At 46.0% G+C, this 71,315-nt stretch overlaps 3 protein-coding genes across 4 annotated transcripts in view; 1 reads left to right on the top strand and 2 right to left on the bottom strand.

The window, feature by feature from the left end:
* The window catches only part of NEFH (neurofilament heavy chain), a gene marked incomplete at its 5' end in the record, with an annotated part of 9,196 nt that extends 4,534 nt beyond the window's left edge, over nucleotides 1–4,662 (top strand). The window contains one exon of the mRNA XM_080929092.1: nucleotides 2,325–4,662. Coding sequence (XP_080785218.1) covers nucleotides 2,325–4,197 — 1,873 coding nt within the window. The 3' untranslated portion in view covers nucleotides 4,198–4,662. The remainder of the gene's footprint in view (nucleotides 1–2,324) is intronic.
* Nucleotides 4,663–16,195: 11,533 nt separating this feature from the next.
* On the bottom strand, nucleotides 16,196–46,682 carry THOC5 (THO complex subunit 5). 2 transcript variants are annotated; one of them, XM_080940990.1, is made up of 21 exons: nucleotides 46,609–46,682; nucleotides 43,226–43,341; nucleotides 40,985–41,128; nucleotides 40,147–40,260; nucleotides 39,932–40,029; nucleotides 38,603–38,749; nucleotides 36,581–36,695; nucleotides 33,430–33,562; nucleotides 32,742–32,777; nucleotides 31,333–31,410; nucleotides 30,037–30,077; nucleotides 29,761–29,860; nucleotides 29,222–29,330; nucleotides 26,778–26,879; nucleotides 25,479–25,575; nucleotides 24,800–24,914; nucleotides 23,092–23,195; nucleotides 22,899–22,986; nucleotides 20,378–20,493; nucleotides 19,066–19,256; nucleotides 16,196–16,357 (listed from the first exon to the last, which is right to left on the bottom strand). In XM_080940990.1, the coding sequence occupies exons 2-21, from the start codon at nucleotides 43,319–43,321 to the stop codon at nucleotides 16,294–16,296; spliced, it is 2,088 nt and encodes a 695-aa protein (XP_080797116.1). In that variant the 5' UTR covers nucleotides 43,322–43,341; nucleotides 46,609–46,682; the 3' UTR covers nucleotides 16,196–16,293. The 2 variants fall into 2 exon arrangements, with proteins under 2 accessions (XP_080797116.1, XP_080797117.1); XM_080940991.1 differs by lacking the exon at nucleotides 32,742–32,777.
* Nucleotides 46,683–47,650: 968 nt separating this feature from the next.
* On the bottom strand, nucleotides 47,651–69,578 carry NIPSNAP1 (nipsnap homolog 1; the record flags this gene model as incomplete). The annotated part of the gene is made up of 10 exons (XM_080918489.1): nucleotides 47,651–48,559; nucleotides 50,190–50,273; nucleotides 51,617–51,711; nucleotides 51,995–52,026; nucleotides 52,301–52,441; nucleotides 52,575–52,645; nucleotides 56,890–56,984; nucleotides 57,240–57,285; nucleotides 57,492–57,619; nucleotides 69,481–69,578. 10 exons carry the CDS (start codon nucleotides 69,576–69,578, stop codon nucleotides 48,495–48,497), a joined length of 855 nt encoding a protein of 284 aa, XP_080774615.1. The 3' UTR covers nucleotides 47,651–48,494.
* Nucleotides 69,579–71,315: the final 1,737 nt, after the last annotated feature.

Raw genomic sequence — 71,315 nt, 5'->3', positions numbered from 1 at the left:
TACCAGCCAAAGTATTTCAGTTTGTGAGCCTTAACCCTTAAAAGCTCAGCTGTCCCTCCAGTCCTAAGTACAATATATTTTTTGGTGATTATGATCAGCAAGATGGTTCCGTGGGTAAAGGCACTCCCTAGTCAAGCCTGAGGGCCCAAATTTGATCAGCAGATTCTACTGTAGACAGAGCTTTGATTCCTAAAGGTTGTCCATAACCTCTCTCACATGTGTCATGCATGCACCCACATAACCTCTCTCACCCACACCCATGCATGCTCACGATAAAATAAGAAAAAAAGTATTTTAACGTCTGTATCTTAAATTGGCCATTTAACGGTTTTAAAGGAACGAGTCAGTGGTTTAAACGCACTTGCATGTATTTGCATACACAACACTCATTTCTCTTCATCCCTATCTGTTTTCAGCATCCCAAATTCAAGCTGCAGACTCCTTACAGGGCCCTCACCATCCCCTGCCCCAGCCCCTGACAACTGTTCTACTTTGAGAGAGGCAGAAGTCTTGAAGTTGACTTACTTTCTCTTAACAACGTTTTATTTGTGTGTGTGTGTGTGTGTGTGTGTGTGTACCTTCATGCACACACATATGGAGGTCAGAGGACAGTCTGAAGGGGTTCACTTTCTGCTTCTACCATGTAGTTCCTGGGAATCAAACTTGCCTTGGGCTTGGTGGTCAGTGTGTTTACCCACTAAGCTACCTCACTGGCTCAGGAGTGACTTGCTATCTTTCTGATGGTGACTTAGAGTTTAACGATCCTTTTCTACCCCAAACTCAGCTAGTCAGAGATTTGCTTTGGAGGAAAAGAGGGGCTCAAATAGTCAGACACTATTACAGCCCCACACTTTGGAATTTCTTAGTCTGTTGTGCAAAAACAAACGAGACAACAGAAACAACATCCAAACCGTGGGTTGATGGAAGCTCGGCCAGTCCTGTTTACAAGGTGACACAGGTTCTGCTGGTGCTCACCAAATGGTAGCCATGAGAAGACCAGTTCCAAAAGATGAGCCATTATAGCTAGCAGGGCTGACCTGCCAAAGGCCTTTTCTGATTGGTGATCCTTGGCTGCCCGCCTCCTGGCTCTGCTCGAATCTTGCTACTCAGTGTAGTATAGTAGCCAAGAGTCAGAAAGACAGGCCCTGCCCCAGGCTGTAGATTAAGATCTGTAGTTTAACAAGATCCAGGGTAATTTGTAAGATGTTAAATTTGGAAAGCACTGTTCTAGGGAAAACCCCTATGCTTCCACTAAACAGCCAACAGCCAGCCCGACCCTCCACCTTAATATTCATTCTCTCTCAGAAACAGCCCTCTGAGGTAAGGACTCTGGTGATCAGACTTTACCAGTGAGGAAATGAAAGCCTTAAGAGTCTGGGTAGTTTGGATAAGGTCACCGACTAGTGAGTTGCTAAGTGAGAGGAGAAACCCCAAAGAATGGCTACAAAAAAGAGACAGGACACTCTAAATGGCAGTTAGGAAACCTCTCAGCCTAAATGTGTAAGTGTGGGCTTCCTGTTCCTTCAGTCATGGGAGGGGCTTATTTTTTAAGTTATTGTGTGCGTGCAGGGTTGTGTGTACAGTGTGCATGTAGAGGTCATGTACAAAGTTCAGGAGTTATTCTTCCACCTCCCCTTCTCTCTCTCTCCAAACCCAGGGACTCACACATGCTGGGCCAGCAATATGCCACTGAGTTAAAACCCCAGACCTCCAACTTTCCCTTGAATTAGGTTTTTCTTTTTGGGGGAGGAGGTGGGGTTGTTTGAGACAGAGTTTTTCTGTGTAGTCCTGGCTGTCCTGGAACTTGCTCTGTAGACCATGTTAACCTCTAATCTACAGACAATCACCTGTCTTTGCCTCCCAAGTGCTGAGATTAAAGGCGTGTGCCACCATGTCTGTCTTGAATTGGGTGTTAGTTGAGAGACAATAAGTGTAAGCTTTGTCAACTTAGGTGTTGTCTATTGGGGACCATTCTCTGGGGAGAAGTTTCTTCCCATAAGCAGCAGTGAAGCTCCCCATGAGGGTCAGGCTTTATAGGTGACCACTGGAGCACTTTGAGAAGTAATTTTCTCCATTCTCAAAGTGCTTCCTTCCGAGACTGTGACTCAGGGCAGAGTGTGTGCTAGCATGACTCCATCCCCAGCATAATGAAAAGTAACTTCAAAATGTCCACTAGTAATGAAAATGAAAAAAGGAGAGAAGAAAAGGGAGCAAGGAAAAGAAAGTGGAATTTCTGCCATCGAATCAGACCCTTCATTCACCAAACCCTGTTCTTGAATGCACGGGGGCTCTGAGTTAACTGTACCCCATTATCCATTCCACAGAAAGCTCCTGGAGGGCGAAGAGTGTCGGATTGGCTTTGGTCCAAGCCCCTTCTCTCTTACCGAGGGACTCCCCAAAATTCCCTCCACATCCACTCACATAAAAGTCAAAAGTGAAGAGATGATAAAAGTAGTAGAAAAATCGGAGAAGGAAACTGTCATTGTAGAGGAACAGACAGAAGAGATACAGGTGACGGAAGAAGTGACAGAAGAGGAGGACAAAGAGGCCCAAGGGGAAGAAGGAGAAGAGGAGGAGGAGGGAGGAGAAGAAGAAGCAGCTACATCTCCCCCTGCCGAAGAGGAAACCAAATCTCCTGTGAAAGAAGAGGTCAAGTCACCAACTGAGGTCAAATCTCCAGCTTCAGTGAAATCCCCAGGTGAGGCCAAGTCACCAGCTGAAGCCAAGTCACCAGCTGCAGTGAAGTCCCCAGGTGAAGCCAAGTCACCAGCTGAGGCCAAGTCACCAGCTGTAGTGAAGTCCCCAGGTGAGGCCAAGTCACCAGCTGAGGCCAAGTCACCAGCTGAGGTCAGATCTCCAGCTGCAGTGAAGTCCCCAGGTGAGGCCAAGTCACCAGCTGAGGTCAAATCTCCAGGTGCAGTGAAGTCCCCAGGTGAGGCCAAGTCACCAGCTGAAGCTAAATCTCCAGCTGAGGCCAAGTCACCAGCTGAGGCCAAATCTCCAGTTGCAGTGAAGTCCCCAGGTGAGGCCAAGTCACCAGCTGAAGCTAAATCTCCAGCTGAGGCCAAGTCACCAGCTGAGGCCAAATCTCCAGCTGTGGTAAAGTCCCCAGGTGAGGCCAAGTCTCCAGTTGAGGCCAAGTCACCAGCTGAAACTAAATCTCCAGCTGAGGCCAAGTCACCAGCTGAGGTAAAATCTCCAGAGAAGGACAAGACCCCCGTGAAGGAAGGAGTGAAGTCCCCAGCTGAGGCCAAATCTCCTGAGAAGGCCAAGTCCCCGGTGAAGGAAGAGATCAAGCCTCCAGCTGAGGTGAAATCCCCTGAGAAGGCCAAGAGCCCCATGAAGGAGGAAGCGAAGTCTCCTGAGAAGGCTAAGACTCTAGATGTGAAGTCTCCGGAAGCTAAGACTCCAGTAAAGGAGGAAGCTAAGCACCCTGCAGACATCAAATTCCCTGAACAGGTCAAAAGCCCTGCCAAAGAGGAGGCCAAGTCCCCTGAGAAGGTCAAGTCCCCTGAGAAGGTCAAGTCCCCTGAGAAGGAAGAGGCCAAGACTTCTGAAAAGGTGGCTCCCAAGAAGGAAGAGGTGAAGTCTCCTGTGAAGGAGGAGGTAAAAGCCAAAGAACCCCCAAAGAAGGTAGAGGAAGAGAAGACACCAGCTACACCAAAAACAGAGGTAAAGGAGAGTAAGAAAGATGAAGCTCCCAAAGAGTCCCCAAAGCCCAAGGTGGAGGAGAAGAAGGAAACTCCCACAGAAAAGCCCAAGGACTCTACAGCAGAAGCCAAGAAGGAAGAGACTGAAGAGAAGAAGAAAGCAGTGGCCCCAGAGGAGGAGACTCCTGCTAAGACAGGCATGAAGGAAGAAGCTAAACCCAAAGAGAAGACAAAGACAACCAAGACGGAAGCAGAAGACAGTAAGGCCAAAGAACCTAGTAAACCCGCAGAGATGGAAAAACCAAAGAAAGAGGACATGCCAGCAGCACCAGAGAAGAAAGACACCAAGGAGAAGACTACAGAGTCCAAGAAATCTGAGGAGAAACCCAAAACGGAGGCCAAGGCCAAGGAGGATGACAAGGGCCTCTCCAAAGAGCCTAGCAAACCCAAGACGGAGAAGGCTGAAAAGTCCTCTAGCACAGACCAAAAAGATAGCCAGCTCCCAGAGAAGGCCACAGAGGACAAGTCCGCCAAGGGAGAGAAGTAAGAGAGGACAAGAGGGACACCCAGAATAGCCAGAGAAACTCAGGACGGTTCCAGTACTCAAGGGTCAGCGTAATAAATTTTATTTCTTCCTTTCCCTCTGTAAGAAGAAACACTACTTAGATGGCCTCACCAAACAGAAATTTCTATTAGGATTAAGTTAGCAAGAGAAGATGACCCTGAGCCCTGCCCCCACACACACTGAAAACCCTCCCCAGGTGATGGACAATTATGATAGCTTATTGTAGCCGAACGTGATGTATGCTGAACGCTACACGTAAAACACGTGACTAAAAACTGCCCCCTCCTTTCCAAGTAAGTGCATTTATTTCCTGTATGTCCAACCGACAGATGACCGCAATAATGAATGAGCAGTTAGAAATGCATTATGCTTGACATGTTGTAACCTATTCCTGAATGCCTTCTTGTTTTCCAAAGGAGTGATCAGGCCCTTGCCCAGTACACACTCCTGGAAGAGCTGCAGCAGGTGAGGCAGGGCACTGGCCACTGAACCATGCCAGGGTGTACTGTCCACTGAAGTCCACTTTCAATTGCTTCCATGCAATAAAACCAAGTGCTTCTGAAATAAAACTGTGGCTGTTTTTATTTGTTCCCTTCCTCTGGGAAGGCTAGAGGCAGGGATAGGAGGTTTAGACATCACATCAAATCTGCGTTGGTGGCCTCAGTATGGTCTGTGGATCATCTTCATCAGCATCACCTGGGAGCCTTATAAGCCCACAGACTCCCGACCGCACATCGTTGATATCACGATCTGAGGGAGGAATGAGAAAGTACACACTTGGCCAGTTTGCCCTAATGGATGCTGATGCTGAGACACTGGGAACAGTGAATCCCAGGAGGGTGTCGAATGGTCCACGGACTCTGCATGTTAGATGAGACATACCTATGCATAAGGGGCCATACATGGATAATTCATGTGTTGTGAGACAGTGACAACTTTTTCAACAGTCACCTAATTTACACTCAATGTGCTTCTCTGGGCATAGATTCTTTTATTCAGAAAGTACCCCCACTATTGCCCCTTTTTGCATTTTTTGGTTTGTTTTTCGAGACAGTATCTTGCTTAAAACCAACCACAGGGTGGTTTTGAACTCATATTCCTGTCTCTGCCACTCAAGTATCTGGAGTTACAATGGAGTTACTATGCCTAGCTCTGGAAGTAATTGTGAAAGCTATATGGTCCTCTTACAGGTTTCCATGGCATCCTGACTGTCCAGTCCATGGTGGGACTGGCATAGCCTGTTATTCTATGTGCTCAACACCCCTTCCAGAAATTGCCTCTTTGCTCCTCCCTCCACTGATGGCTCTCAGCTATCCTGTCTAATCTTCCTACTTCTGGTCAGTCAGAGGATCGGAGGATGCTCTTTTCTGGGATTTTAAACTTGGGACCAGAGTGGCTGGTAGGGAGATTCAAGTTAGGAGCCATGGGCAACCATGTTTCCAGACCTAAGGTAAGACAGTCTGAGACAGGGCAAGATGAATAGAAACAAGATACGTAGAGAGCCATGGTGGACTTCCTGATGATCCAACCCACTGCTTTTGGTCGTTCCTCAAAGTGATAAATCACCTTCATTACCAAACTCTTCGGGTTGCAACACTTCTTTACAACCAGGAGCGTTCTGAATAATTCAGTGGCTAAAAGGGGAGTTTTGGCTGAGCAATGGTGGTACACACCTATAATCCCAGAACTCGGGAGGCAGAGGCAGGCAGGTCTCTGGATTTAAGGTCAGCCTGGTCGATAGAGAATTTCCAGGACAGCCAGGGCTACACAAAGTAACCCTGTCTCAGAAGAAGGAAAAGGGGGGGGGGGGAGAGGTAATTGGTACACTAGTGACAGAATGGTGACACCTCAGGGAGTGAACAAGTGCCCCCTCACCGTATTCCAAAATTCTGTTCATGGTTCACACTCCAGGTAGAATTCACAAATCATCCCTGGCACCGCATCTTCATCTGTCAAAAAGATGGAATTATTAAAGGAATGCCAAGACAGGTTAGGGTGGTCACCTTTTTTGGGGGAGGTTCACCTTGAAATAAAGACTGTGCGTGTGTGTGTGTGTGTGTGTGTGTGTGTGTGTGTGTAAGAGAGAGAGAGAGAGAGAGAGAGTCTCGTATCAAACACGATTACCTCTAACTTTCTAACTAGATTTGTTTCTAGATGACATTGAACTCCTGTTCTCCCTGCTCTTTCTGCTTCCACCTCTTGAGAGCTGGATTATAGGCTTGCACTTCAGTGACTGAATGAAAATAATCACTTAAATTCTCAACGTAGTCAATGACTGAAAACCTGAGCTGTCTTCCCCGGGGAGATCAGATGTCCATATGCCCTAGCACATAGCAACATCTGAACATAAAATGCTGTAAAAATCGAAAAGGTTCTGTTGCTACTGGTCCTGCAGGGTCTCACTCCGTGGGAGTTGCTCTGACATGGAGCCAGGTACCGGGGTCTCTTCCACATGGTCCTCAAGGTGGCTAGTTACCATGCCTGCACACACACATCTCATTCCTCGGGGCCTGCACCAGATCTGCACGGTCCAGCTGCCTCTCAGCTTAAACATGCTGTCCTCCACGGCCAGAAAAAAACATACTCAACAATCAATAACTTATCAAACAGATTTATATGTTAAATCCCCAGTCCACAATACAAGCACACAATGAGTTTACAACCATTTGACAAAGATATAAGCCACCCACCTAGATAAAACAAACTGACCCATAGAAACCCTCAGAAATAATCATATCTACCTAAGGCTCCTCAGAGCCTCGAGGACGGAGATGGTTCTCCTTCGTCTTCCATTTTGATTCTCCTCTCCCACCTTACCAAAACTTTGTTCCCACCCCACTTTCTACCATCCAATCACGTATCACCAACAACAAAGTGAGGATCTGGAAGGCAAGACAAAACAACAAAAACAAACAAAACAAACAAACAAAAAACAGTCCTTGGGGCTGGAGTGGTAGCTCAGTGGTTAAGAGCACTGACTGCTTTTCCAGAGGTCCTGAGTTCAATTCCCAACAACCACATGGTGGCTAACAACCATCCATGATGGAATCTAATGCTCTTTTCTAGTGTATCTGAAGCCAGCAACAGTGGATTCACGTAAAACAAATAAATAAATCTTTAATAATAGACAAATAAATAGAAATAAAGTGGTGATATAGCCCTTAAAAAAACAACAAAACAACCCAGTCCTATACAGGCATGAACCACCACCTCTGGCTCTCCTCATCTGGCTTGCCTAGAAATGTTACAGTCTTCCAAATACTCCAAATTTCTTATAAAGATGACACCACATGTGAAGAGATAACCATATTGGGGCTGGACAGACAGCACAGTGGTTAAGAGCACTGACTGCTCTTCCAGAGGTCCTGAGTTCAATTCCCAGCAACCACAGGATGGCTCACAACCATCTGTAATGAGATCTAATGCCCTCTTCTGGTGTGTCTGAAGACAGATACAGTGTACTTATATATAATTTAAAAATCTTTTTTAAAAAAGAGATAACCATATTATATAAATGTAATATGTAATCTGTAGTCTATGTGGGCATCTTCCTTTTGAGACAGGGCCTTGTGTAGACCATGATATCAGTGCAGAGAAAGCCACAGTGTTCAACCTTTTTTCCTTAACCTCCCAAGGGCTGTTGGTGTGTACTGCTAACTCTGGTTTATGTAGTCCCAAGGATCAGATCCAGGCCCTGTGCTCTCAACCAACCAAACTATATCCTTAGTTCTATTTTTCAAGGTAGGTAAAGGATGAGGAATCAGTGGAGTGGGAGCCCAAAGCTGTTTATAGATTAAATGAATTAATTAGTGATTAACTCTGCACCACTAATAATGCATCCATATTGTAGTAAAGAAGGAAATAAAAGCACTTCCTCTTAGAACCACTTAACCAAAAACAAGTCCAGGTTAACCAAGAACAGGCTTAAGTGACCGCAATGGTGTATTATTAGTTTGTGAGGTGCTGCAAAGTTCCAGTCTCTTGCATGTAAGAGATATTTTCAGGAGATTTTGGTACCACTGGAAGTGAAAGAGGTAGGATTTGACTCTAGAAGTAAAAACAAATTATTAGAGTCAGTAAAATTCATACTTGGCAAAGCTTCAGAGTACACAAATCTATCCAGAATAAACACATATGTAAACTGTGTGTGTGGGTTGATGTTAAGGTGATACATGATTGGACAGTGAAAAGGTAGGCAGGAAAAAGGGTAGGAAAATGGAGGAGGAGGAAAGGAGAGAGGGGTTCTGAGAGGGATGAAGATGGAGGTAGATGTTTATGTTTCTCTCGGCACATCTCTTCATAAATAAGGTTGTTAATGAATGTTTTATAAGAGATGGAATTGTATAAGATCTTTTGACTTATCTAGGTTGGCAAATTACATTATACCTATTGGATCAGAGTAGCTTGGTGTGTTCTTTGATGTGACTACTTAATTGAGTTCAAAAGGTGTAGTGGCAGAGCGCACAAAGCCCGCCATAGATTAAGGTGTGTGTGTCTAAGGCTTGGCAACAACACACTAAAGGGAAGTGAGTGAAAACAACACACCAGGGTTGTAGTATCTGCCTGGGACAGAAACAACAGAAGCAGTAGAGCGAACCGCTCTAGAGTTCACAGAGGCCGAATACGGCCACCAAGTTAGAGATTCCAGGAGTCCCCGATGGTCCCGAGTGGGAGCTGGCAAAGGGCAAGATAAAAGGTTAAACACTTGTGATCCCAACACTCAAGCGGTGGAGGTCAGAGCATTAGAAGTTCCAGGTCATCCTTAGCTTTGCAAACAAGGTGGAGAGATGACTCAGCAGTTAAGAGTACTTGTTGCTCTTGCAGGGAGTTTGATTCCTAGCACCCACATGGGGGCTTTTAACTATCTCAATTTAACTACAGTCCCAGGTACTCTGATGCCCTCTTCTGACCTCCATAGGTACTAGCCAGACATGTGCACAGACATACATGCAGACAGAACACTCACACGCATGATATAAAATAATGAAATAATTAAAAATAAAAGACAGAGAGAGCCATCCTGTAAAAAGTAAGATCCTGTCTCAAAAAAAAAAAAAGAAGAAAGAATAATTGAGTGTATTTTGTGTCTACCTACTACTATTACTGAACGTGGCACATTGAACACACAGGACACCAGCAATAAACAACCTAAACAGAGATATAGTTTTCTTTGTTGTTTTTTTAAGATAGGGTCTCACCAGTAACTCAAGTTGGCCTGGAACTTGCTATGAAAACCAGCTTGGCCTTGAACTCAAAGAGATCTACTGCCTCTGCCTCCTGAGTGCTAAGGTTAAAGGGGTGTGCCACCACATCTGGCTGGATAGAGAAGCTAAAAGAAATTATGATAGCATTAAAAGATCCACTTGCAGAGGCAAGCAGATCAAGGTGTGAGTTTCATTCTCAAAGAAGAAGATCCATATATATTGAAAGACACCTCCTATTTGGGCATTGCAATACTTTACATCGATAATTTTGGTTTTTTGAGACAGGGTCTCTCACATAGCACAGTTTGGCCTCAAACACACTAAATTCACAAAAATGAATCCTGCTTCTCCAACCTCCATTCCCCAAGTGCTGGGATTTCAGTGTGAACCACCACGCCCTGCTCTTACTCTGTTTAAATGGCAACATTACCAAGGGCTGTTTACAAAGTCACTATGATCCCCTTCAAAAGTCTCATGCCCAGGCCAGTGAGATGGCCTAGTGGGCGAAGGCACTCACAGCCAAGCTGACGACCCAAGTGACCCAGGAACCACAAGATGAAGGAAAAGAAACAACTCTCAAAAGTTGTTCTCCCCAAAGGGCTCCCAGCAATCCTCCTGTTTCAGCCTCATGAATCTAGAATTACAGGTATGCACCATCATATCAGGGAAATCGATTGATTTTTGACAAGATTACCAAGATGATCCCATAGGGAAAAGAATAGCATATTATAGTATATTTCTTCTGGCTTCTGGAACAACTGTATAATCATATGTAGAAAAAGAAGTTGGATCTCTACCTCACATCATATAAAAAGTCTTATTGGGTCAGCCACAAATATATGAATTAAACTCATAAAAACTCTTAGGAGTGGCCATCAATATTATGGTTCAACAGGTAAAGGGACCTGCTGCCGCGCTGGACAACCTGAGTTCAATACCTGGGACCCATGTGGCAGAAGCAGCGGGTCCTGTAGTTGTCCCCTGACTTATAGGTACAGTTCAGTGCATGTGGGAATCCCCTAAGCACAGTAACACCTTAGCATGCAAGCTGTCATGTCTTTCACATGAGTTGTTCTAGGGGCTTCTGGTGGGTTTTTTTCTTTGTAGCTTTCCAGTCCTTGAAGATAATTACATTTTTCTCATTTGGGAACAGCACCTCCTACTCTCAGACTATGTAATAAACTAAATAACAGTCCCCAAAGATATTAAGGACCTCGTCAGAATCTGTAGCTGTTGCCCTATGGTAAAAGGGACTTTTCAAGGACAGTGAGGTTGAGGGTCTCAAGATGTGAAGATTACCCTGGAGTGTCCGGGTGGACCAGTTCCAAACCATCAAGAATGACAGGGTGAGACCTTGTCTCAAACAAATAAACACGAAGTCAACTGTCTTAGGTTTTGATTGCTATGAAGAGACAACCATGACCAAGGCAATCCTCATAAAAGCAAACATTTAATTGGGGTTGGGTTACCACCTCAGAGGTTCAGTCCATTATCATCATGGTGGGAAGCATGGCAGCATCAGGCAGACTGGTGCTGCAGAAGGAGCTGCGAGTTCTATGTCTCTAACAAAGTCAGTCAGAAAGAGATTCACATTCCACACTGGGCAGAACTTAAGCATGGGAGACCTCAAAGCCCACCCCCACAGTGACACACTTCCTTCAACAAGGCTACACTTCCTAGTAGTGCCATTTCCTGTGGGCCAAGCATTCAAACTTGTGAGTCTATGGGGGCCATACCTATTCGAACTACTACAGTTACATATATTTATTATGGTATGTGTGTGTGTGTGTGTGTGTGTGTGTGTACATATGTGGGCCCATGTGTGTTACAGTGCTTGTGAGAAGGTCCAGGAACAACTTGTGATACAACAATTCTGTCCTTTCAGTACATGAGTCCTAGGGATCAACATTTCAGTCACTAGCTTTGTACATCAAATGTCTTTAGCCCGAGTCATCTAATCATTGTGTGTATGCTGGGTGAGTGGGTACACAGGCACGAGGATGTCACATGACACATGTTGTGGAGTTGGTTCTCTTCTTCCACCTTTACATGGATTCCTAGGATACCTTTACCCCATTGAGCTATTCTGGTGGTCCTTAAGAGTGGGTTTTTTTTCTTTGTTCTTGGTTTGTTTTTTTTTTTTTTTTTTTTTTTTTTTTTTTTAAGGATTTATGTATTTATTATATATAGAGTTCTGCCTGCATGTATACTTGCACACCAGAAGGGGGCAGCAGATCCTATTACAGATGGTTGTGAGCCACTGTGTGGTTGCTGGGATTTGAACTCAGGACCTTTGGAAGAACAGCCAGTGCTCTTAACCTCTGAGCCATCTCTCCAGCCCAAGAGTGGGTTCTTAATCCCCACAACCAGTGCACAGCTATCCCCATTTGGAAAAAGGATTCATCCCAGTACCAAGAATAAGTCAAACACGTCCAGGCTGCAGCAGCTGCTCCCAGGTGGAAGAGGGCTCAGTGGGGTATCCCGACACTAAAACGCAGTTCCTCATGCCCAGGCTCCTCTGAGTATACTGACAGGAACAGTATTGCTGAAATGGGTGGCAGCCCTGAAACAGTGCTAGCTTGGATAGGCTTTAGCTGACAGCAACTGTGTTAGCCTTAGATGCAGACAGACCTCTGTTTTAACCTGGGGCAGCTCCACTGACACAGGAACACAGTCATTGCGTCCTGAGTCAGTTCCCTCTACTGTAAAAACGAGGGGGGCATAGCTCGATGTAGTGTGCCACAGTCCCAGCAGACAAAGGCCGGATGATGTCTGGTTCAAAGCCATAGGACCTACATATTGAGGCTTCTCAACCCACCCCATCCATGCCAAGAAGGGAATCCATACATCCTGGCAGCTGCTGCAATTCAACAGGGCAGAAATGTGAGGCTATGATTATTAGTTCAAGGCCTTACCTAAAGAAGATGTCTGCTCTGGTCAGAGGCTGCTGAACACATAAGGTGCACGGACAGGGATAGAGAGCCTGTGGCGCACAGCAGCCTTCTCTGGAAAGGGTCTGTCCCATCAGCATGCTCAGCGAGAATGCCTTTAAGCAAAGTGTAGGCTGTGAGGAAGGTGAGGGAGAAGCTAGTTGTGGTAGTGAACATCTACATCCCAGAATTTAGGAGGTGGAGGTGGAAGGGTCAGGAGTTTGAGGTCATCCTCAACTATAGCAAGAAGAGAGACTAAAAATATGGAGGCTAGTTTTAAAAAGACAAACATGATGCCCTGGCTAGCTTTTTATGTCAACTTGACTTAGGGTAGAGGAGGAAACTTCAATTGAGCAAATGCCTCCAGAATATTGGGGCTATAAACAGAAAAGCCTGTAAGGCATTTTCTTAATTGATGGGCATGTGGGCATGGTCACTGCTGGGCTGGTGGTCCTGGGTTCTATAAGAAAGCAGGCTGAGCAGCCATTAGGAGGGAGCCAGTAAGCAGCTAACTCTCCCTCTCCCTCTCTCTCTCTCACACACACTATGGCCTCTGCATCAGTTCCTTCCTTTAGGTTCCTGCCGTTTGATTTGATTTCTGACTTCCTTTGATGATACGCAGTGATGTAGAAGTGTAAACCAAATAAGCCTCTCCTCCATAACTTGCTTTTTTGGCTGTAGTGTTTCATCACAGCAATAGAAATACTAAGACGGATGGGCTGAGGGCTGCCTCTCCGTGGTACATGTGTAGCAAGCATGCTGCCCTGTACTGGATCCCCAGCATTGCAATAAAGGCAAGGAACACGAATAAGGGTTTCTGGTTCAGGGCAAGTGCTGGCAGAGGCTGCATCTTGGGGTGTGCCCTGGCTCAGGCACTGTAGATTATGAACAGTTCCAGTAGAAGCTGCTGTGAGGTATTTTCCCTCTCTGCTCACTCTAGGCATGAATAAGCAACCGAAAGGGATGAATTTCTCATTTGTCTTACTACCTTTCTCCATAAGGCCAAAAACAAACTTCCTTTTGTTCTGCTTGATCTTTAAAAAAAAAAAAATTCCTCTTCTGTTGGGGACAAGCTGTACCTAGCAACAGAGGTGCACTTTTGAGCTGAGTCAGTTTGGCCCCCTTCCAGCCAAGACCAGAAGTTGCGGCTGCAATGCAGGGGCCATTAAAGGAACTATTTTTAGCATGTTTTAATCTCATTCAGCACAGGCAGTAAAATACAGACCTGAAAGTAGCCAGACCAAGAAGATGCCAGCAGGGACAAAGTCCCAGGCAACTAGGTCAGGAAAAAGACAAGATTTCACTGTGTGCAGTGGGGGTGGGGCAGGGGGAACACCCAGATCCTCAGGCTGCATAAGACAGCAAAGATGGCGCTCCCTAGAAAACCTGGCTCTCCTGTGCTCTATGTCACCAACAAAACTGAGGGATGAGAAGGGACAAAAAGTTCAATGCCTTCAAAGTACTAGGGCAAAATGCTTTTGGGGAGACTGTTAAAAATATACTTCCTTGGCCTATCTTAGGTCAGCTGAGTCAGAAGATTTGGAGTAGGGCTTGGGAAAGTTCTTTTGGGATCAGTTTATGGGAGGGTTAACTCCTACCCATAGTTTGAGGGCCTCTGGCTGAAGAGAACCTACCTCTGTGAGTCAGAGAAATGGTGCAATGTGTGGGGGGGTGAGATATAGACATTTAAGGTACCATTCTCCTCCTGATGGACTGTACTTTGGCAGGTATTGCTATCTCCCAGCTTCTCTTAACATTTTTTTTTTTAAGTTAAGCCTATTTAAGGGAGGTGGTAGTGTATAGGGATGAAACTGCCTTACAGTTTCAGAGGTTTAGCTTATTAGCATCATGCGGGAAGCACAGCATGCAGGCAGGCATGGTGCTGGAGGAGAGTTCCACATCTTGATTCTCAGACAGCAAGAGACTGTCACACTAGGCCTAGCTGGAGCATATGAGACCTCAAAGCTTGCCTCCCCAGTGACACACTTCCTCCAACAAGACCACACTTTCTAACTCCCTGCATCGGGCATTCAGGCATGAGTCTATGGGAAACACACTCCTATTCAAACCACCATTGATGTCTGTAAAGTGCTCTTGCACGGTTCTAAAGGGGAAAAAAGCTTGACTGTTATAATAAAAGGTACAATTACTTTAAGTTAGCAAACTAGACTATACTTCCAACAATAGAATTATTTATTGCTGAGATAATGTGTCAGGTTCCCTCAAACTTCCTATGCAGCAGAAAGTGACCTTGAATTTGTGATCCGCCTGACTCTTACCTCATGCTGGGATTATAGGCTTGCACCAGTAAGGTTGCTTTATGTGTTGCAGGGAATCAAATCCAGGGCTTCATGAATTCTAGGCAAACACTCTAGCAACAGAGATATATTCCTAGCCTTCAGACACAGGCCAATTCTTACTTTTCTAGTTTTTGAGATAGTGTCTCTCTACATAGCCCTGTCTGTCCTAGAACTATGTAGTCTATGCTGGCCTGGAACTCACAGAGATCCACTTGCCTTTGCATCCCGGGTGCTGGAATTCAAGGCATACTCCAAAGTGCCCTTGATAATTCTGAAATATTTTCCACTTTGTATCTTGGTTCTCTCATCACTTTTAGTGCTGAGGAAGGACACCACTTCCATGGGCTCCGCTGAGCAACATTCTCAGCCTTGTCTTTCACTTAAGCTGAATTGTGAATTTAATATTAGTTGAAGTCAGAGAGCAGAATACTTCCAGACAAGTGTCTAAGGATCCTTAGGACAGAAGGGGTCTTCTTTTTGTGTGCTGAGGACTGCACTCCCAGGCCTTCAGTATGCAAGGCAAGTGGTCTACAATGAGCTTTGTTCCTGGACCCAGAGGAGATAACATTTTCCCAATACTTATTTATTTAGAGACATTTTTCTCACTGTGAAGCTCTGGCTGGCCTGGAACTCACAAGAGATCTGCCTGTCCGCACCTCTGAAGTCCTGGAAGTAAAGGCACTTCTCAAGCCACTGTCCCAAAGACCCTCAAGTGTTACATGGTCTCACTATCTTATCCAAAAGTGCTATTTAAGGTGCTTAGCTTCTGTGATGCTTTGCATATGCTTGGCTCAGGGAGTGACACTATTAGAAGGTGTCGCCATGTTGGAGTAGGTGTGTCATTGTGGGTATGGGTTTTAAGACTCTTGTCCTAGCTGCCTAGAAGCCAGTATTTTCCTAGCAGCCTTCAGATGCAGATGTAGGACTCTCAGCTTCTCCTGTACTATGTCTGCCTGGACATTGCCATGCTCCCACCTGATGATAATGGACTGACCTCTGAACCTGTAAGTCAGCCCCAGTTAAATGTTGTCCTTAGAAGAGTTGCCTTGGTCATGGTATCTGTACACAGCAGTAAAACCCTAAGGCAGCTTCTGAGCAGATATGCTTGTCCATGTCCCCGGCCTCAGTCTTATGCTATGGCAAGGCCATCATTGACTCTGCATGACTCCCCAGCATTCGCCTCACTGACCACAAAAACTTCAAGTATTTAGAATTATTTTCTGTGGTGTCTGTTTTCTATTTAATGTTGTTGCAATGTCAGGCATTTAACACATCCAGCTGCCAAGACTTAAGCTATGAGGGACAAAGACAGGTCTAGCAGAAAGAATGAAGGCTAAGAAAGGAATATTTGGATCTACTGATGTAGAGATCTAGATGCTTTGTCAAGGCAGGTGTGGATAAGCAGGGTACATCCTATTTTTCTCTGCCACTCTTAAAAACCGTATCCAGAAGTCTTCATGCTGCCATGGTCCCACCTGCTCTTCCAGACTGCCCAAGGAGCTACAAACAGAGGCCATTTGGTCAGATGACATTTTAATTAGCCGATGTCTTTGGAAAATATCAAGAACCACATGTGGTCAAAGCAAAAAGCAGATACCCAGGAGCCAGGGCAGGGCTTTGGGGGATGACAAGTAGAGAGAGAAATCAGCGGTGGCTGAAGAATCCCTGAGGATGGTTATATTTAAACGGCTTCATCCTATTCGGACCCCTAGAGAAACAAAGGAGAGAGCAGTTAAGAGCATGCCTTCTGGACTGATAAAATAAATTACAGTTCACTCACAAAAGAATGCCACATAGCTGTCACTAGGGGAAAGTCAGAGCTGCATAGTTCAAGCACAGGGCATGGTGAGAAGCCAGACCACACTGGTGAAGAAGTAACACCATCTTTGTAAAAGTGTCTCTATGTGCTTACAAACGTGTGAACCTGGAGGATCCTTTAATCAGACATTTTGGGGACAGTGTGCAGTGCCCAAACATGTTTTGGATCATTGCTTATAACTTTATCAACACTATTTCTACAACTGCAAAGGAAGCGGGATTGTGTACAATAGTGCATGGCCAGGAAGCAACGGAACACAATCAGAGAGCTGACACCAAAGCCTGTTTGTTCCAGGAAGGCCAAGATCTAGGTTCAAATGTCCTCCCTGTGAAGATTTTAGCAGTAACTCTGAGTCCTCAGGCAAAATCTTCATGTTCCATGAGGGACATGTTCCACACATCTCCATAAAGTCAAACATCTGCAAAAAAGGGCTTCTACTTTGCCCATGTCTGTCTATGACTGACATTCAACAAGCAGTAACAGGTGATACTCAGGGACTTGGTCTAAGGGAGTATGTGTACAGAGCAGTTTTTTCTCAACACAAATGGGAAGAAACAAGTGGAGTGAGCAAGCAAGCCAGTAAGCAGCATTCCTCCATGGCCTCTGCTTTCATTGCTACCCTGCCTTTTCTTCATGAAGGACTGGAACTGCAAAGTGGAGTTAACCCTTTCATCCCCAAGCTGGTTTTAGTCATGGTGTTTTTATTACAGTAAAAAAGGAACTAAGACATATGTGAGTGGGCAGCAGAGAGCAGAAAAAGTAAGGAAAGTTCTACTCTTTTCTGGTGGCTAAAGGGCATTAAAATCTTCTTTTTCAGCCTGTACTGTACTGACACTTCTTCATCTCAGTTTAATTTTTCCATTAACACATGAAGTATGTGCTGCTTGAGGGTGAAAATACCAAGACTTCCTATCTCATAGGTGGAAGCTGGAGCTGACTCTGAGATCAGGCATGGCATTATAAGCCTCCAAACAGTAGAGGGGTACACCTAGGCAGAGGGGCAAAGTCTCAGTCCAAGCCGAAGCTAAGGTCTCCCAGCTCACAGCAGCACCTTGCACTCAGTCTCTTGATGACCCGAACCCCAGCTGTCAGCTAGACTCCAGGCCAAGAACTGTGCAAGCCACCCGTCAGTTATGATGTTAAGACCGGCCACAGCACGGATACAGCTCAACACTTGAGGAAACGAGTCTTCCAGGAACCATTTGAGAGAGAGCAAGCACAGGCTGTGTGGGGCTCCCATCCTGCAAATGTGCTGGAGGTGGAAAGAGCTGAGACTTCACACAGACCACTGCAGAGAGCAAGACTTGGGCTGGCATTCGGCGGTCAGCTCTGCTTCCTTGGGAAGCACTGGGACATTTCCGTTTATTATTAAACAACAGAATGAACCAGGGCAACAGAAGTGCCGGACAAGAGGGACAAGGCTAGGACACTTCCCTGTATGTTACAACTGGCTTCTCAAGAATAAGACTGGGGGGCTGGAGAGATGGCTCAGAGGTTAAGAGCACTGACTGCTCTTCCAGAGGTCCTGAGTTTGAATCCCAGCAACCACATGGTGGCTCACAACCATCTGTAATTGAATCTGATGCCCTCCTCTGGTGTGTCTGAGGGGAGTGAGAGTGTACTCACATATAATAAATAAATAAATCTTTAAAAAAAAAAAAAAGAATAAGACTGAGAGCAAGGTGAAGAACTTTTGGTTTTGTTTATTCTGTAGCCAAGGCTAGCCCTGACCTCAGGGCAATCCTCTTGCCTCCAACTTCCAAGTGCTAAAATTATAGGCATCAGTTGTGACACTAGGCCTGATAGATCATAAAGATAATCCAAGCACAGTTTTTTGTTTGTTTGTTTGTTTGTTTGTTTGTTTAACCCTCTTGTCCAAAACAGAAGGAGACTTAAGAAGGGAGACTAAGAAGTATTCTCTAGGGTTCTGGAAAAAAACAAACACATGAGGGGTCAGGAAAGAAACTCTAATACCCATAAAAATGGAAAACTAGTCTGAGGTACTGCAAGCCCACACACATTGCCAAGAGCATACTCTGAACCCCAAATTTGGAGCAGGAATCTTCTGGTCAACCTGAGCTCTATAGACTGTCTCCCTCCCCAGCTTCAGCCTTAGTGCTGGCTGGAACGGACTGCTAAGCATGCTTACCTGCCTGCCTTTTCTGTTTTCCCCTGTGCTGCCTGATTGCCCACTGTCTTGAATCTCACCAAGGGACTTGGATGCCAGAAAACTTACCAGTGACAGTGGGGATGCACCACCTACAGTGCCTGCTTGGATAACAAAAGAAAACAGGCCCCGCTGTTTCCCAAAGAAAACAATCAAAGTTCAGTCAAAGCTTTGCAGCATGGCTCAGTGCAGTTTCCTTGGTTGCTTGCTCAGGGGGTAACCAAGAACAGGTGAGCCAGGCTTCAGTTTCAGGGAAGTCTCAGGAAGGAGAAAACAAGTTTTTCCTGGAAATCTGTCAAGCAGAATTTTCTGCTACAAAGACAGATGCCTTATATGCCAGGCCCTGTCCAATGAGACCTAGTCTTCTAGAGGACTGCAATCTCTGTTCATGTCCTCATGAGAGGTCACAAGAACCCAGCCCTCTACTCACCTAAAGAGCCGAAGGCACATCTTCTCCTGAGGAAATTCCTTGGGGCCTTCTACACTGTCATCATGGCTCTCGGTCTCTAGGTAGACATCCAGCAGCACACACAGCCTCTGTAGCTGGTTGGTCAAGAGCTGGTGACTGGGCCGAGGGCCACACAGCTCCTTATAGCACACGTTGACTTCACTCTCCATAGCCTGTGTGGGTAGAAGCCAGCACCTCAGCATTTGCTTCCTCAGTATGGCTGAGCACAGTGGCCATGCTTTTACCTCATGGCCGAGCAGGATGGCATCACAAGCTACAGTTGGTGCCTGCTCAGGAGTTGTACACACAGCTGTGCAATAGCCTTGTCCAGAGACCTCGTTTCCTCAAGACAATAGAATCCTCCTAATTATCACCCACCTTCCCACCCCTAATACCTCCAGCAAGGAACACGGGCATGTAGAGGAAGTCATGCCCTGTGGCCACAGGCTACAAAGTCCCACCAAGAGGCATGGCCTTGAGCAGGAGCTACAGCACCCTCACTGAATCTGAGTTTGCTATAATGCTTCTGAGTTTATTTACCATCTCACAGAAGCCCAAGGTGACAAAATTTTAAGAAAACCTCTTGGGTTTTTTGGAGGCAGGGTCTCACTGTGTAGTCTTGGCTGGCCTGGAACTTACTGTGTAGACCACACTGGCCTTGAAATCACAGAGATCTGTCTGTTCTACCTCCCCAGTGCTGCCACCACGCCTTGCTGTAGAGAGTGTAGGAAACCCTGAGTGCATGAAATCCCAAGTAGATTTGTGTTGTTGACAGGAACTAGCCTATCTAGGACCCTAGCCTCAGACCCACACGAGTATGGCAAAACCTACCCCTGCCCTACATGAGCTAGGAGGAATGCCAAAGCCTTTCTTGTTTCTGTGTGTAGATGTTGATGTATACAGAAAATGGGTATTTATGGCCAGGCGATGGCTCCCTACAGCCCAACCTGTTGAGGCTGGCCAAACCCACCTCCTTGATCCATCTCTGTACCATACATAACCCTGCTTCCCTACTCAACCTTATGTAATAAACATACTGGGCTTGGGGAGGGGCTAAGGTTTCTCCGGCTTCTAGCTGTCTGTGTCTGTCTGTCAGGTGCTGGCATGGTGTACTGGCACTTTACTAGTTAACAGTGCTAAGTGGGAAAGCTGTGGGCCGCAGGGAAACTGAGCAGTCCTGGTAAGTCCCTGTCCCAGAGTAACACACTGCCCATGGCCTCGGGAGCTGTAGACCTGGCCACTGCTCTCATCTCTAGGGCTTTCGCTGTCCCCCTGCCACCCATGTGGGTCTTACCCGAATATTGTCATCGTTGCTGTTGGTTTTCTCCCCTTTCCAGTTTAGACAGAGTCGGAAAACAGGTGGGATGGAAGAGTAGCCAGGGTTCAGTACCACAGCAGCCTGAAGTTTAGCTGAGAAGAGGCAAAAAAAAAAAAGATCAGTGATTACCCAGCCTTCCATAGTGCTCTCCACACGTCCCAGAGCCAACAATAATGCCTCCTCTGACTGACGTGCTGCCGAGCATGCTGTTACTGACTGTTCTAGAATGTAAGCTGAGCTGCCAGGTCCTCAGTATAAGGTACAGCGACTCTGGTTCCTCCAAAGATCGTGTTCTACTTGCTGGTGTTTGTCAATGGATTAAACCTGCTACCTCGAGAAATGTCATAATTTTAAAAATTGGGTGCATGTGTGTATATATGCTGGTGTTTGGTTGTTTGCCTCCATGTATCTTGGTACCAACATGCATGCAGCACCTTCAGGAGTCAGAAGAAGGCATTAGATCCCTGGGACTGAAGTTACAGACAGTTGTGAGCTGCCATGTAGGTGCCAGAGACCTCTGGATGAGCAGCCAGTACTCCTAACCACTGAGCCATCTCTTCAACTTTCTTTCTAAAAAGAATTTGTTATCACGGTTAAGAGAGTCTCATGTAGCCCAAGCTAGCCTCAAATTCAATATATAATCAAGAACGACTTTGAACCCCTGCTCCTCCTGCTCTGACTCCCACCTAGGACTAGTGGCAAATGGTCCCAGCTTCTCACATCATGTCTGTCTGAGGGAGGCTCTGACAGAAACTGTTCCCAGTAAGTAGCTGCAAAAAATACAAGACTGAGTCCAACCAGAACGGCCTGGCATCAGATCTGCATTTATAATCAGCAATGAAACTATCTTCACATATTACATTTCCCTCTGCTGACAGCCTCTGCCCCTTCCTCCCCTAGGAGTGCCAGGATTAGAGATACTCCATTCCACATGCTGACGTGGCTTCCAGGAATCAAGTTCAGGTCATTAGGATTATGCAGCAAGCGCTTTAACCCACTGAGCCCTCTCCCTGACTCCTAGATGTCTTCGGATTGGTACGTCTGATTTGCCTCATATGCATTACTGAACGTATAATTAAGTTGGTTCCCTCATGCTGCTGCCAGGTTGAACCTGCAGAAGTGGGCTCTAATGAGAGATAGCTGGGTTTTGGAAGAGAAGAAATTGCCTTCTGAAAGGCTTAAGGGACTTCTATCAAGACTCTGCTTCCTTTTCACCTGTGCCTTCTCCACATCTCTGCATCATCACTGCCATGAGGCTCCTCACAGATAGTCGTCAGGTCACCTGGGACTTTCAGCCTTCCAATAGTAAAGCTAAACTAGTTATGGTGGCTCATGTGTGCAATCCCAGTGCTCTGGAGACTAAGAAAAAAGGATCGAAGTTCAAGGCCAGCCTGAGCTGATCTCAAGGACAAAACTAAAACAGTGTGGCAGTGCATGCCTTCCATTTCAGAGGTAGATGGAGCTCTGTGAGTTCCAGACCAGCTAGAGCTACATGAGACTGTCTCAATAAAACAAAACACACACACACACACACACACACACACACACACACACACACACACACACACACAGGCCAATAGGATAAGTTCATTGGTAAAGATGCCTGCTCCTACACCTCATGACCCGAATTTGATCCTTGGAACCCATAAGGTTGTAGAAAAGAAGTCCCTCCAGCTGTCCTCTGATAACTTGTTATCACTTGTGTGTGTGTGCGTGCTTGTGTCTTATACCTGAGTGCACACACATACATTAAATAAATTTAATAAAAATTGCAACAAGCAAACCCACACACTTATGAGCTAAATAAGCTCTTCTTTAATAATGCTTCCAGCTTTGGGAAATAAATTTTGTTTAACTTATCTTTTGTGGCATTTGGGGGAATAAATCTAAGGTCTGAGGTATGCTAGGCAAGTGTTCTACCCCTGAATCTCCAGTTCACAAATCTTATTATATCACTCAACCTAATTGACAAATGAAGGGCCATGGACATCTTCCTCAGCTCAGGGACCATAGCTGTGAGGTGAGGATAACAGCCCGGTGCCTGAGCATGACGTCAGTGACCATCCTGGAAGGCCCTGGCAGGATCAGATGTCAGAAGAGCTAGGAACCACAGGATTGGGGTCCAGACTTCACAGGGACTGTGGAGAAGGAGGGAGGGTCTGTTATCCGATCTTTACAACCCAAGAAACAGCCCTGCCCTTCTGTTCGCAGGAAGAGAAGTGAAACAGAAAGCAAAACCAAGCTGAAAGCTGAGGTGAGACCAAGCTTTGACTCCCCCAGACTTTCCTCAGCTAGTGAGTGGGATAAGCCCACCCAGTGACCGTTGTGAGGATTTAATGACATGGAACTATGGCTGTGTATCAGAACAAGTCCTCACTAAAATGGGTGCCCCTAGTCACTAGTGTGTGTGAATCGCCATGAAGAATTCTAGGACCTTTTTGCTTCTTTTGTGCAACTTCCAGGCACTTGTGACAGACACTTCAGAGCAATCACCTACCTGTTCCCCTTTCAATAAGCGCCAGGTAGTAGAGATTGGTGTCTCCAGCCAGTCCTGCCTCTACGATGTCCTTAGTGAAGTGCAGCTCCTAGAACAGGAACCAGTATGAGCTGCTGCTCCTTGAAAGCCTCTGCACTGATGGCAGGGGTTGGGGACAGGAACTGAGAGGTGACATGCTCATAGTTCTACCTACCGTGTAATCTTCATGGGCAATTATCACCCACTTTACCAGTCGAGAAACAACTTTGGCAGGGAAGAGGTACTGGCAATCGCTGGTAACTGGCACAATGCCATGTTCTAAGAGAGAGCAAGGCAGGAGGCATTACAGGTAGAAATCAGGTGCCACAGCTGGGGGATTAGCAACTAGCCTGTGGCTCGGTGGAGGGCTGAGGTGGCCTTGCCACTTGTCCAGTACATGTGAAGCTCAAGAAGTGCCTGCTCATCACATGCCAGGAATAGAGGCATTCCAACCTGACATCTCCTGGGGTCAGGCCCAGCACCTGCACTCATGGTGCTTTATCCTTAATGCAGACAACGGAAGCAAAGCATGACCCTGAGGCTGTAACTAGCATCAGTGCCTCTGCAGCGTGAACTGCTAATTAGATCAAATAGCTGAGAGCACGGTTCTCTCAGCTGACCTTGACAGAAAAACCAACTGCAGTGTTCTGTGTCAGTTCCCTGCTGGTGTTTCAACAAACAAATATGCCAACAGAGGGACACTATCTGATGACAATCATCCAACCTTGACAATGCTGGCAATGCTGAGTGGGGAGCAAGGCCTGAGGGATTTGAGGTGCTGTGCTGGAGTCCACATGGAACCAAAGAACTGGCCTGGAGCCAGGGAAGAGGGTTCTTGTGTCCAGATAGGTCCTGGAAAACCAATGCCTAGCTTGACAGTGATTCTTTTGATTTACTTATTTTGTTTTTTTGAGACAGGGTTTCTCTGTGTAGCCCTAGACATCCTAGAACTTGCTCTGTATACTAGACTGGCCTCAAACTCATAGAGGTCGGCCTGCCTCTGTCTCCCAGGTGCTAGGACTAAAGGCATGTGCCACCAACACACAGCATATAGTGATTCTTTAAATTTTTTAAATTAATTTTTATTAATATGAGTATACTGTCACTGTCTTCAGACACATCAGAAGAGGGCATCAGATCCCATTATAGATGGTTGTGAGTCACCATGGGGTTGGTGGGATTTGAACTCAGGACCTCCGGAAAAGCAGTCAGTGCTCTTAACCACTGAACCATCTCTCCAGTCCTGACAGTGATTCCCTCCAAAACCTGCCCTATAAGTGTCTTGTAAATACCCATCACATTTCTACTGAATTAAGTAAAAGAATCCATGTGGCTACTACACAGGTCAGTGGTTCATGATAATCACCTGGGAACTTAGAAGAAAAGCCATGGGGCTCAACTGTACTTGGAAGTACTTGCTTAGTAGGTCTTAGGGAAAGGATAGTAGGGGGGACTCTGCATAACTACAACCAGTGAGCTGAATGTGAGCTCAGTGAATACAGGATCCCACTGTTCCTCCTCTCAGGCTATATGGGGTACCAGCATGGATTAGACTCTCATTAAATACCTGCCAAATTCATATGATTTGTGATGTATGCTCCTAGGATACGCTGCCTTGGTGGACCTGTGAACCTGTGCCCATGGCTTTGGTGTCCTCTGGGAGGGCTGACACAGAACTGATGAGTCTGCAGGGAGCTCAGACCTCTGTCTGAATGGGCCCTGCAGCTTTTCCCACTGCCACTAACATCTCCTGCTCAGTAAGGCCAGGAACACAGGTCTCCTTGATCTGTAATCAGGATTTACAAGTCCTGAGATAAAGGATGTGGTTTCTGTTCATATGATGACGGGGTGGCTGTCAGGCCCTAATCCTTGCCCCAGCTTACCCAGAGATGCGAACTGTTTGTGGAGAGCCAGGCGGGACTGCACCCTGGTCTTCAGCAGTTTCATGGTGGTCTCCATGTGGCTGGCGCTCTGTGAGTGGTCAGCCATCACTGTGTGCTAATAGTGAATGACAATAAAGGATACGTGTGAGAGCTCCCCTTTCCTTCTTCCAGGGGCTGCCATCCCCCCTGGGACCAGCCAGAATGCACAGCCATGTCCCGAGGCAGGTGCTTTTTGGGAATGGCAGTTTGCTCACTGTGGCAGGTAAAATGCTACACCTGGCAAAAAACACAAGATACCAGGGCTCCATGAATCTATGCCCAGCTTCTGAGAAAAGGCAGGCTTCGAAGGTGTCTGCCCTGGGATTCTACCCATCCTCATTTGTAGCATCCCTGCACATAAGCTCAAGGGCAGCAAAAGATGTAGCTGTGCCCTATCTGGGGCAAGACTGAGATATCTTTGGTTTAGACGGCTACACAGCTCCCATGGACAGCCAAGTCAGTTTAACACTTGAAGACTGGGTAGGGTATTTTAGTGTCCCGAGGCACTAAATGCAGGTCAGATCATAGCCTCCAAAAAAGATGTTCTGCTAGATCAAAACCATACGAAGCTATCAGAGGCCTTTCTATAATGTGTCCAGGTACCGCCCCTCAGCCAAGGAGGCGGGGTCAGAATACACACCTGGGGCTGCTCTTTGGGGAAGTGGAGGCCACCCAGCTTCTGTACCCACAAGTAGGGGTGACCTAACTCAAGTACATAGTCTCTCAAAGTCAGGATGCTGGAAATAAAAACAAGACAGAATAAAATAATGTTATGAGTTGGGAATGCAGCTCTGGAACGGCATCTTCACACAAGGCCTGATGCTCATCGCTAACACTGCATGGCCCCAGGATACACCTGCCCTGCAAACCCGTCCCACAAGCGGAAGCTGCCTAACTGCATAAGATCTCTGCCTGGAATGTATCTCCATTATTTACTTCTTTTGCCTGGAAACCCTTGTGCCAGTCATAAGGCAGATCTCGAAAAGGCGGTCGGTCTACTAACCGCTTTACTGTGCTACCCACATGCAAATCGGCTTCTAACTCTCAAACACTCAAGAGAACCAAAATGCACACATTTTGTTTTTGTTTGTTTGGTTGTACTTTTTTTCTGAACTTATGCTGAATTTATTCCTGTGCCTTAAGTTTTTGTTTCTTCAGGGATATCTTTTTCTTTTGTGCAGCATCCTCTACTGGCTTTGGAACCTTTTGTTCCTTTTCTTTGAGGATCATTCCAGGGTGGGGGAGTTGTATACAGGTTACTCTGGCCATGAGTTCTGTAAGGTTCTGCATGTCTTATGCACTTTGTTCAGTGACTAGAGAATCTACATCCAAACCCATATATCCAGCATTGCTCTGCATTTGTAAGCATGTGGAGCAAAAATTTAACATTCCTCTTTGGCCACTGACCCCATGTGTCCAACCCCCACTGTTTAGCCTAAGCACATCTACTAATTCCATGTTATGTGGCCCAATGGCAGCCATGGCTTATTTAAAGCGACATCTTTCAGACACTTCCCAGATAAATATATAACCGTGATGGCCTGCATAGTTTCACAGGTCTTTGTAAAATGAACACAAAGATTTTAACTTCTCAAGTTGCATCATTTTGTAGGGTTTCTGGGTCAGGAGATTAGTGATCTATCTTCATAGGTCACCTTAGGACACTTCCACATATTTATTATAGATACTGGGTTTTTGGTTGGTTGGTTGGTTGGGTTTTGGTGGTACTAAGGATCTACCCCACCATAGTACCACAGAGCCACAGGCCTAACACTAGTATCCCTACACTTCCCAATTGTCCATCTTCCCATGACATCCCTTTGCCTTCTACATAAGAACAGGAAGATGTCCCCTCCAGCCCCAAGGTCCTCTGGGTGGACCTAATAGGTCTCCAGATATAGTCAAAGAATCAGAAAAGGTTGAAACCCTATTTACTCACCCAACTTTATCAAACTGATACTGATTGGCTGGATTTGGAGTTTTCTTTCCATGATCTCCAGGATACAAGCAGCTCAAGACTGAGTCAGGAGACAGTAAGTCTCTGCAAAGAAAAGACTGCAGTGAGAATGCTGACCAGTGTGGAGTCTCAGAGTAGACCTGGGCATTTGAGAGTGGCAATGCACCATTCAGCTCTCAGGAAGCCAACCACCATCTTTTTGTTGTTATTGGGGTTTCTTTTGGGAGGGGGTGGTGTGTAGGGGAAATAAGATTTCTCTGTGTGGCTGGCTGTTCTGAAACTCACTCTGTAGACCAGGCTGGCCACAAAAAACTCAGAGATCTGCCTGCTTTTGCCTCTGAGTGCTGGGACTAAAGGCTTGCCCCAACACACCTGGCTCTACCACCATCTTCCACTGAATGCTTCCTGTGAGCCAAATCATTTATGTGCTTCAAGCCAGTGGACTCTTCACAAGCCTTGTGAACAGAAAGGATTATTATCCCATTTCTCAAGGTATAAACTCAAGGCTTTAAAAGATAGGACATTGAAGCTCAGGTCAGAAAGAAGAGCAATTTTTCCTTTATTTTGTGCACGTGTGTGTACTGTGGCACACAGAAGACAGTTCTCAGTAGTCACTTCTTGTCCTCTATCTTATTGAGGAAGGTCTCTCTGTTTCTGCCTGGTATAATATACTCCAAGCAATTGGGGCTGAAGGGTAAGTGATCATAGCTGTTTTTGTACAGGAGTTCTGGGAACTGCGTTCAGGTCATTGAACTGGGTACCAAGTGCTTTTATCTAAGAAGCCATCTTCCTGGCCCCTGAGAACAGGAGTCTTTAATATTTTGCTGCTTTTAAAATGATCCCTTCCAGAATTATATTGTGGGGCTGATAACATAACTCAGCTCATAAAGTGCTTGCTTGCAAAGCATGATCACCTGAGTTCAATGTCCACCATCCAAATAAACACCCAGGCACAGCAGCCAGGACACACCTATAGTCCCTGAGGAGGTGGGACTGAAGGATCCCTGGGCTTTCTGGCCAACCAGTCTAGCTGAATCTGTAGACTCCAAGATCAGTGAGACCTGTTTCAAAAGTAAGGTGGAGAGTGGCTGAGGGAAGACCCTAATGTCAAACCTTTGCTCCCCACACACATATATCTGCACATGTACACAGACACACAGACAAGTTATCTGGTAGCCAAGCACTACTTTGGAGAAGGAAAGCCAAATGAAATTATAAATAGAAATACTGCCAGAAATAATTACAGCAATAATTTTACATGATCAATTAAATTTTTATAAGTGAGCTGGACACTGAGCGCAGGTCCTTGATGATGTGATGTCTCTATATTGTACATATAGAAAGACAGTATACATCTGCAGGGCATGGTGTAGTAATTTGACAAACGAATTCAATGAGTAATGATTAGAGTAGTTAGCATTTCTACCTCTCAAAAGTTACTTATTCTTTTGGAGATAGGGTCTTACTATGTATCTTAGCCTGGAACTTTCTACACAGCCCAGCTAGAACTTGAATTCAAGAAGCAGGAGGATCTCTGTGAGTTGGAAGGTCTACATAGCAGCCAAGACTACACAGTGAGAGAGAGGTGGGGGGGGAGACAGAGAGACAGACACAGGGTGGGGAGGGCAGGGAGACAGAGAGAAACAGAGACAGACACGGGGGTGGGGGGAGACAGAGAGAGACAAAGAGACAGAAACAGAGACCTAGAACTACTCAGTGAAGGAAAATACAAGCTTTGGGCTCCCTCTGCTGGGAACAAAGTTAACTGCATCCAGCATGCCCCAGGAAACCCAAAAAACCACCTAGGCTGCAAGAAGCCTGAAGAAGCCAGGAAGCCCTCCCATCTGGCAGAATGGAAGGAGCTAGGCAGTCCGCTGCAAGAGGCACCACACCTGGGCCTCCTGAGCCTCAGGGTTCCCTCTCCAGCTGATGCTAGGATGGGGCAGTGATCCTCTAAGTGCAGGCTAGTTTACCCCAGTCTTTTCTGTCCTCTGTTCTTCCAGTCTGGACAGCAGGACAAGATTACCAATGTCAGGGCTTCCTAGGGACACTGTGGCTGCCTTACCACCAAATTAAGGACAACATTGGGGACTGAACGGAGCTGGGAAACAATATTTTAGCACTTTGGGACAAAAATGAGAAAATTTGTCAGTTTGGTCATGTTTCATACCATTCATGCATTATTGGCTGTAAAAAGCCTGGCTCTGCTCTAAATAACAAATGATTTTTATCTGCTGTGTAGTAAGAGGTCCCACAAATGTAAACCAGAGAGCACTTCTAAATTTCAGTCACTGTCAGGATTCCCAAACTTTGGGGACACAGTAACAGAAATCAATATGGCAAAGGATCCTCTGATAGCCAGAGGGGACTAGAGAACAGGGCTCTCAGCACATCCCCCTCCCACGTCTCTTCCTTCTGTCCCATACCCTGCACTGATGGGGGTAATCAGCTCCATGGTGGTCGTCACTTTGGCTTTCACTGTCATGATGTTGAGGTTCATGAGATAGTAGAAAGTCAGATGAAGCACACTGTTGTCTGCAGGAAGAGAAGAGTTCAGTTGTGAATCAAACACACAGAGGCCAGGCGTGGTGGTGCATATATTTAACCCCAGCTCTTGAAAGGCAAAGAAGCAAGAGGATCTCTAAGTTCTCAGCCACCTGTGGATATAGGAAGTTCTACAACAGGACTAAAGATGGACCAAAGTCTCCATCTCAAAAGAATAATAGAAACAAAACACCACATAAAATTAAAAATGGTCAGAGTGGCAGTTCAGAGGATAAAGTCACGTGCCACCTGATGGTCTCAGCTCAATTCCTGGGATATTCAGCAGAAAGACTCAATCCCCAATGTTCTCTGACACTGAAATATTACAGGCAAAGAGTCTCTGGCTTACTAGAGCTTTGCACAGCTTTGCACAGCTGACCACACTCTTAGGTACTATGAAGCTAAGTGAATGCAGTCAGACCTTTGCACTTCAGATCAAGCAGGACAGACAGCGGGTGCCTTTTCAGCATCTCCTTGCGTTTGTCATCCAACTGAACCCCGAGAGTGGGCCGACGCCTCTTCTGGACAAAACAAAAGCCCAAGCATGAGTCACGTGATCTCCCTTTGCATCTCTACCTCCCAGAGTCTCAGCTAGCCCACTGCCATGTTCTTGTCCCCCCAGACACTTATTCAACACTCCTCCTTTTGCTTTTAGGTCTTGAAAACATCATATTCCCACAACAGAAAATGGGCTCACCGTGGTCTGCTCCTCTTCAGCGTCTGAGTCGCTCTCATCATCTGAAGCCGCACAGAGAAGGCAGTGAAAAGAGAGGTAACTGCAGAGGCAGTCTGATAACAAACCTCAACCTTTGTATGAGTTCTTCAAATAAGTACTGAGTTAACTAGCTACTTCTTACTTGGTATAGAAAATAACATGGAAAGAAAGAATGACTTATAATCCTAGCAGCCCTGGCTTTGTGTGTGTGGAAACATGTGCGTGCAGAAGCATGTACTCGCGTGAACTCGCCCACCTGGGTGCACGAGGCCAGATATTGTACTCTGGATGCACTCGGTCACTTCTCCACCTTATTTTTGTTCTTTGGAAACAGGGCCTATGTAGACCTGACTGTCCTGGAACTCACTTTGTAGACCAGGCTAGCCTCAAACTTACAGAGATTTGCCTGCCTCTGCCTGCCAAGTGCTGAATTAAAGGCATGCACCAGCTGTTTTATTTTGAGGAAGTCTTTCACAGAGCTGGACATTCCTGCTAGAGGGGCTGGCCAGCCAGCTCCTGGGATCTGCCTTTCTCTACCCCCAACACTGAAGGTAAGAGCATACCCTGTCATACCCAGGTTTGTGTTTTGTTTTGTTGATGTGGGTGCTGGGGATCAGAACTCAGGTCTTCATGTTTGTGCGGCAAGCACTTTACCTGAGAAGCCATCTCCCCAGCCTCCAGTCCTGGTTTCCAAAGGTCTTTTGAATGTCATTTTCATGCAGCATAAAGCCCTTTTTTGGAGATAGTTTTAAAAGCAGCATAAGTAACAATGGCTGCTGATATAATTAGAGGGCTGCTGGGTGCAGAAGACAAGACCATTCTTTCATGTAATCTACACAATGATTCTATATGAGAATTTGTCTTTCTTTTGGAGGTACAACAGGGCAACACTGAGACATCTCAATATGTCATCTCGGCTGGCCTGGAGGTTGCTTTATTGACCAATCTGGGTTTAAATCACTGTAAATTTTCCCACCATACCTCCAGAAATCAGGGATTGTGGGAATCCACCTATAACCAGCTACCAGTTACCTTTTACAATGGGTCAAAAACACTACCTGCCTTTCTTAGGGTCAAAGTGCTCCTGGGTGCTAGAGGGTGGCAGGACTGAAACCCAAGGCTACATGTGGTGACTGGGAACTGAGTTCTCTTGGGCCTACCCTGAATTGACATAAGGTCAAGCCTCCTGTTATATCACACCAGTCCAGCTATATCTCAATCACCAAGACCTCAGCCGTGACTGGGTATCCTTGGTGAATATCCCATTCACCATGTTACCTTGGGAGTCCTCAGGGGGCTTGAAAAGAGCTTTGGCTTCGTCCACACTGCCTTCAATCGCCACGGACAACGTCTTATCTAGAGGTGAGAAAAGGCCTCTTGGAAAAGCTGCTGGAGAGGTTGCTGAGTACAAACCAACTCTGCAGCTTCACCTCTCTTATACCTCCCCAGCTCCTTCCTGAGTGCGAGAACAAACACTCCAAGACATAGCACCTAAAATCTTTTCTCTATGGTTGCTAAGAACAGATAATTCAGAGCACTGCTTCCCAGCTAAACATCTCTGGGACTGTGCAAAACCAAGAAACATAGACCCAGGGTTTGTCATCCCACAGGACTCTTCCACCAGCTATCCTAAGAAAGTTCACACCAAGAAGACAGCACCGGTCCCCATCCCAGAGATGATGGGTCACCTCTGTAAAAAGTTCAGTATTCTGCATGTCACCAAGCACCTGGCCTGCCTTATCTCATCTTATTGGGGAGCAGAGAAGAGCAGATAGGAACATGGATGCTACAGCCTAGTCCCAGACCTGAGTAAATTCCTGTTCCACTCATTACTGAATTTGTGACCTGGCAGATAAACTTACTAACTTGAAGCTCAGTTTCCATGTCTATAAAAGAGAGACCTGGAAATTAGTAGTGCTGAGCGACAGGAAACCAATGAACTAAGGGTTACATTTTTAGATACATTAATTTTGGGGGTGAGAAATGTAGCACAAAAGAGCACATGGTTAACATGCATAAGGCTGTGGCTTTGATCCCAAGCACCACAAAATAAGTAAATCAATATACTCTAAAGTCTCAGGTTGTGTGAGGCATACATTAGAATACATGTGTAGAGAAACTTGGTACTCATGAAGTAACAAACCACACTCAGGAAATGGAGCAGAGTCAGAGTCCACTTCAGGTTGACTGGACTTGAGCTCGTCTCTCGAGCACTCAGGACAATCTGCTCCACTCTGCCTAATGTGTCATGAGTAGTCTCTCGGTATGTTTCTGTGGAACTCTGGGATCCTACTGCTGTGGGCAAGTGCAGCACTCTAGTTTCTCTGCCTTCTTCCTTCCTGACAGTAATGAGACATCGAATTGGGCCTAAGCTACACCCAGTTCCTGCTCCTCTGACTTAGGGGTAAGAATGTCACAGAACCCTGAAACCCATTTGCCCAACAACACTTTGAAGAAGGAGGGAAGACTTCTCCCAACAGCCACCTACTGCTTTATGTCTGGAAACCGCCCCATCCCAAGCAAGCAAGAAAGTGTCTTGAGGACCAAGTTCACCCTCCACATGCCAGGCAGTCACTGTACCACAGTCACCGTCCTTACCCACAACAGCCTTTAATAGTTTAGTCTTGAATTCTACAGGAAAACAGAAGTGCAAACAGTAGAACTTTAAACACAAGAGAGTTACTCACCCTGTCTAGGGGGCTGGGAGGAGGGTTTCATATGAGCTGATGATGACAACGGAAGAGAGCAAGGGGGGAGGAGGAGACAGACGGACCAAGGAGACACAAGAAAAGACACAGTAATGTCCTAGTGCCATGGCTGGGCCAGGGCATGCACAGGAACAGTGTATGTCTGTCTGATGCCATGGGATAAGGTGTGAACAAGAAAGAAAAGTTTAGTGCTAAGTGAAAGCTGTGCTGGGCAGAGCAAAAACTTTAAAATCCTCAGCAGAGTCGAGGCTGTCCTGAGTGGCCAGGGGTTCATCCTCTCACTGGGAGATGCACCATAAATCATGCAGGCTGTTTCAGGCCTGGGGAAGCCTGGGAGTGCTGCCTAGGACCCCAGTTCACCAAGCACCCACCCCCAAAAACACAACAGGAGACGATGATCGACCTGCCAGGTGTATCTTGAGGGAGTGAGCGTGTGAGAGTGGACATAGGCGGCCTCATAAAGATCCAAAGCCGTTCCTAACATGCCATCACATTAGTCACACCTCAGACTAGCTGGTGTAGCAGCCACACTGAAGGTACAAAGGGGAGGCAGCATCTGCCACCTCAGGGCTCTTGGGCAAAGCTGGGGAGCTCTCCTGGCAGGCAGTCCTTCCTCACTATGGCCGCTTCTCCCATCGCCCCCTCCCTGCCCAGCCCCCATACTCACCACAGGCCTGCCCATATGCAGTGGCCTGCACAAAGAGCACATAGAGGGGAGGCGGCAGGTGCCGGGCAGTCTCGTACTGCTTGTGTGCCTGGTCAAACGGCATGAACAGGTATTCTTGCACTGGCAGGGAAGCCTGCAAGCAACGGAAGATTTTTAGTCTGCTCACATGGAGGCTTTGTGACTATTTCTTTACCCTTTTCGCTGCACTGGAGACTGAGTCCAGACACTTGAACATGTGAGGCAAACATTCTATTACTGAGCTCTGTCACCTAGCAGCTAGTATTTATTTACAAAAATGATACATAATAAACTAGTAGAACTATGGTGAAACAAAAGCTCAATATAAAAATATACATTTTATAACAGCAAGAGAGTAAGAAAATGGAATTATGAAAAAATGTCACTCACGTATTTCTGACAGAATCAGAAAACATCAAAGAGCTGAAAGTGTGACTCAGTTGCAGACAAAACGAAAAAGAAAGGGGCAGAGGGAGGATGGAAAGAAAGGAAAAGAGTAATGTGTCACACTCACCATCACAAGTCCCTGGTGAAATGAAAAATACAAGACAAAAAAAAAGCAGGGACATCCAGATGAGTCAGCAGGGACATGCACTTGCTACCAAGCCTGCTGGCCACATGGTGGAGGGGAAACTGATTCCCGAAAGGTGTTCTCTGACCTCCACCTTCATGACACACACACAACACACATACACACAAACACACAAATATACAAATAACAACTTTAAAGACAACCGCCAGACTGGCTAAGACTAGGAGCAATGGCAGTTTCAAGCACTGGCAAGGATTCTGATGGATGTCAAGTTCCACTGTAGGAATACCTGTCAATCTGCGCGGTCACTTTAGGAAATGGTATCAGAGGCTGCCAAGCTAAATGCACGCACAGAAGAATCTACATGACCCAGCAGTTTTATACCTAGGTACACACTCCACAGAAATGTGTACAGTTGAGGACCAAAAGACATGTATAACAATACTCAAAGGTACATTAATTATAACAGATCCAATCTGGGAATATCTGAAATCAAATTATTACAAAAAACAAACAAACAAGAAAAAAAAAAAAACTTGATACTCAAGAGTAACACCGATAAATTTTAAAAATACCACTGGGCAAAAGAAACCAGACACCAAAGAGTTTATATGATTCTTTTTATATAAAACTCAGATCCAGAGAAAGTTAGTCTATGACGTTAAAAGCCAAAATAATGGTTACTGAGGGGCAGGAGAATGTAGTGTCTGGGAGCTGGAAATGAAAAAACAGGGCCCGGGCTAGAAAGACGGCTCAGCAGATAAGGGCACTGGCTGCTGTTCTATTCGTCCTGGGTTCTGTTCCCATGGGTAACATGGTGGCTCACAACCACCTATAACTCTAGTTCCAGAAAAATCAACCCCTTCTGATTTCTCAGGGTACCAGGTACATATGTGGTGCACATACATTTATGAGGCAAAACATTCATACACACAACATTTTTTTTAAAAGTTATAGTCTTGATCTTGAATAGTTATCTAGATGTGTTCACTAAATAAGCGGTCACCTAGCTATACATAAAGTATTATATGCTTTTCTATGTAAAGTTGCTGGTATTATTCTTTGGTGATGGGGAATGAACCTAGTACTTCTGGATACTAAGCATGCAATCTTCCACTGAATTGCATTTCAAGCCTCCACTTCCAAGAAATTAAGAATTTTATATTTTAAGCCAAGCAAGATGGCACACACTTTTAATCCTGGCTCTTAGGAGGCAAGAGAATTTCTGTGAGTTCATGCTATGTAGTGAGACCCTGTATCAAAAACAAAAACAACAACAACAAAAAAAACCCACTAAACTTTTTTTAATTTAAATTTTATTTTTCTTTTATGCATATGGATGTTTTGTCTGCATGTGTGTCAGTGCATGTCCACAGAGGCCAGAAGAAGGTACCGGATCCCTAGAACTGGAGTTACAGATAATTGTGAGCTGCTGTAAGTGCTCTGAAAATTGAACCTGGTCCTCTGAAGAGCAGCCAGTGTGTTTAACCACTAAGCCATTTTCCTACCCCAAAGTCATGACTTTTTAAAAAAAAGAGAATCAGGTCTACCTATGTTGCCCAGGATGGTCTCAAACTCATGACCTCAAGTAATCCCCTTCCTTAGTTGTTGGGGCTACAAACATACATACCCAGACTTATTTTTAAAATAATGTATGTATGTATGGAATCAGAAAATGAATTCAAGGGGCTATGGAGATGGCTCCATCAGTAAAGTGCTTGCTGCTCAAGCATGAGGGCCTGAGTTCAGATCCCAGCAACACATGATGACAAGACTGCAATCCCAGCTGCTGGTCAGTTAGTCTAGCCAATGGGTACACTCCTGTATCAATGAATAAATGAGGCCTACAGAAGACACAGGTGCCAGTCTCTAACACATATGAACACATACACAGATACACACCACACGCAAAGATAAAAAAGAAAAGAACTGGTCTTGAAGGGGCACATCTCTAATCCTAGCACTCGGGAGAAACAGGCGGGTGGATCTCTGTCAGGAGCCATAACATAACAAGCTAATAACTAGCTGGTGATCAGGACACAATCATTAAGTAACAGTACACCCGTTTAGAGCAGATCTCTGCAGATCTATGAAGATGTACTGTCTTGCAGTAATGCTATATGGACATATAAATAACTTAAGTCTTAAGGATGATCCTATAAGAATTCCTAAACTTATAACTGATTATTGAGCTCTTTTATAGTGAGACTGCCATTAGGTCATTTCTGATAGCCAAAACTGCAATGAGAACTCTGCCAGTCTCCCAAGTGACACCAGCTAATTACTCTTAGATGGTAACCAGACTTTCTCCTACTCAGAGCACATTCCAAGAGGTTGGAAAACATGTACACTCATACAGATTGATTCTATACATGTTAAGTGGAAGCTTTTCAAATGCCAGAGAGCCATCCACTTTTCTTCCCCAGCTCCTGAGGTTCTGGGTGAATCAACTACAAGGAACCAAGTTTAAATGCCTAGGGACAGCAAGCTGGTGAGGAACCTGAAAGCGATGGATAAACAACAGTCCAGGCGTGTGAGTGGGAAAGCCCAGAGTGTGGTAGATTCTGTGGCAGGTCTGTGGTAAAGCAGAGCCACACTCACCTGCATGATGCTGTTGAGGCGAGGCTGGAGGCTGCTCAGATACTCCTTCTTCACCTCAATCTCCTTGAGGATCTTCTCCTTGTTGGACAGACATTCTCGGTACTTCTCTGCCAGCCTAAAGGGGCACACAGGGCACTGTCAGGAATGTCTGCAGGGATAGCAAAACATACCTGCTCACTCTCAGACCCACTGAAACAGCTGACTATTCTAATGACAGCCAGCACTGACTATATGACAAGCCCTTTAGTAAGTTCCATACAAGCACTATCATACTTAGTAAATACATAAATCCTCACATATATTGACTTAAAACTATTTTATTTTGTGGGGGTGGGGGTGGGGTAGGGCAGGGAGAGGATCCCTCTGTTATACTTGTGTGTGGAGATCAGAAAACAACTTACACTAGTCAGTTCTTTCCTACCATGTGGTTTTTAGGGATCAAACTCAAGTTGTAGTGAGAATTATAGCAAGCCAAGGGGAACAAGCCAGTACACAGCATTCCTCCACTGTTTCTGCTCCAGTCAGACTCCAGCTTCCTGCTCTGTGTTCCTGCCTGGCTTTCCTCAGTGAGAGTGTGAGCTGAGGGTCTTCCCTGAGTTGCTTTTGGTCATGGTGTTTCATCACAGCAAGAGAAGCCCTAACTAAGACAAGCAGCAAAGGTATTTAGGAGTTTAAGATGTGGCTCAGTTGGTAGAGCGCTTGCCTAGCACCACAGAAATTCAGATGTGATGGTGAACATCTAAATCCTAGCATCAGAGGTGTGGGGGGGGAGAACAGAAGTGCAGAGCCACCCTTGACAACAATGTACGTTTGGGGAAAGGCACTTGCTCAGCAAGCATAAAGGCCTGAGATCAACCCTAGAAACTCAAGGGAAGGTGGGAGGAGAGAACTAATTCCACAGTACACACACACACACACACACACACACACACACTTTAAATACATGAACTCTCTAAAAGCAGGCAGCAGCACTCTCTTGGCTTGGGTCTTATACTACCTAAGGAGAAAGCCAGCAAGCACAAATGTTCACCTCTCTTCTTGACTGGGGACACACAGTGACCAGTGGCTTCTCTTTCCCCTCAGTTGCTTGTTAGGGTATTTTGTCAGAGTCACAAGGAAAGTGACTAGTACACTTAATAAACAAACAAATGGGTTTCACTGTGAAATATTCATGAGTATTTATCATTCTATCTTGTCACCCTGACTGCTTTTCCCCATGTCTCTCCCCATTTCTTACTTACCTCTATAATCTGTGTGTAAAGTGTGTGTACATGCACATAAACGTGTGTGTGTGTGTGTGTATACTCATCCATGAGAGCACATGTAGAGAGCAGTGGTCAATCCAACTATCTTTCTTCATTATTCTCTGTCTAGTTTTTGAGGCAGGGTCTCTCACTGAACCTGAAGCTCACTACATAGGCTGGCTGGCTAGAAATGTCATGGGAGGGGCTGGAGAGATGGCTCAGTGGTTAAGAGCACCGACTGCTCTTCCAGAGGTGCTGGAAGGTGGCTCACAACTATCTGTAATGAGATCTGATGCCCTCTTCTGGTGTGTCTGAAGACAGCTCCAGTGTACTTATATATAATAAACAAGTAAACCTTTAGAAATGTCATGGGAGCTACCAGTTTCTACATCTCGGACTCATGGCACTTCACCCAGCTTTTTCACATGTACTTGGGGTCCAAATTCAGGGCCAGAGCCTTGTACAACAAGTACTTTACCTATTGAGGCACCTTCCAGTGCAGATTCCCCCCCTTGCAGTGTTGGGCATTGAGCTAAGAACCTTGTACATGGTGGGCAAACATTCTACCACTGAGCCACATACCATCACCTCCAACTTCTTACTGATAACCTTATAACGGTCATAAGCCCACATGAAAGAGGTCAGTCAAGTTTGAATAATATAGGATGAATTAATAAGAAAGTAAGATTTGGTCCTGGAGACTATTCGGCCTAATCCTGGGTCATGACCAAGCACCGTCACTGTGAGATTAGCCAGGCCTGGAAGGAAAAAGCTCCACCTTTTCCGCTGCTCCAGCTCCCAGTCCAAACGTGCCAGTGTCTGTTGGTGAGGGTCGCCCATGGTGATCTCTGCCTTGCTGATGTTTGGTGGAGCCTCTGAATAAAATTCCTCTAAACTGACCAAATCAATTTCTTCATGCTTTGACCTACAAACAAAAATGAAGTTCTCAGGCAGCCATTTTCAGAACCCCAAACTGTGAGTTACCAGTGACATAACACAAGGTCATTTGTGCAGCTCAACCTATTTATCCACAAATCAGCTGAAGGTTTGAGATGGATGCTTAATGAATTTACAAACGTCTCCTGGCTAAGAGACTCAGAATCCCAAGACACATCACCATGGAAGAATAAACCTAAGAGTCTACACATAACTTAAAACATTTTCACTGTATAAGATGAGAAAAAGCAGGCTTGGCAGAAGTAGAAGTGAACAAAATCTAGAAGCTTTAAATTTTGCTTGTTTGGAGAAAAGATGATTCTCTGCAGGGTTAATGTCACAAGTGTTCATGCCATGGCCACATAAGTATCACAGCTGTACATGCTGGCCTCACCTCTGGCCTCGCCTCACCAAGTTCTTCAAAGATGGGTGCTTTAGTCTGTTGAAACCTATTACCTTTTATTATATATATTATATAATTTACATATATTTAATTCTTCCATTTTTTCAATTTGTGGGGTTTTTTTTGGGGGGGTTAATTATTGTTTTGTTTTTTCAAGACAGGTTTCTCTGTTAGCCCTTGGTGTCCTAGAACTCACTCTGTAGATCAGGCTGGCCTCAAATTCACAGAGCCTCTGCCTCCCAAGTGGTGGGATTAAAAGTGTAAGCCACCACTACCAGGTTCCTTTCCCTTTTTCAAGTGTGTCCGAGATTACAGAGCTAGTGAGAGTCAGCGGCTGCACACTGACTGCAGAGCCCACAGTCCGTCTTTGTGGCCACTGCCTGCACTCATTATGGTCTAGCTCGGCCAACCTGCATGAAGCAAAGATTACAGAGGAGGGTGTGACATGCTTTTATGCTGTTTTTCTACATTCTCAACTGTTATACTTTCAAAAACAGCACTGGAGTGGGAGCCACATTACTTTTTCAGTGGGGCAAGTAGGTATTGGTATTCTATGACACAGAGGTGAATAAATCGTTGAGGAGAAAAACTACTTTTACCAAGTGCTGAGCTCAAACCTCAAAAGGGGCTGAGAGGCTTCCATGGTTCTTTGTGTCGTCTGAAATGACTGCTTGAGGTTCTCCACTCGAAGTGATGGCTCACACCGAGCCATGGAAGAACAGGCATTACCACAGACTGGTGAGTCAAACCCTGTCCTCCCGAACTCACTTGAACTCCAGACACTTGGTGATCTCTTTCTGCAGGTGCATCACTTCGTAGAGCAGGTTCTGTAGCTGCAGGTGGTAGGCATCAACTTTCTGCTTGGCCTGAAGGGAGAGTGAAGTGAGCAGAGCAATCTGGGGTGGGACTGGCCATCAGCAAAGTCAGAGAAGGGGCAAAGGGTGAGTTAGAAAGGGACAGACAGGAGGTTTATTAAACTCTACCTCGTGGGTCTGATCTCTTCCTTTCTTTAACCTGATATGGGCTAATCGGTTAAGCTTCTTTAGAGTCATGAAATGCACACAGCTCTGGATTCTTCGTTCTTCAATTTCAATGGCCTGTGCACAAAGAGACTGGTAAGGCCACTAACAGACACCAAGCCCACCCCATGCACGGCCATCAGCAGAGTCTAACGGGAGCCCGGAACAGTGAGAAATGTCATACAAGAAAATGAAAGGGTTAGGCTAAGCATGATAATCCCAGTAATGAGGAGGCAGAGGCAAGAGTTCAACCAGCCTGGTCTACACTGGGAGTTTCAAGACCAGCCAGCGCTACATAGTCTCAAAGGAAAAAGAAAGGGAGGAAGGGGGGATGACAGAAGGGAGGAGGGATGGGATGACGATATAAAGTTTGGTTATAATACTAAATAATACTAACACTACAGAACATAACTATCTTAACAATGAAAACAAGACTGCTGGGAAAAAGCGAATTCTTCTTTAAATCACCTGTCTAGTTTTTAGACACATTGTTTAGTTTTACATCTGCCTGAGTAATGCGTTTAACATCCATGATAATTTTATTTTGGGCTCTATGACTTATTAGCACTTCTCAACACTCAGCAAAATGACTGCATGTAAAAATATTAAGTCAATAATATCAAATTATATTTTTTAAAAAGTATCTTGTACTTTCATTATTATAATGGAAATGGGGCTGTTATGACAAATTCTGACAAATTAAAGGCAGACCTCTGGTGCTTCTGGACCCCAACCCCGAATTGCAGAAGGAGCCCTAGGTTGCAGACATATGAGATTTAGTGTGCCTGTCCTTTCTCCTTACCACATCCTTGCTGCCCTTGCTCTTCAGGTCCTGGATCTCAGCCATCAACCTTTGTAGCTCCTGGCAAGTGTACTTGTACAATTCATAGTCTCTGCCAGGGTCCCGCAGGTCAACCTCAGCCTCCTCACTGTAGTATCTGCCTTCCTGTGAAGGCAAGAAACGAGGTTATGGGTGAGGGTCTCCCTGCCAGTATCAGGGACAGGAAGAATAAAAACCTTCATTATGTAAGAACATTACAATTGCCAGGGTGTGGTCAGTCTGGGCTACACAGTGATTCCTGGCCAAGTAGACAATACAATCAAACACCCACACATGTGGTAACACACATACACATACAAAAAATTAAAAAACACTATTAGCCAGGCCTTGTGGCATAATCCTGTAATTGCAGCACTTGGGAGATTGAGGCAGGGTGATGTTAACTTCAAGTCAGCTTGATCTACAGCACAGACCTATCTCAGAAAACAAGCAAATTAGCAATGCTGTGATCAGTGCCAAAAGAAAAAAAATCTCTACAGTATTCTTGATTTCCTGAAACTAAGGGAAATGCTGTTGTTTTGTTTTTCTATTTATTTATTCTGTCCATAAATTCCCATTTACATGTACAGAACTCATCCTAAGGATCTGGAGCAACAGTGAGGTGATGAAGAGCACCTGCTGATCTTGCAGAAGACCCAGCTTCAGTTCCCTACATAGTTGCTAAACTCCAGTTCAAGGGAACCAGCGCCCTCTTCTGTCCTCTGCAGGCACTGCACACAATGATGTGCTTAAAATACTCAAAGGGGGAAAAAACCCAAAACGTATACACACAAGGACAAACATTTTTTAAAAAATGAGCTCTGGGTTGTAAAAGAGGACTTATTTCCTGCACTTGTTTAGAAGTTACTGCCTACAAGTTAAATAAACAAGCGCTAAAAGTAATGTCTCTCGATACAAGGTTCTAATTCAGGGCCTTGCACTGTCTGAAAACAGTCTCTACCACTAAGCTACGCACAAGCCCATGTTGCTTTTTAACTTAAACTGATTTGTTTCCTTAGTCTACTTCAAAATAACAAGCAAGCCAGTTGTGATGGCACACACCAGTAATTCCAGTACATCCAGATGATGATCCAAGATGATCTTAAGTTTTGGGTTAACCTGGACTACATAGTGAAACCCTGTTTCAAAACAACAACAAAAACCCATCAGAAACCAACTAGCCTGGGGCTGGAGTGAAGGCTCAGGAGTTAACAGCAACCAGCGCTCTTCTAAAGAACCTCGGTTCAATTCCCAGCACCCACATGGGGGCTTACTACTATTTGTAACTCCAGGTCTATCTAGGGATTCAATGTCCCCTTCTGGCCTCCAGGAGCACTGCATGCATGTGGTACACAAACATACATGTAGGAAAAACATCCATATGCATGATTTTTTTGTAAAAGTTGCTAAACAATGGTTAAGAGCACTGACTGCTCTTCCAGAGGTCCTGAGTTAAAAAACCCAGCAACCACATGGTGGCTCACAACCATCTGTAATGAGATATGATGCCCTCTTCTGGTGTGTCTGGAGACAACTACAGTGTACTTATATATAATGAATAAATAAATTTTTAAAATGACTTAAAAAGTCATCTATTTGTCTATATAGCTTCACAACAACATCACTACAAGACAGTACATCTTCATAGATCTGCAGAGATCTACTCAAAAGAGGTGGGCTAATATCTAGTGATTATTATATATGCTTAAAGAATTGCTAAACAACCAAAACAGCTAGGTTATACAAAAAAGAGCAGAAACTCAAGGTCACCCTCAGCTACATACCAAGTTCAAGGCTAACTGGGTTATCTGAGACCCTGTTTCAACAAACAAACAAACAAAAATCCTACATGTTAAGTCATGGATCAGCTTAACAGATTCCAAGAGAGAGAAATAGATAAAAGAGAATCCTGGGCACAGAAGTCCTGTGGACACAAGCCTCTGGCACCAAAAATGAGTTCTCTGGGAATATCTGGAGCTGTGCAGTCAGTGCACACATAGGCAATCTGGGAATAGCGTGCTTGGACACACTCTCTGTGCAAATATCCAACAGGCCAGTGCTTTAGGCTAATGCTCATCTTTTATCAAATCGTGGGAATTCTAGTCATCTGGTTGGTATGGGCAGCCAGAAGTGCGTTTCAGTACACGTGGCCCTGAGCTCCTCCACACTCACAGGCAGTTCTTTGGCCACAGACTGCAGTTTGCCAGCAGCATGGAATCTTACCTGTTCCGTGTCAGACCGATTCCGCTTCCCTTCAGTTGGGGCTCCATCACTACGAATCACTTTGGGTTTCCGTTTTTTACTGGATTCTGATGACATTGTGTTTCCAGGTCAGAGAGCTGCTAAGGAGAGAAAGCTTCTAAGGACTTCTCTCCCACAGAGAAATGAAGAGATGGCTCAGCAGTTAGAAGCACTTGTTGCTTTCCCGATGAACTAGGTTTGACTCCCTGCATTCATCTAGAACTAAGCTCCAGGGCATCTGATCCCCTCTGACATCTGAAAGCACCAACTATACATGTGGTGCACAGATATACATGTAGGAAAAACACACATACACATAAATATTTTAAAAATAATTTAAAAATACATTATATGAAAAATTCAAAGAATTAATAAAAGTAATTTAAAAAAGAGAAAGAAAGGGCTACTGACTTTGATCTAAGCACTTTATGGAGATGTACACACTTGGTTGCTTTACACAGACATTCAGATAAGAACCACTACCATCGAGCTAGAGAGATGGCTCAGTGGTTAAGAGCACCAACTGCTCTTCCAGAGGTCCTGAGCTCAAATCCCAGCAACCACATGGTGGCTCACAACCATCTGTAATGGGATCTGATTCCCTCTTCAGTGTGTCTGAAGATAGCTACAGTGTACTCATATACATAAAATAAAATCTTAAAAAAAAAAAAGAACCACGACCATCTGTACCATCTCACAGATGAGAAAAGCACGGCTTAGAGAGGTGATGCTTTACCAAGGCTGCACAGCTAGTGTAGGCCCATCTGATGCTACCCCACTACTTATGGCACCTGCAGTACTGCATCACCCAGTCTCACCAGCATCCCTGCTGCCTCCCTGTCTGGCTCTAATATGCAAATAAAGAAGAGCTAGGCGCTGTGGCACGTCTTTAATCTCAGCACTAGGGTGACAGAGGTAGGAAGATCTCTGAGTTCCAGGCCAGCCAAGGCTATATAATGAGGCCCCATCTCAAAAAACAAAAACAACAGAAGAAGCAAAACTAAGTAAAGAACAAAGTCTATGTTTTAAGAGGTTCCTCCTATTGTCACCCCAACTTCCAAGGGGGGTAGTTTTGTCCAACAACTTCATTCTTGTTTCATCTGAAATTAAATGAACAACAGCCCTTCGGGGCTTGTAGGAGCACTGATATATAAAGTACATCGCTGAGGGTGATGAACGTGGTTTGGGGCGATACCTGAATAATCACATTATGCTAAACACCAGAGGACAGGTTAATCTGCCTTGCCTTCTCTTCGGAATGTAGCTCGTGCTGCCTTCAAACCGGAGACCTTTCTGCCTCAGCCTTAACAGTGCTAAGATTATAGTTATGGCTCCCAATGCTGTGCTACCATTTTTCTGGCCAACTGCCATGGCGTATGCCTTTAATCTCAGCACTATAGGAGTAGGGAGCAGGGAGCAGAGGCAGGTGGATCTTTGTGAGGTTGAGGACAGCCTGGTCTATGTAGTGAGACATCATCTCAAACAACAAAAATCACAAACAAAACATCTAATTGCTTCAAGTTTCCTAGTTTATTGTTAACATTTACAAATGCCAAGGTTCTTGTAAGAAATGGAGTTTCAGGTTGGAGAGATGACTCAACTCTGACTGCTCTTCCACAGGTTCCTGCTGCAATTCCCAGCATCCACATGGCAGCTCATAGCTGTCTGTAACTCCAAAATCTAACACCTCACACAGACACACACGCAGGCAAAACACCAATGCGCATGAAATAAAAAGAATTTAAAAAATAAAAGAAATGGATTCTCTCTGAGCCTTAGACAAGGAAACCAAGACAGAATTTATTTTAAAAGATGTTCTCATCATACTATGTATATTATGCAATTCTATCATCACCATAAGACAAGCACAGGCAGTTTCCTGTTTATGGCATGCACACCTCAAGTTTTCTTCTACCAAAGGAACAATAAGTTTAAAAACTGATGGTGACTAGAGAAAGGACTGAAGGACCTGACAGGGTCTGCAACCCCATGGGAAGAACAAAATGATCAAGTAACCAAACCCACCACAGCTCCCAGGGACTAAAACACCAACCAATGAGTTTGCATGGAGAGACCCATGGCCCCAGGTGCATATGCAGAGGAGGATAACATTCTCTGGCACCAATGGGAGGAGAAGCCTTTGGTCCAGCAAAGGCTCGTTTTCCCAGTGTAGGGGAATGCCAAGGAACTGAGGTGGGAGAGGGTGATTGGGAGAGGGAGCACCTTCCTGGAGGCAATGGGAGTGGGGTGGAATTGGGGGAAAGGGATAACATCTGAAATGTAAATGCAGAGAATATCCAATTTTTTTTAAAAAAAGTAAAGGTGAAGTAGGGGATGTAATTCAGCTGGTAGTGTTGGCCTAGAGTACTCAAAGCCCCGTGTTTGATCTCCCAGACCACATAATACTGTGTGTGGTAGGTAGGACATGCCTGCAATGAGAACAGGTCAGAGTTAGAGCTGGCGGATTATCGTTTGCTATATAATGTGTTCAAGTCAGTATGGGCTACATAATAAAATCCTGTCTCCAAGGGGGAAAAAAAGGGAGGGAAGGGGCGGATAGACTGTGAGACAGGATAGTGGTGGACACCAGTAATCACAGCACTTTCGTGAATGGGACAAAAAGGATCTTTGCGATTGTGAAGCCAACCTGGACTACAGAAGCCAGCCAGACTAGACTATAGTGAGTGCATTTAAATCGTCATTAAAACAGGAACTTCTTCTTACTGCCCGGGGCCCTTTGCAGTATAACTTAAGAAAAAAATTCTTGTTTTCTTTTTCTTAAAAGTTAAGATAAGCAAAATAGTTAATGAACCAAGTACACTAAGTCAGGCCTGCTAGCTAGGAAAAGAAGGGACAACAAAAAGAAAAGCCGAGCCTCTTTCCCGTCTAACGTCCTCACTTGGCACTCTCAGCCTTTATGCTCCAGCAATAAATTTTCTTTACTACGACTCCTTGGAGTCTTACGCGACGCATTATAAGCGAAGATAACGCTTCTCTCTCAGAGGACCGCAGGCGGCGACTGCCAGTGACAGCTAACCAAGTGGCGGGTTCATCTGACAAAAGCCTCAGGGTGGCACGGAAAAACCTGGAGAATCCCAACCGCCACACAGGAGCGTTTCCCACACACACAAAAGGAGCACAGACGATGTGTTTTCACCACCACTGCCATGAGCACTATCAGAAGACTACAATGGGGACAGAGGATGCTGCTCCGGTTTGTTCCCGGAAAAAGGCCACGAGCCCTGGGGGAACCCGATAGATGAAGACCCCAAACCGGAATCATGCATCGTCCCGTCTGCATCCCAAGCCCCGTGCGCCCAGCGAGGACCTGCAAGCCCAGCCGGTTGCCCTCCAACCTCACTCACCAGAAAACTGTTCACGCCTCCCAGCCAGACAGCCACTTCCGCCTCGCGACCATAGAGAAGCGGAAGGAAAGAGCCACAGACCGGAAGTGAGACAGAGGCCAGATGCAGCTTGGGAAGCTAAGAAAGGGGCGTGTCCCAGCCGGGAGGCATTTCTATTAAATTGACTGTGTTGACAGTTCAAGAACCTGTGCTTCGTTTCCCTTCACCAGCGCGTGAAGTAGGGGGCCCTCCGCCGACCCACTTGAGTGAGTTTGTGGTACGCTCAAGGAAGCACAAGTGTCGTTGTGCTATAATTTGGAACCTAGTGGATTTTTGCCTTCTGACTTTGTGCTAGAAACGGGCTCACTACATAGCACCATTTGCCGGCCTTGAACACTGTAGGTCAGGCTGGTCGCTAAAATCTGCGTACATTGGTCTCACTGGACTTAGAAGGCAGGTATCACCACGTCCGGCTCTAACTTGACTTTTGATACTATTCGGGATCACTACACCAAAAAAAAAAAAAAGGAACTGAGTTAGGCCGGGGCGTAATCTTGTATTACACTTGCTTCCGCTTCACACTAGCACATCAGTTTTTGTTTTCCCAAGACAAAAACCAGTACTTAATGCAGTATCTGTAAACTTCAGGTGTTTCCTGTTCTTGGCATTTCTGGAGTGAATTCTGTTCTTTTGCAGCTTGAAACCTGTACGGTGAATACCTGGCTTCTCAGTAACAGTTCCCTCTTTTGCTTGAGATGAAGATGTTCTCCCTAAGAGATCAAGGCCACAGTACCCCTCAGCCAACTGAAAGCTGCCCTACCGTAGACAACTGAGATTCCTTGCAGATGAAGACAACACCACAATTTACAGTAAATATTTAATTTGGTTCCATCAACTATTCCAGTACATTCTCCTGGTATGGTAGCAAAACCATGCCAAGCAGGGGGTTCATGAGGTATGGGGGGGGGTCATTGAAGAGACCCCAGAATCACTGAACCCACTCCACAGACTTAGTGGTTCTGCAAATGAAGGTTTGGCTTAACAGAATGACAAGTTGGGAGAGAGAATTCAAGATGGGACTGTAGGTCTCAGCCTGTATTTTGCCGGTAGGAAGGAAGAAGTGCAGAAGAGCTGGAGCATATTCAGGTTTTAACCGCATTATGTAGGAAAACAAGGCTAAGCCTCTCCTGTCTAGGAACAGGGTCCTCCCTTAAGATCCTCTGTCATCTCTGTAATCTTCCTAATTCTGTATTTCACACTCTGAATCCTATGTGCCTACTTCTATAGGGTTCCTGTTTCAAGCCTGTCTCATGTACCCCAATCCTTCTCACTTCCATCCTTTTCCTAGCCCTTTAAGTAGAATTCTGGATCTCCTCCTGACTTTGATGACTTCAGAGTCCATGGCAGTTCCAGGGTTTTGTTTTGTCTTTTTTTTTTTGTTTTGTTTTGTTTTTTGTTTTTTTATTTTTTATTTTTTTTAAGTCTCAGGCTTGCTTTTTAAACAACTAGACACCAGAGAGTTCCTGGGCCATACTTGGTCTGATATCCTTTCATACAGCATCTTCTAACAGCTAGTCACGCCAGCTTTTATGCATCTAAGCCATGGTCACAGTTTAGCTGGGGACTTGATGTCTTGGAGATGACAAATCTTAAGAGGAAAATGTGTGAATGCTTAAAGGGTGGCTATTCTGCAGTTAGGGAAATTAAAATTTTCATCTAGCATGGAAGAGATGTTGGATGGGTATAGACAGACTAAGTTCTCAAGAAACGTCATCTTCTCCTAAGCTGAACACCACCCGTCAGAGGTCTTCCAGAATTAAGAGAAAACTGTGCCAGCTGGCCTAGAAGCTCCTCTGTCCCAGGTTACTCCACAGGAGAAAGGGATGGAGGTGGAGTCAGTGCCAGCCTCACTGGAGAGGAGAAATCTTCAAAGGGATCATGATTCGTGACTCCATGTGTCGAACCAAGGGGACTGTGGGGAGAAAAGCAGAAGTTACAGGGTGCCTAAGATAAGGGAAGTACTCTTCTTGGTCGCCACTCAAAAACTCACAAAAGCCTGTGACAGGAAGGGTTCCCAACTGTTACCTGAGAGAGGCCCATGGTTATGAGAGAGGATTAGGTGGTAATAAGCTTAATATTTTGGAAATGTTTATTCATTCTCTATGTATGTGAAAATGAGGTTGCACAGTTTATGATTGTTCACACCTGCCTAGCATATATGAACCCTCGGATTCTATCGTCAATGCTTCCAAAACAAGCAAGACACACAAAGCCTAATGCTATGAAAACAAGGACACAGAGGTCAGTTGAAGAATGATCAATCCTAAGGCCAGGGTTACAGTTCTATGATGAGGTGTATGCTGATTAGCATGTGTAAGATCTTGGATTTGATCCCAACACCAAAACAACCAACAAGAGAGAACTGTAGTGGTATACAGTGGCAAGGTAAGAACTGTAAGGCCTGGGGTTTGATTTGGTGCAACTGCCTCTGGTACAGCTAGGGGTGTCAGTGGAGAGTGCCTGAGGTATATATGTTTACATATGGGTATATACATGTGAGTACAGGGCCCATGGAGGTCAGGAGAAAAATGTCAGATCCCCCAGAGCTGGATTTACAGGCAGCTGTGATCCTCCCAAGGTGAGTCCAGGGACTGAACTTGGGTCCTCTCTAAGAACAGTATTATGCTTAACCACTGAGCCATCTCTCCAGCCCAGAGTTTAGAATCTTGCTTCCTGTGCTGAATTTCTCAGACTCTGATGTATATACAAATCCCTACACATCTAGTTCACAGAAGGTTAGGAGAAGTTAAGTAGGCATTTTTTTTTCTGAAGTAACCAGTAGATGCCACTACTGTTAGCTAGGCCCACACGTGGAATAGCAAGGCTCATGCTACCTCCTTCAGCACACATGCTCTTGCCTACCCAGGAGAAGATTGACTGTAAAGGCATCAAGGGTGGGGCAGGCTCATGTTTATTCATATGCCCCCAACTTACCCGCCCATCCAGCACATGCTGAAGGCTCAGTCAGTATCTGCTGACCCTGCATGCATGCATCTTTGGGCTTTTAGCAGTGGCAACACTTGGAGGAAAAACTCACTCAAAAAACTTGCTGCATGCTTGATGTTATCAGGACAAAGCACTTTCCATAAACTACCTCCCGGTCCTCCCTGCAGCCTGGATGGGATCTACATTACCATCTGACAAGAAGGCAGCCTCTGAGAGGTACAGAACTGACTCGGGTCACATGTCACAGAGAGATCACTTGTCTATTAGAATCCTAAAGCCTCAGGACTCATTGTATCGTGTGGAATGTCACACTCATGTCGAAGTAAGTTCCTGCCATTACACAGGGGCACATGCCTGTAAACCCAGAAACTTTGAAGACTGAGGGAAAAATGTTCACTCAGAATGAGCTTGGACAACACAGCAAGACACTGGTTCAAAAGGTGAGGGGATGGGGGATGGGCGCACGACAAGAGTCAATTCTGCACTAGAGGTGATCATGTGATGTCAGCTATCCTTGCAGAGAAACTTTCGGGATCCCCAGGTCCCCCAGCAGGCCACTTGCAAAGGTGCCACTGGCCCCCAGAGGAAACACTCACCTGTATAGTAGACATTTTCATCCCAACCTCTCTTTCTCCAGGCTGCATTTCGAGTCTCCTCCCGAGACTGCAGATCTTTGTAGGCTGTGAGAAAGGCAGCACAGACTCATTCCTCAGAGAACCTGACCCTATCCTCAGCACAGGAACCCTCCCATTGTCCCAAATCCACACTATCCCTTCTTCCTGAGACGCCTCTTCCTTAGACTGTCAGCAAACACTGCTATGTCAATATCCAGTCACACATATTAAAAAGATCAATTTCCAATGATTACATTTATTTTAAAAAAGCAGGGGAAAGAGATGACAGAAGATCTTGGGTAATGAGAAGACAACCATGATAAGTAATTAGAATCGAAGTTCCAGAGCTAGCAGATGAAAATAAGCCAAGAGTAAACTGTTGGAGAAAAAGTACTGGGGGTGGGGAGCTTGGCATGTACAAAGGCCCTGTGGTAGAGCTAAGGCGTTTTGAAGCATATACAAATGTTGGCAGCTCCTTTCCAGTCTCAAATTATCCTGTGGACTTCTATATTCAGTGCCCATGTGATATTTCTAGTTGGATGCATATGTATTTTATAATTTTTTTACTGCCTTTACATATTTATGTATGGTGAGGGTGAGTTCGTGGAGGTTGGAAGATAAGTAGCAGGAATCAGATCGCTCCTACCTTGTGGATCCTGGGAATGAAACTCTGGTTGCCAGTCTTGGTGGCAAGTGCCTTTACCTACTACGCCATCTACCTAGCCCAGCATCAGCTTCCTAAATATATAACACTCCCAGAATTACACTCCAATCCCATGACCTCTCCTAGACCCCCTTACCTTAGACAAAGGCACACAGCTGCCTACCCTCTCCTTTCCTCCTCCAGCAATTTGTTCTCAAGTTCCACTGATCACAGAGCAATGAATCTGAGCATGCTGGTGCCACTACCAGACATCAGCCCACGTCATCTGTCCAGTTTCCTACCTTGATCCCCACCAGGCACTCTTGGCAAAGCTACAGAACTCATAGGAGGCCACCGCCTCCTCCCACCACAGCCATGACAAACCCCAACTCATTCCCACAGCCTGATTCAGTAGCTGTCCCCCCTCCAGCCCATCTTCACTCTTCCCAGTTGCTCCCCTGTCCAACTCTCCTGTCCACTCATCGACAGCCTCACCATGCCATTCCTTCCACTGAAAACCTCACTGCACCCCCTACCTCCCACAGTTCACAGCTGGCTTTCTCACCCTTCCACTTGGGATTTGTATTTCACCCTTCAGAACCCTCTTGTCTTCCCCTGTCTCGTCTCCCCCAGTACATCTCGGGGTGAAATGAGGCCTTTTTGCTAGTTTATGTCTGAGGGTGCAAGATGTAAGAACTATAGGAACACTAAAGCACCCACATGTTTTATGAAGTGATGAACAGAGGCTTGAGTGTCTCCAACCTACCCCATAAGTGGTGTACCACGTAGAGCTCTCCTATTTGTGAAAAGAAGCCTCCCACCGCCTCCTGGTTCTCCTGACGGTACTTGATGGCCCGAGCCCTGGAGATGGCAAGGAACATGAGACAGAAGCTCAGTCAATGGTTCCCCCAAGGTGGCCATGTTTTTTTGGAAGAGGTCCAAAGTGGGGCCAAGGGGATGGATTCTGAGAGTACAGCTGCTGGCTGGTTAGGTTCTCTTCCCTCCAGAACCTGCACTGCTCAGGTGGACCCTTCTCTGAGAGCTTCAAGGGCTAGAGCATGCCGGGCTCCTGGGACACAGCCCAGAAAAAGTGGGTTCCAGGACAGCAGGGACTGCCACATTCCCAACCCTAGTGCCAACTTACCAATTGTTTCCCCACTCAATCATGGTTCCTGGCTGAAAGAGACCCAGAGAGAGGAGGAAGTGAGCCCCACATGGACTCCCAACTCATGGGGGCAGGGATAGAAAACTAGCCTTTCCCAGAGCCAGAGGCCTCGTTCCTGGGCCCTGACTCACATCTGATGTGCAGCTGTGCACACCACTGCACATACCTCAGCTCTGAGCCCAGAAAGCTGGACAGGCATCAGGCCATCCTACCCTGAGCTCTTGTATATCAACACAACAGCAGGGGTGATAGAGGGCAAAGGGGGCGCTGTTGGAAGTGAGGTACCTTGAGCTTGTATGTCCTCAGCTCATAGATATTGGGGCCATCTCGGGGCTGTGGCTCATTCCAAAAGCTGAATTCCAGAAGCAACTGGTTTCTCCTGGACAGCAGCATCTTGCTCCGCTCCTTCCGGAACTCCAGGTACTCCTGGAGGAAGAGCATCGTAGACACAGAAGGCAGAGGAAGGAGTATGCTACCCTGTCAGCATGCCCTGTGGCAGAGGTATTTGTCCCACACTCCCCTCCACTGGAAGCAACATGCACACAGGATTCTGGGATACCTTGTTGTTTTTTAGCTTGTTCATGCAGTCCATGAGGGCCGGATAGCCACCTGAGAACCGCCATAGGTGTACTGTTGGGGACAGGAATACAGGTGAGGGAGCTACAGGGAGCCTGACTAACACCAAGGCTGGACTGTGTAGGGCAGTAGAGGGGATGTCTCCTCCTCCTTCCATTTGTCTTGGTGAGGCATAGCACTGGTTGGGGCGGGGGGAGGGGTGGACTTAGCGGCAAGCCCAGGAGACAGCTATCTCTGCTCAACTTGATGGCATCTTATCTTACTCCTTCTAGGACTCAATATGCTCGTCCACAAAATACCACTAACATTCCTTAAATAGCAGCAACAAGAGGATCAGATGAGGCCAGGGGGTCGACAGCATGCTTAGCATACAGAAGGACCTGGCTTTCATCTAATGCATCACAAACAAAACCAAGTATAAGGTGATCCGAGTGTCTTCCATCCTAGGAACAGCAGCAGACACACAGATGGACAGCAGACTGTGAGAACCAGGATGGACACAAGGAGTAAGTCTGATGGACAGACACAGGACACTCTAAGAAGGCTGGTGCTGTAGCTCAGGCTAGACCACTCGCCAAACAGCAAGAGACCCCAATATCCATGTCTAGTATTGCAAAGACCACCAAACAACAATAACAAAACAGAAACCTTCCAAGGCAATGAACTTAAGATAGATAGATAAATAGATAGATAGACAGATAAAACAGCTGCAGCTATATAGAGACAGGGCCTTGTATGAAGCTGATGCAGGATAATGTCTTGAACCAGTGTCTGGGTAACCAGGGAAACCAGGGAACAGGCTGGGGGTGTACCTCAGCTAGTATCCTGCACAAAGCCCTGGGTTCAAATCCCTAACACTGCATAAAACTGGATTGGTTGGTGACAAAGGAGACAGGAGGGTCAAAAGGTTCAAGGCCAGCCCAAGCTGTGTCAAAATAAGAAGAAAAAAAAAAAAAAGGAGGAGGAGGAAGGAAAGGAGAGAACGAGAAAGGATGGAGGGAGGAACAGATGGAAGAAGGTAGCAAGGGAAGGGGAGAAAAATAAACTAAGGAATAAACTGGGATACCAGGACTGCACCAGCGTGTGGGTTAGTGGTAGGATACATACTGAGATGCCAGTGTACACATGACCTCCTGGTGGACAGTAGAGGTCCAGTGAGAGGCCAGCCTCATTCTCCCTGAGAACTCTTTCTCCTATTAGACATTCCCAGTCATATTCTTTGCTGGTGTGAATAGTAGCCCCTCAAAAATGTATGCCCTGCCAGAGCCTCACTATGTGACCTTGTTTGAAAACAGGGTTTTTGTAGATAATTGAGCTAAGCCTCCGTAACACTGGATAGAACTTCAATCCAGTATCTGGTGCCCATATTTGAAGAGAAAGATCACACAGACGAAATACCATGTAACTCAGGAAACAGAGCTCTCAGACTGATGTGCCCACATGTCAAAGAATCCCAAGGGTTTCTAGCAACCAGAAGTTGCATGAGGCAAGAAGGATCCTCCCTGAGGCCTCGGAGGAAGCCCAGAAAGAGCCAATATCTTAATGTCTGCCTTCTGGCCTCCAGCGTTAGAAAATACACTGTGTTCTTTGAGTCTGTGGTATTTTATTTATGGCAGACAAGGGTTCTGTTGCCAGTCATGTTGATCAAAGATTAAAGGAAGCAGTGCTAAGCTGAAGGCAAATGCTTGTCCTTGTTTATCAGTGCTAATGCCTATGACCAAGACAGAGCAGAGGCTTACAGAGCACTGTCCTCCTCTTTAACAGATTCTAACTTTATTTTTTGAGTCAGGATCTCTCTATGAAGCTCTCACTGGCCTGAACTTGATATGTACACCAAACTGGTCCCGAACTCCTGCCTCTACTTCCCAAGTACTAAGTTTACAGATGTATACCACCATGCCAGGCTCATAGATTTTTTTTTCTCTTTTTGAAAACACATATCAGGATTGAGACAAGTTGGTTGATGAGGTGTTGAGCGCCTGTCGTCAGGAGTACGCAAGGGAAGCTGAGAGGACCGTCGGTGTTGGCTGTACCATCCCAAACCATACAAACCATCTACCACACTGGCAATGTTTACACTCTCCACTGATAGCTGCTGTGAGCCAGGCAGACCTATCAGTGGCACCTGATGTGTGTCAAAGATGACCCAGGAATTGAAACTTTTCGTAGTTTTTTTGGTTTGGTTTGATTTTGGTTTTTGTTTTTAAGACACAGCCTCACTCTATAACCCTGGCTGGCCCGGAGCTCACTCTCTAGACCAGGCTGTCCTCAAACTCACAGCAATCCTTCTGCTTCAGTCTCCTAAATTCTGGATTACAGGATTACTGGTCTACAGAGTTCCAGGATAGCCAGGACTACACGGAGAAACCCTGTCTCAATTTTGTTGTTGTTGTTGTTGTTGTTGTTGTTACAGAGTTCCAGGATAGCCAGGACTACACAGAGAAACCCTGTCTCAATTTTGTTGTTGTTGTTGTTGTTGTTGTTGTTGTTCAAAATCAATTTTATGTATATGAGTGCTTTGCCTACATGCATACACGCATGTAAATGCACCATATACTTGCCTGGTACCCATGGAGATCCGAAGAGGATGTAAATTTCCTGGAACTGGATTGTGGATGGTTGTGAGCTACCAAATGGGTGTCAGAAATTGGATTCAGGTCTCCTGCAAATGCAATATTGCTTGTAACTGCTGAGCTACCTCTCCAGGTAGCATAAATGATTTGAAAAAAAATTTTTTCTGAGGATTATTTACTTTTTCATTCTATAAGTATTTACATGTTTCTCTGTGCACCAGGTGCATGCAGTGCCAGTGGAGGCCAGCAGAGGGTGTGGGATTTCCTGAAGTTGCAGAACTTGCCAGCCACCGTGTGGATGCTGGGAATGGAACCTGAGACCTCTAGAAAAACAAGCCAGTGTTCTTAACCACTGAGCCATCTCTCTAGCCCCTACAGCATTAATCTTTTTAAAGAGAGGAAATGTTTTTATTGGGTTTTCAGTATTACAAAGAGATATAAGCCCTGACCTCCAGAACTCACTACCTATATGAGAAGACAGACACGTATAGACAGCTAAGGGTGAATGATCAGAGAGTGAAGAGCGAAATACTAAAGGTCAGAAAATCAGGGACAGTCCCTAGCCCAGCAAATATGCAAAGAATCCAGTCTTTCAGAAGGATGCCATGTCTACACAAAATATAAAACCACAAGACAGGTGAGAGCTGGTAAAATGGATTGGCAGGGAAAAGCTCTTGCCACACAGGCCTGACCAACTGAATTTCCCCAGAACCCAGTGAAAAAGCCAGGTGCAGAAGCACACATCTGTAAGCTAGACTGGCGTGCATGTCATGCAGCAGCAGAAACAAAAGAGACCCTGCCTCAACAAGGTAAGAATAAGAACCATAGTCCACCGACCTCCACAGGCATAGTGCACTACACACACACACACACACACACACACACACACACACACACACACACACACACACACAATGCATAGACAGACAGATGACAGATTTGAAAACTACTTTAAAAGGCAAGTGAGTAAGCCAAGCATGGCCACATGTGTATTTATCCACTGTTTCTAAACTTGTGGGTCACACCTCCACAGAAGGCAGAGATCAGATATCTATAATTTATAACAATATCAAAAGTATGGTTACCTAATAACAATGAGAATAATTTTATGGTTGGAGGGTCACCACAACATGAGAAACTGTATTAATGAGTAGCAGCATTAGGAAAGTTGATAAACACTGCTTTAATCCCAGCACTCAGGAGGCAGAGGCAAGTGAGCCTCTGAGTTCAAGGCCAGCCTGGTCTACAGAGCAGTTCTAGGACAGCCAGAGCTACACAGAGAAAGCCCATCTCAAAAAACAAGCAAAACAAAACAAAAGACAAGCGATCAAAGCATTTCAGCACTCAGGAGGCCGAGGCAGGAAGAGTACCCATTAGAAGTCAGCCTGGACTTACACAGTAAGACCCGTTTCAAACAAAATAAAACACTGGTAAATCGAACCAAGTAAAGCAGGCAAGGGATGAAAAACCAGAGCTGAACGGTTCTGGCTGGGGAACCAGGGAGTCATACACAGGGCAGCACAGTGAGCGGAGGATGTGGCGAAGTATGGGACCAGCAAAAGAGGACTCTCGGGCCTCTCGGGTGCCTGAGAACACTGAGTAGGGCAATGAGGTATGAAAGAAACACATTTCCCCATACCCTCAGAGATGCTGCAGAGAGGAAGGCAGACAGATACAAGATCAGGACTGGGTGGCAGCAGGGCACCGGAGACAAGGGAACCTCACCTGCCTGGTCCTGCTCCCCGTACCATGTGTTCCAGTTGCCCACAAGCGAGCAGGGGTAGTCCTCGTCCAGGTGCAGCTTGGGCAGCACAGCCTCCCTGTGGGAGGGGCATAGCAAGGGGTAGGGCTCGCATTGGTCACCAAAGGCCCTAAGATAGAGGTTCCAACCCAGCCTCGGGGCTGAGCTTGTCTCCTCTCTAAAAAGTAGGGGAGAAACCCTTAGGGAAAGCTCTAGAATCTATGTCCCCTGACTGTGTCAGAAGAACAGACAGAGGATGTTTGAAGGCTTTCTTGGGAAAGGTGGCCCCTAGCCCCTACATCCTAGAAGCGACTGGGAACAATTCATGACTCACGTCAGACTGTTGTAGGCATCCAGACATTCGGGCTTCACATTGTGAACTGTAACACAGGACAGAGGGCAGGAAGTGAGGTACGTGCAATACTTACACACTCATGAATGTGTGTGTGAAGGAGGGGTGTCAGAGTGAGACCAAATAGGAGGCTCTCAGCACAGCATGGACCGTCCTCATCCTCTCATCTCTTTGCCCAAGCCCCACCCACAGAAAAGCCTGAGGGTGGAGCTAGCCAGTTCAGTAGCTACTCACACTGGATCTTGTAGAGATTACTAGTCTCCTTCTTGGACAACAGAGTGGAGTGGGCGTCCTTCCGAGGATCCACCTTGTGAACAAAGAGGGAGCGGAACCAGCTGCCTTCACTGTCCTTGGAATAGAATCTGCAGGACAGAGGAGTTGAGAGGGTGACGTGGAGGCCCGGGAGCCCCAATAATTCCCATGCTCCTCTAGCCTCGTGACCTACATTTCTGGAAACAGGGCCATGGAATCCCACGGCAGCTACAGAGAGTGAAACGGCATCATCTGGGCAGACACAGTGGCCTCAAGAGATCCCAGCTGCCCAGCCCGCATCTGTAACCCTTATAGGGCCTAGGAGGCCTGCTACCTCTCTCCAGCATCTCTGGCCACACAAGGGCAGTTGCCCAGACAGCCCCCAAACTCACCTTGCCTGACGCCTACTAAATAGGACCCTTGGACCTCCTAAGGCAGGCCATCCCTCTATTTTAATGAGTAACCACGACTCTTTCTTTTGCCTTTCTGGGTTCTGGGATATAATTTTTACAAGTTCCTTCCTCCTATTTCCACGACGTGCTACAGAACTTCTGTAGCCCCAGCAGCTTCCCCTGCCTCGCCAAGCTCTTTTCTCTGCATGTACATGAAGAAAGGAGAACACAACTGGGAATTCTGAACTCAAATCCTGGGCCCCTCTGAGAGCCCAGCTATGCACCCTTCCAAGTCAATAGACCCCGTAGCATAGGACAGCTGTTGCTCTTCTGCCTGGAAAGGCCTCAAGATTAACTCTGGAATAGAGCATTTTATGCTTGTCGGGTCTTTGACACCACCAATCCAAATGCCTTCTACTGGATCTCATCAGAGCCAACAAATATCCAACTTTTGTACAAACTGCAGAACTTACTACAAAATGCACCGTTAGATCCTCACCCTGAGCCCCTCTACAACACGGCCACCCCAGAATACCTGGCTCACAGGGGAGGGGGGGAAGGCCAAAAGTAAAAGCAAAGCCCCACTCTAACAACCTGGCCTAACCCATGATGTCTTTTTATTTAGGCTTATTTTGTTTTTTCAAGGCAGAGTTTTTCTGGCTGTCCTGGTACTCACTCTGTAGACCAGGCTGGCCTCAGGCTCAGAGATTAACCTGCCTCTGCCTCCCCAGTGCTGGGATTAAAAGTCTGTACCATCATGCCCCGCCCGTGATATCTTTTTAAAAAGCTGTTATTTCCTAAGTGTGTATGAGTGTTTTGCCAGCGTGCAACTGCGCCACATGCATGCTGTGCCCACGGAGGCCAGAAGAGGGGCATCTAATCTTTTGAAACTGGTGTTACAGACGATTGTGAGGCAAAATGTGGGTGCTAAGAACTGACCCTGGGCTCTCTGGAAGAGCAGTGAGTGCTCCTACCACTGACCCATCCTTGTCTAATCCAAGCATCTGGAACCAACCCCTATTGACTCCTCGATCCTCACATTGATGGCCAGTTCATAAGCCTGACTTAAACAGGATAATGTGGTTCCTCATGACCCTAAGAATCTCACAGTGGTAAAACCAAGTAATATACCCCTTAACTATTTTTAAAAAGCATTTCCATCCCTTTTCAGGGGTGTAACTTCCCTCTCAGGGAACTCCTGCTTTCTGGCAGTGTTTTTCAGTAAACTCTGTTCATGCCTTGGTGATTTTTTTATGGCTGAGTCATCATTTTCCCCAAGTGTTTTATATAGCGTATATTATATTTTATATGTGCATATTTATTAAAAGTTTAACCTATAAGTGGTATATTTTTCATATTATATATTTATAATTATAATTTTTTTTATATTAAAGGCAGGTTCATTGGGAAACTGCTCTCGGAGAGGTAAGTTCATTGGCCCCAAGGAAGGAGGTCAGGGAAGTCGTCATGGGAAGGGAGAGGAGAGGGAAAGAGAGCAAATTTTAATTTATAAGCTAAGCATAGTGAGAAATTAGTAATGACAAACTAAAACAATTATTCTGTCATGAAGTGTCTGTGAGTGTGGTCCAGTTCTGGAATTTTCCATTTCATATTTTCTGACAAGAGTTGCTAGCAGGCAATTAAAACTACAGAAAGTGAAATGAAAAATAAAAGCTGCCCTATCTACTCTGCATTGTCCACTTGACTGGGTTTGGCATAACCTAGGAGACACACCTCTGGGCATTTCTGTGAGGGTGCTTCCAGATAGGTTTAACTGAGAAAACTCCCTCACCCTACAGAGGCTGGAAAGGGAAGAACTACTGAGTTCCTGGATTCATCTCCCTGCATCCTGACCACACACAATATGACCAGCTACACCAGGCTCTGGTTGTCATGATACACTGTACACTCAGAGTAGGCCATTTCGCTCTTAAACTCCTTTTTTTGGGGGGGTATCTGGTCACAGCAAAAACAGTAACCAGCTGAGCAGTGGCGGTGCACCCCTTAATCCCAATACTTGGGAGGCAGAGGCGGCAGAACTCTGGGTTCTAGGAGAGCCAGGGCTACATAGACAAATCCTGTCTCAAAAACAAAAACAAAAAAAAACAAACAAACAAAAAAAAAACAAAAACAAAACTATTGCTTGATGCAGGTCATAAGAGCGACAGTAGAGAGAGAAACTCACTGAGACGCTAAGCCTTCATTTTCTGAAAGAGAAAAGGGGGTTCAGCCTTCTTGGAAAAGACTGACACCCAGCTAGCTCACCCCAGTTACTTTATTCATCCAAACACCATATAAGGTTCTTGGCCTTTGCTGCTCCAGAGAGCTGACAGCCCACACAAATCCCAGTCCCTTTTGACCACGGCCATAATCAAAAGTGAGAGCTCCCGGTGTCCCAGGTCCTGTGTCTTATAAGATTCCAAGACAAGTGCAGCTGCAAGTTCTCACATAGCACCAAGTACGTCTGTACTTGTACCTTCCAGAGAGACAACATTTCTTAAGATTCAAACCGTCTCATAACAATCCCTCATCCTCTACTGATTGACCCAAACATAGCAAAGGCTTTACTATACACAAAACAAAAACAACAGGCAGGGTAGTAAGCAATAGCAAATAAGGGATCTGTGCTGCTTACCCGGGAGAGGGAAGACGGTTAGAGTTAAATTCTTACTCATGGGCTCCTTCAGCTATTGTGCATATATCTGTTCAATTAGCAAAAGGACAAGTGTCGTGAGGTGGGAGGCGTGGTGAGGCATGGCGCACGGAGCCTCTGAGGCAGGCGCTGGGAAAGTCGCTACAGGAGCTTCCTAAGAAACACAGCATTAGAGTGTGGACGCCACTACCGCCCCCTACAGGACCAAGCTGAAACTCACTGTTTAAACAATTTCCAAGGGCCGTAAAGACAAATCAGAGACCACCACTTGAAAACCAGCCCCTCAAGTGGGGCACTGAAAAGTGTGGCCTTTGCTCGGAATGGACGTGAGCTACGGCCCCAGGAGGAGGTACAGACAGACAGAAAAGTGGCTCCATCTGCCCACCCAGACCTTTGCTCCAGAGCTAGGATCTCAGTAACTCATTAACATCAGTAGTGGCCAAGGTGAATATTCAGTGGCTAGTCCTGGGCTTCAACGCTGGGGAGGGGAGGGGAGGTCCCTGGAGCTTTAATACTTTGTCTCTTCCTACCATTCAAATCCTGCCTGCCGGTCTGTTTCCCCTGTGTTGAATAAACAAGACAGCAGCCCACCCAGCTAGATCTTTTCTTTTTTATTAATTCTTATTTTGCTTTATGTATATGGATATTTTGCCTGCATGCATGTCTGTGTACCATTTCCATGCCTGGCTCCCAAGAGGCTAGAACATGGTATCAGATCCCTTGGGACTATTGTTAACAGAAAGTTGTGAACTAGCATATGGGTATCAGGAATAAAACCCTGGTTCTCTAGACAAGTAGCCTAGAGACTTAGCAGTTAAGAGCACTACCCCAGGAAGATCTTTTATATAGGTAAAAATTTAATAAGAGACTTGTTCAGACCCAAAGGAAATTTCAATTTCAAGCCAACCGCCTTAAGTACATTTTCAAAAAAAGATGCATTTACTTACGGTGTTTACCTGTACACCACATGGGTGCCAGAAAGTAGCATTGGATTCCTAAAAGTGGAGTTATAAATGGTTGGGAGCCACCATGTAGATGTTGGGAACTGAACCCAGGTCCTCCGCTAAAGCAGCAAGCACCCCTAACCACTGAGCTCTCTCTCTCCAGCCCTCGAGTGCACATTCAAAGAGTTCAAATTTCAGGCTGGAGAGATGACTCAGTGGTTAAGAGCACTGACTGCTCTTCCAGAGGTCCTGAGTTCAAATCCCAGCAACCACATGACAGCTCACAACCATCTGTAATGGGATCTGATGCCCTCTTCTGGTGTGTCTGAAGACAGCCACAGTATACTCACATAACTAAATCTTAAAAAAAAAGAAAAGAGTTCAAATTTCACTTTACCGGTGAATTCCTGATACACTCCTACCCTTGTCCTGCCCAAGCCTCTCACTCTGCTCCCTTGGTTCATTCTGCAGGAACATGCAACGCTCTAGATCTAAGCTAGAGATATAGTTCCATGGGAATATTTGCCTACCCAACATTCATGACTTGCTGGGTTTCATCTCCAGCACTGAATGAAGGTTGAGAGGATTAAACATATCAAACCCCCCAAAAGACTTATTACACTCTATTGTTTGCCCCTACCCCATGACACGTCACTAGGGTGGTGTGGTGATTTGAGTGGGAATGGCCCCCACAGACTCATGTTTGAGTGCTTGACCTGTAGGGAGTGTTACTATTAGGTGTGACCTTATTGAAGCCTTGTTAGAGGAAGTGTCTCCTTCTGCTGCCTGTAGATCAAGATATAGAGCTATCACCTCTTTCTCCAGCACCGTGTCTGCATGGACACTGCCCTGCTGGCCACCATGATGACAATGGACTAAACCTCCTGAACTGTAAGCCAGTCCCAATGAAATGTTTGCGTTTATCAGAGTTGCCATGAGCAGGGCATGGTGGCACTTAATCCCAGCACTTGGAAGGCAGAGACAGGCGGATCTTCTGTGAGTCTGAGGCCAGCCTGGTCTACAAAGCAAGTTCCAGGTCAGCCAGGGCTGCACACAGAGAAACGTTGTCTTGAAAAAATAAGAGTTGCTATGGTCATGGTGTCTCTTCACAGCAATGAAACCCTCAGGAAGACTGGTGGGGACCTGGTGTGTTCTGTTGTGTCTCTATTAACTGGAACAAGATTAACACACAACACATGCCCCATCTGTGTTTCCGAAACAAATGAATGGGAAAGAGGCACAGATGTAAAATAGATGGATAGATGATGAAGATAGGTAAATACTAAAGCCTGAAAGTTATAGAAAAGGGAGGTCTTGACCCAGGATGTGAACTCAGACTCAGAAGGCCTTTCCATTCCAGCCACCACAGCAGAATAAAAGGACTTGTCGGTGTCTCGAGGACAAACCCATTAATGCTTCATCTTTCTCTCATCTGTAAAATAGGGGTGGAGGATGGGACTATTAGCGGAAAGGCCTAACATGGTGGACAGCCGCTAACATCACTACTTCTAACTTCCTAATGGCGTTCCTCCCTCCCATTTCCCACTCCTTAATCTGCTCCTCAATTTTTGTGAAGTATCTTTTGTTTCCTGCAATGCTAGGACAGAAGCCAGGCCTGGCATGTGCCAGACGAGGACTCTACACCCTGTTCTTTTTTTTTTTTATGATTTGTTTGTTTGTTTGTTTGTTTGTTTTTATCTATGAGTACACTGTTGCTGTCTTCAGACACACCAGGCAAGGGCATCAGATCCCATTACAGATGGTTGTGAGCACCATGTGGTTTCTGGGATTTGAACTCAGGACCTCTGGAAGAACAGTCAGTGCTCTTAACCTCTGAGCCATCTCTCCAGCTACACTCTGTTCTTTAAAGCATTGTCTGTGTAGAATGTGTAAGTACGTGCATGTATGTGCACATGTGTGTGTGTATGCATACATTCATGTGTGCGTACATGTGCATGTTTGTATGAGCATCCATTGCGCGCGCGCGCGTGTGTGTGTGTGTGTGTGTGTGTGTGTGTGTGTGTGTGTGTGTCTTTGCGTGTGTGGGCAAGTGCTCGTGCACATGCCTGAGTGCTAGACACTGATCACCTATCTACTGCTCTCCTCCTTAAGTTTCTGTAACATCACCTTTTACTAACCCGGGCTTGACGTGTAGCAAGACAAGCTGGACAGCAAGCTCCAGGAGCCTTCTGTCCCTCCTGCCAGCACTTGGTTACAGGGACACATCACACCTGGCTTTTCACATGGATGGTGGAGAGCTGAAGCCAAGTTCTCATGTCTGCATGGGGAGCAATTTACAGACCGAGCCATCTCCCCAGCCATAAAGCATTTTTTAATAACATGCCTCTGCTTCAGGGTTCTTAACCTGTGGGTCAGACCCCTTTGGGAATTATATGGCAGATAATTATGTTACAATTCCTAACTGTAACAAAATCACAGTCGTGAAATAACATTGAAACAATTTTATGGCTGGGAGTCACCACAACATGAGAAACTGTATTAAAGGGTTGCAGCATTAGCAAGATTGAAAACCACTGCCTACTCTATGGCCACAAAGCAAAATCCGACTATCCCTACAGCTCTATTTTAGATCCTAGCTCCCTTTTAAATGTGGGGATTTTGGAGCAAGTTCCCTACCACAGTGCTTCTTAGACTAACACTATCAGCCTAAGAACCCTTCTAAACTCAGGCTCCATCCCAGACGATGGTACAAAAGCTCTGGAGATGAGATTATGTGGTGGATCCAGCAATTTAACTTTTTTTGGCCAGGAGGGAAGGCTCATTACTCAACCTGGGCCAGCCTGGAACTCACTATACAGCACAGACTGGCTTCAAACTGGTGATCCTGTCTGGAAGTGCTAGAATCACAGACAGCTGCATGGCTACAAACCGAATTTTAGAGTGTGTGTGTGTGTGTGTGTGTGTGTGTGTGTGAGTGTGTGTGATTCATTCTCATCTGCACTCACAAGAAAAAGGCAGTTGGTTCCTCCTCTAGTCCTTTGAGACAGAGTCTCTCCTTGACCTAGGGGTTTGTTCTCCTACCCCTGAGTCAGCCTGGCAGCCAGCAAGCCCCAGTGACCTTCCTGCCTCTGTCCACTACAGTACTGGGGCTACAGGTACATGAGAGACCACGCCAGTTGTCACATGGGTGCTGGAATCCAAACCCAGGTCTCATGGCTACAGAGTTAACACTATTCACTATGACACCATCTTCCCAACCCCAATCAGAGTTCTGGAAGCCTACACAGGACGGGTTTGGTGAAGCATCCTCAGGTTTGGCCATTCTCAGGCACATGCTGAGTTTGGACTCTCTTGCCTCAAAAAATCCAAGCAGGTGCTGGAGAGATGGCTCAGTGGTTAAGAGCACTGACTGCTCTTCCAGAGGTCCTGAGTTCAAATCCCAGCAACCACATGGTGGCTCACAGCCATCTGTAATGGGATCTGATGCCCTCTTCTGGTGTGTCTGAAGACAGCGACAGTGTACTCATAAAAACAAACAAACAAATCCTTTTAGAGTTGGATGTTAGCCTGGACTAAATAGTGAGTTCCAGGACAAGGGAGGCTACATAGAGGAAACGCTGTCCCCAAAACAAAACAAACACACACTATTGGGGCTAGAGAAATTGCTCAGGTAAGATGGCACTTCCTGCTCTTGCTGAGGACTTGAGTTCTGTCCCAGCACCATGTCTGGTGGCTCACAACCACCTCCAGTTCCAGGGGCTCTCATTTGCCCTCTGACCTACCTGGTCTACACTCACCTGCACAAATCCACACACAGATACACTCAGATACACACATATGCACACAACTGAAGATAAAAACAGGTTGGGCTTGGTGGCACACACCTTTAATGCCCACGGTCAGGAAGCAGAGGCTGGTAGAGCTTGGTGTGGTCTGTGGGAGTTCCAGGCTAGAGTTAGACTCTGTCAAGAACACAAACCAAGGGCTGGAGGTGCTCGGTGGTTAATACCAACTACTGCTATAATTCCAGGTTCGAGAGATCTGGCCTTTGCAGGTTCCCACATAAACATCATTCACATATACTCATGCAAACGGGCACACAAATAAAGCAAGTCCATTCAATCTTAAAAAAAAAAAAAAAAAACAGGGCTGGAGAGATGGCTCAGTGGTTAAGACACTGACTGCTCTTCCAGGGGTCCTGAGTTCAATTCCCAGCAACCACATGGTGGCTCACATTCATCTGTAATGAGATCTGATGCCCTCTTCTGGTGTGTCTGAAGACAGCTACAGTGTAGTTATATATAATACATAAATAAATGTTTAAAATAAATAAATAAATAAAAAACCCTAACCAAATAAGTAGCACAGGCTAGGAACGGCAGCAGCATCTATGCAGAGGGCTGGGAAATCTTTCATTCATTTCTGACAGCTCCGTCTTTTCCCAGACTATGCAGACTATCACCCTCCCATCCCCCACGAGAGCAAACGCAATGCCTTGGCTCAGCTCAATCATTATTTGACCTAGACCGGAACATTTCCATTTCCTTAGGCGGTTACTGTAGATCTTACACTCCTAACGCCACACTCAACAGTCTGATGCCACGCCAAGTGCAACGGCTCAAGAACCTCAGAACCTTCTAGACTGGGAAGCTCAGCGCTCTGTAGGTCCTAAAATATCTCATTTTGAGCTGGCTGACTTTAGAAAGGGACCACATTTCTGCTTGTCATGGGAGAGGTGTTTTCAACCTAAAGTTTAGGGCTGCAGATGTAGCTCAGTGGTAGAATACTTGCTTAGCATGCATGAGGTCCTACGTTCGATCCCCACAAGAGGAAACATAAACACACAAACAAGCAAAACCAGCAAAACTCACTAAAGTTTTGTTAACAAGATTAGTGTAGGAGCAACAAGAATTTCTTTTTATCTGTTTCTTTCAAAAGAGTCCTGCTATATATCCCAGGCTAGCTTCTAACTCATGATTCCCCTGCCTCAGTCTACCAGTGATAGGAACACAAGCATATACCATTAGGCCTGGCTAATAGCATTGTTTATTGAGCAGCTACTATGTACTAAAAGCCAATCTTCATAGTACATTTTAAAAATGTATTAGTTTTTTAAGGATTTTGTACAATGTATTTTAATCATATTCACCTCTCCCGTCACAGTACATTTTTTAAAACAATGAGGGGCCAGCAAGATGGCTCATTACATAAAGGGCTAACCATGCTGTCCTCTTTACCCCAAATCTCTGAGACTGAAAGTATTACTGCTGGCCCCAAGAGCAACTCCAGAAAGTAAGGGAGCACGCTGAAGGTCAGCAAGAAGAAATAGTCTAAGGTTTCAGGTCTCAGTGTAGGAGACCTGAATAAAGCCATGCAAGTCACTACTGGGTTTGGTCAGCGTTCAACGTCTTTACAGCAATCCTGGGGAAAGTGTCACAGGGATCACCATACCCATTTTACACAGAAGGAAATGGAAGCTCACCATCAAATTTCCAGGATTGCTAAATCAGAAGCAGCAGGCTGCTCTAGCCCCTCCCCCATCCTTGTGACCTCTGGGTGTCTGCCACATAAAAGAGCTACCACTAACTGTCTGTTCCTTTCTCAGCCTCAGTATCTTCATGTGGGAAACACGGTCTCATAAAAGATGATTTTATGGGCTGGACACCTGGCTTGGTGGTTAAAGGAAGAAACTGAGTTTGGTTCCAGCACCAACATTGGTAGGACAGCTCATAACTGCCTGGAGCTCCAGTTCCAGGGGATTCAACTTCATCTTCTGGCCTGAGGGGCACCTGCATTCATGTGCACCTGCATCTCTGTACACCTGCATTCATGTGCACCTGCATCTCTGTACACCTGCATTCATGTGCACCTGCATCTCTGTGTTCCTGCATTCATGTGTGCCTGCATTCATGTGCACCTGCACTCATGGGCACCTGCATTCCTGTGCACCTGTTCATTCTCTCTCCCCTCTACACACACATAAATAAAAGTAAAATTCTTTAAAGAAAAAATAGATGATCTTGTGCCAGTGTAAATAAAGGCACCAGCTGATGCCTGGTAGCCACAAGGTGACCTCCACTCATGTGCCATAGTATGAACATGGACATACATACACAGACACACAAATATAAATGTTCATTTGCATATGCACACAAAATCGTTTTTAAATTATGTTATGTGTCTGTGCTTTGCCTGAACGTGCACCACTTGCACACGTGGTGCCTGTGAGAGACCAGGCCGGAAGAGGGCGTCAAATCCTTTGGAAGTAGAGTAACAGACAGCTGTGAGCCAGCACCTGAGTGAGCTGGGAATCAACCTCTGTCCTCTTAAAGAACCGTTGCTCTGAAGTGCTGAGCCACCTCTCTAGTCCCCAGAATAATTTTTGTTTGCTTATCTTTCTATGTAGGCCTAACCGTCCTGGAGCTGGATATGTGGAACTATAAGGACTTCCAACTCAGAGATCCTCCTGCCTCAGTCTCTTAAGTACTGGAATTAAAGGTGTACATTGCCACACCTGGCCCCGATTTTGTTTTCTTTTTCTTTTTGAGACAGGGTTTCTCTGTGTAGCCCTGGATGTCCTGGAACTCACTTTGTAGGCCAGACTGGCCTTGAACTTGGAGATCTGACTGCCTCTGCCTCCCAAGTGCTTGAATTAAAGGAGTGTGCCAATACCAGGCTTAAATTAATTTTTTAATGTTATAAAAGATTATTTTCCTGGATGTCCCTTCAATTCTCACCATGACAAATTGCTTGAGGCATAAGCTTGGGCAAGGTCTCTTTAAGCCTCAACAATCCAATGAGGGCTGGAGATAATATGGTTTACTTGGTAGAGAAAGCACTAGCCTGAGTTCTTTTCCTAGCAACAGAAAACAATCCTATCAGACTCATCTGTTTTCTCCTCCTACCCAAGGTCATCCCTCCAGAAAAGGCCGAGTTTACAAGGTACAATCCAGGCTCCTTTCCCAATGTCGGCTTCTCCCTCACTGTTCAGCGCGTAGGTGAAAGGCACATGTCCCAACTCTTCTATCTGGGTTTTCCAAGTCTCCGCGCACAGCGATCTAACGGAACTCCAAGGCTACATACCCCTGGACTGGAGCCGGAGTAATGCAGATCCCTTTCCACAGGTGTGACGGCAGGAGGTTCTCACGTCTTTAGCTAATGCTCTTTGAACATACCCTATCCTAAAGCCTGTGAGGGTGTGGGGCTGGGGAAACAGGAGATTAGGGAAAAGCGCCTGGTCAAAAGTGCTCCGGGTGATAAGTGCAGAGATGGGGTTAGCATCAGGCGTGGCATCAAGGAGGGAGGAGCAGCCCAGAGCCAGTCAGGAGAGGCCAAGCCCTCCAAAGTTGAGCCTCTCTCCTAGGAGGCCACCAGCGGAGGTACAAAGTGCAGAGTGCATCATGAGACCAGGGCCCTACATCCAGAGCTGCCTCCGCACGGCAGGGACACTGACCTTGAACAGCTCCCACCCCATTCTGTTGACCCACCTGTACGAAGCAGGGCGCGGAATCACGATGGGAATTCCCACCGAACCTCAGTCCTCCTCTCCTTCCTTCTAAAACTTCCTGAGGGTGGAGGAGCCTGGCTCAGAAGACCCCGGCGCATGCTAAATCACAAAGGCCAGGCAAAAGGCTGCCACTATCCTCTGCCTTCGCCCCCGCTCCAGGGCTCAAGACCTGTCCCTCCCACTCACCTCATTTTTTTTTTTTTTATTCTCAGCCCAGATCCAGGTCCCAAACAGGACAAAGAACCTGCCCAGCTAGGCATGGTAGTGCGCACAACTAGGAGGCAGAGGCAAGAGGATGCCGAGGTCGAACCACATGTAGTATGAACCTGTTAAAAAAAACAAAACCTCCCATACCTTTTCGCCTTCCCCATCTTTCTCAGCCTCCCCACAGGCCTACATCCTGGCAGCTCTGCCTCTAACCCCTGAATTCCAAACCCGAGAGTCTCTGCTTTTCATTCCAGCCCCCTCCCCTGCCCCTGTTCCGGGCACGCGGTCAGCCCCGTTGGCCTCTCACCGCACAGCACCCGCAGCCGCGAGGTCCCCAGCACGGGGTCCGGGCTTCGTGAGCAGCCGCCGTGCCGCTGCAGAGATGATGCACAACCGCGGAGCCATGTTGGACCGGAGCAGGTTGGAGGAAGGCCACGCCCCAGCCCAGAGGCGGAGGCAGGACTAGAGAAAGCCACGCCCTCCCTTCGCTAGCCTCTCTTTCGAACAGAACCAGGTGGGAGTTCCCCAAATCTACAGAAGCACAGTCCACACCCACACCTCCGAGCTCTTGAAACTCTGTGGCTATCTATCTGGCTCTGTTCTCTTCAACGACCTTTCCCCCTTCTCTACCTGGAAATTCATCTCGTTAATTGTAGGCGTCGAATGTCCTGGACATTCTGAGGATAAACTAAAAACAGTCTTTAATACTGTTCACAAATTATGTGTGCCTGTGAGTTCCCTTCCTCCTTGGGTGCTGGAGCTGGAACCCAGGATCTCAAACGTGGCTAGGCAAGTGTTCTGTCTACACCTTGGGTTCTTATGGGTCAAGGGATCAACAGACAATATTTACCTCATCAAAAGAACAAACTCTGTAACAATTTTTAGAAGGTGTGTGTGTGTGTGTGTGTGTGTGTGTGTGTGTGTGTGTTTGCACGCGCGCCTGTGGAGGTCAGAGGCCTCAAATATCCTGGAGCTGGAGTTTTAAAGGAGGTATTTTTTTTAAGATTTATTTTTTTATTTTAAGTATGTGAGTGTGCCACTGTCTTCAGAGACACCAGAAGGGGTATCTGATCTCATTACGGATGGTTGTGAGCCACCATGTGGTTGCTGGGAATTGAACTCAGGACCTCAGGAAGAACAGTCAGTGTTCTCAACCGCTGAGCCATCTCTCCAGCCCTTAAAGGAGGTTTTGAGGTACTCTAATGGGTGCTGGACTCCAAACTAGATCTCCTCCAAGAGCTTTTAATGGCTGAACCGTGGTCTCTTCAGCCATTTCAGACAGATGGGCAAGTATCTGAGCAAGCAGGATGCTCTTCCTACAAAGCCTGAGTGTGGTGGTACACTTAAGAGGCTGAGACAAGGGGCTACAGAATTTTAAAAAACAGCAACAAACAAACAAACAAACCATTTTCCCTCCACCTTCCATTCACTTGGGGCCCTATATTTGCTCCCTCAGCCCACACAAACAGAGATGGTTTCCCTGCTGATCCCTGGGACCCAGGGACACGAGACCCAGGGACAGAGACACACCAACAAAAAGAATGCCAGCCCACTAACTATAAATCCCGCTCTGTGTGCTGAGGTACAGTGGGCATAAGTAACTTCTAGATTGCTTCAGACTGTGAATCTGGCTAGCTAGGTCTCGCCTTAGCTCCTGAGACCCCAAAGGTTGGCTGAGCAAGTCCTATCTGTACCTCTTGGCAGCCAAGGCCTGGAGGAGCAGACCAATATCCAATCACTGCTGACTGAAACCTCAAGGACAGAGATGTTATCCATGCCCCCTCCTTCCCCCGAGGATCTTCTCATCTATGCTTCCCCAACACTGGGATTACAAGCAACCTTCCCTGCTGTGGTGTGCTAGGAATTGCACTAAGGGCTCTGGGCTTATACTAACTGAGCTATCCCCAACCCAATAATCTAAATTTAAACTATGTGGTAGTTTGGATGAGAATGGCCGTCTTAGGCTCACATGTTTGCATACTTGGTGGCCAGCTGGTGGAACTGTCTGGGAAGGATTAGAAGCTCTGGCCTCCTTTGAGGAGCTGTGTCATTAAGCAAAGGTTTTGAGGTTTCAAAAGCCCACAGCCATTTCCACTGATCTCTCTCTGCCTCTGCTTGTGGATCAAGATGTGAGCTCTCAGC

Source organism: Micromys minutus, assembly GCF_963924665.1.
Source record: "Micromys minutus genome assembly, chromosome: 1".
Taxonomy (NCBI): domain Eukaryota; kingdom Metazoa; phylum Chordata; class Mammalia; order Rodentia; family Muridae; genus Micromys; species Micromys minutus.
This window is presented reverse-complemented; position numbering and strand designations above follow the sequence as displayed.

Coding starts and splice junctions, on each gene's coding strand:
- THOC5 (XM_080940990.1), bottom strand. CDS start 43,321: ATGTCATCAGAATCCAGTAAAAAACGGAAACCCAAAGTGATTCGTAGT. Junction 25,576..26,777: donor TATCAGTTTGATAAAGTTGG/GTGAGTAAATAG, acceptor TTTTATTTCCAG/CATCCTGACTTTGAGAGACT. Junction 20,494..22,898: donor GCTTATTGAAAGGGGAACAG/GTAGGTGATTGC, acceptor GCCTCTTCTCAG/CTAAACTTCAGGCTGCTGTG.